This window comes from Saccopteryx bilineata, chromosome 1 (assembly GCF_036850765.1).
Source record: "Saccopteryx bilineata isolate mSacBil1 chromosome 1, mSacBil1_pri_phased_curated, whole genome shotgun sequence".
Lineage (NCBI taxonomy): Eukaryota > Metazoa > Chordata > Mammalia > Chiroptera > Emballonuridae > Saccopteryx > Saccopteryx bilineata.
Genome location: NC_089490.1, coordinates 73865511 through 73937599, shown reverse-complemented (window position 1 = coordinate 73937599; position 72089 = coordinate 73865511). Strand labels below are relative to the sequence as shown.

At 39.3% G+C, this 72089-nt stretch overlaps 1 protein-coding gene and 1 non-coding gene across 2 annotated transcripts; both read left to right on the top strand.

Annotated features, from left to right (window-relative positions):
• The first annotated feature begins 30341 nt into the window (after positions 1 to 30341).
• On the top strand, positions 30342 to 30477 carry LOC136321182 (small nucleolar RNA SNORA5). Its single transcript, XR_010728469.1, has one exon. It is a non-coding gene; the product is annotated as a small nucleolar RNA SNORA5 (small nucleolar RNA).
• A 14083-nt stretch (positions 30478 to 44560) lies between these two features.
• Positions 44561 to 63996, top strand: MCHR2 (melanin concentrating hormone receptor 2). Its single transcript, XM_066253036.1, is given in 9 exon segments — positions 44561 to 44742; positions 52462 to 52559; positions 52562 to 52670; positions 56153 to 56347; positions 58581 to 58603; positions 58606 to 58699; positions 63686 to 63720; positions 63723 to 63764; positions 63767 to 63996. Coding segments are annotated over 9 exon segments (1008 nt in total).
• Positions 63997 to 72089: the final 8093 nt, after the last annotated feature.

The following is a 72089-nucleotide window of genomic DNA, read 5'->3' as shown; positions in this document are numbered from 1 at the left end:
CTGCACCTGGCTAGCCATTCACTCCTTTCCCCACAGGTGTGGTGGAATGTCAGGGAATCTATGCTTCCTTCCCTTTTCATTTACAATACAATGGCAAGAGCCATCCTAGTTACGCTAATCACACAGCACAGAGACTATTCTCACAATTTCTCTTAACCCAAATTAATAAAATGTTCTCCAAGCCTCCTAAAATATTAATATTAATTCTGTAGCCTTTGGTACTTTACAACACCTGCGGGTGAAATGGCTCAGTGGCTCCTCACTCCCATCACTAATAAACTGAAAGGAGACCCCTGACAGATAGGAGAATTAGGCTCAATCCAACTCCAGATACCAGGGAAAACATTCCATAAAATAGCCTGGGATGTTCTAGAGAGGGCCCCAACCCCCTTAGCAAACTGGATCCACTCCTATCAGCCTGGAGACACTATGGATTAAAGACTGAAAGAAAAACACCAAAAACCCCCACTCCAATCTGTTTGGACAGGTCCACATATAGTTAGTTTTCTTGGCTACTCTGACTGCCATTAAAATTGCAGGTATGGCACCCTGGATTCACCATACTCGAGTCAAAAGAGCCAACACTGAGGACCTACCAGAGACCTAGACCACTGACAGTGACTCACAAAGCCATTACAGGTGATGCTGCAAAGAACAATGGGCATACTACCAGAAACTGATAAAGAGCCCCAATCAGCAGAGCCCAAAGAGTAACCAGGACTGTAATGAATTGCCAGCTGCCATTTGCTGATCATTGTCAAGATCCTGACTCTATTTTTGGGCATAGGACTAGCTGCAAGCACTCCAGCAGATTGGAGTAGACAAGAGAGATTGTTATTAATAGTCACTTACATACTAATATGATAGTAGGATGTGTTAACTATAAAATGTTTTAGAAAATTTCTGTTAAAACAACTCCTTACAAAATCCTAATCAGACTTATTTTAGTAAACCTGATCCTGCCACTAGGTGTCCCCATGCCTTCATGTCCTAATGAGTGTTTTCAGACATGTATAGTGATGCCCCATAGACTTTGTTAGAGGGCCATCAAGGGGGGAATGATATGGCTATGACTTCATGGTGACAAAGCAAAATGCTTCACCTGTAACTTTTCTGCTCTGCTTGCTAATTCCAGTTTCACTTTTGTTACCCTGCTTGCTTCTTTCATTGGTCCCAAAGCCCACCAATCAGGTCTCAGATTTGGGAATGTTAACTCCTCTGAGTCCGCCAGCATAGTAATCTGGTTCTCTACCTCTCCAAGTGTCACTTGGCTTCTTGGACATTCCAGTCTGCCATAACACGTAGTTATTACATTTTTTACTATATTCTCTGTGCTGCACTTTACATCCATCCCCAGGACTGTTTTGTGACTACCAATCTGTACTTCTTAATCCCTTCACCTTTTTCATCCAGCCTCCCAACTCCTCTCTGCTCTAGCATTCATCAGTCTGATCTCTGTAGCAATAAGTCTGTTTCTGTTTCGTTTGGGGTTTTCTTTATTTTGTTCTTTAAAGTCCACATGTAAGACAAATTACATGGTATTTGCCTTTCACTGTCTGACATAATATGCCCTATGTCCAACCATAGTGTAACAAACGGTAAGATTTCTGAATGTAGACTCTCTTGCTGAACACACTCCACACATGCATGTGGGTCATGTATATGGGGTGGGGAGTAACAGTACTAACAAACTGGTTGCAGCACTTTTATACACATTCATTCTCTCATTTGATCTTTTAGCAAATCTGATAGGCAAACACAGTGGATATTTTTATTCCCACTCTAGTTATGAAGAAACTAAATCTCAGTGAGGTGAAGGGACTGATCCAAAACTGTTGAGTGCTGAAAGGAATGCATTTTATTTAAATATTTGTAAATAAATATTTGTAAATGTATTCTACTAGATGAGACTTTCATGTAAACAAAGAAACTGGGTGATTTTAATTTTTTTCATCCTCTAACAACAACATAACAGGTTAGGTACTTACTTCTTGAGCAACGCATTAGAGAAGGATGAGCGTATAAGTGGCATTAGAATTATCATAAAAGCCTTCTAAAGAACCCCAGATTTCCCATCTGCAGACGACACTGGAGGAGACAGCACTTTGCTGTGAATGGCTTTGAATGCTAATGTTGTTATTGTTTTCTCCCATGTATATCCTGGGCCTCCTGACCTGTGCAGAGCTGCTGGGGAGGCAGTGCGAGCCACACACTCCACTCCCGCTGTCTTTCAGGACCAGCTGTGAGGTCACGATTTTCTCCACCAGGCTGGCGCTGCTTTTCTTCTCACCCTGCAGGGCCCCACACTGTCATCTGTCAAGAGCTTCCTTCAAATTTCAATGTAGATGAAATTCACCCAGACCATGTGTGGCAGCAATTTGAAAATAGCAATATGCACAGAATGAATTTTAGCTCATTTGTGCAAAAGCCATTCACTGAGGACCTACCATCTTCTGCACAAGACACTAAAAGATGGTTGATTAAGAACATGGATAATAAAGCATTTAAAGTAAAATTGAATATCCCCCAAAGTTAATATCTATATACTGCAAAAGTGAAAAGTAGAAAAACACATTCAGTGTATTTCTGTTATACTATTTGAAAATAATATCTTCCAAAGCAGGTAACATACTTGCTGTATTCTCTTTATCTTTTCTCAGCACCTAATGTAGTAAAATCAAACAAATGCTATTAACTGATTCAATACAGTTAATCTGTTTAAATGAAAGGAGAATGATTTGGATTGATGTCTCTGCCTGCTTTGTTCCCTGAACCTCTTCAAAAAAAAAAAAAGGCAGTTAATTTTATACCAAGAGTAACAAAAAAGATATTATATAGGAAAATTGAATAAAATTTAAAAACACCTTTTTATCACCTTATTTGGCTATTATTAGAATAAGTAATAATTAGCACTTGATGACAGGTCATTTTATTCCAAATATGCTCATGTGTAATGTTTGTTGAAAATGTAAACTAAAAGCAATGTGCTTTAAATGTAAAAATATTTCTTTTCAAATCTAGTTATTGTGCTTCAGAAATTACTTAATGAGAATTTTACCTAATCTTTATGAAAAGGAGTAACTATCACCTACTTCTCAACAATTACTTCTTCACTAAAATAAGTGGGCTTTATTCCTTAACTGCACGGCAAGGAGACCCTCTGTCCTATGGGGTCAATGAAATCTCTTCGAATTATGACTGACATTTATGACTAAAAGCAGTTTCCTAAAACGTCCTTGTCTATTAAAAGGGACCTTGACCACATGTTCTTAATTCACTTCACAACAATTTAAAACTGAAGAGTAAATGAATCCAAAATGCAGTGTTTTCTATAAAACTCTTCAAAAACTCAGTAATTTGAAAGTTAACAAAAGAAGTCAGTGGATCGTCCCAGACTTAAAAAGGTAAAAGTGACGCAAACAAATACAATGCATGAAACTTGTAAGTGAAAAAAAAAAAAAAGAAAGATGGGGCCACAGACTAAGCCTGACAAGCTCAGGTGAGCCCTGCACGATGGCCTTGCAAACGCAGAGACCTAAAGTAACCACACAGGGTGGTTTAAAATTAAATCTTTCTAACTAAAAGCAGTTCGTGGTAGACAGTCATGTCCTGAGGAGGTATTATTCTCTAACAAAGGTCAATGCTTACCTTAACTGAGCCTGTCCGTTGTCTTTTGCATCTACAATAACTGCCTGATAACATGCCTTTAAAAATGTAAGGGTCATCTTCTTCTCCTGCCCTTCTCAGTGCAGGCAACCCACCAGAGCAGGAACCATCAAAGCCCCTCATTGTTGCTATTATCATGTTAATGAACTATGAACTATCTTGTTCCTGTCTATGTAAAGGAAGTTTCAGTACATACATTTCTACTTTTTAGCCAATCCCAGAGATTTCCCCCACTTTGCTTTCATCCGATTTCCTAATCTATCATCAATCAACCTGCTGTAACCCCCTTGACATCTTCCCATTTGATTCTAATATATAAAATAAGTGGTGAAACCTCCATTTTCTGGAGCATTTTCTCAATCTGTTGAAACTGCTTCCTGGAAATCGTTGACAGTTTGGCTCAAATAAACTCATAAAAATTCTTACAGGTTTGGGCGGTTTTTACGTTGACAAGCTTTATTAGATACAGGACTGGGAAGAAAAGACTATCATATAATAAGACTTTTAGAGACAAGTGTAAAAATTTAAGTGCATTTTCAACAATCAAAAATTATTATTAAGTTTCTTAAGTGAGAGAAATGGGATGTTAATCATATTATTCCTTCAACATTTTTTTTAATTAAAAAAAACTTCAAAATAAACAATTGAAGAAAAAAGAACCCGAGGAAGGAGTAAGTATGAGATAGAACATTACCTTTGCAATAGCAGAGATAAAGGGACAATGGGTATTTGTGGTCAGAGGGCAGAATTCAAAGGTGAAGTTTAGGGTAATAACATACTTCTGGGATATTGCCCCTCAAAATGTGTTACTGACGTGGAATGGAGGCAAACACTATTAAATGAGACTGAAGAAAATTTCAATATTCACCTTTTGAGGTGTCACTTAACTATGGGCCTCTCTTAATCTCAAAACTAGAGTAAAAATTTTACTTAAAATCTTGCTATAGACTCTTTTTTCAATTAGCGAAGTTTATCCTAACTCACGGGATTGATGGAACACCTATTGCAGGTCCTAAAATTTTAATGTGGAAAGAAAAATTAGGGATCATACATGTATACCCTGACTTTGTGAGTTGGCACTTAATTTGCCACTGCCACCAAGTGGTCAGTGAGGAGAACTGTATTTGGTACTAGAATCAATTGTCAATGAGGCATTTGTCTTTCCAAGATCCAACTTTCAAGCTGTCTGGTCTCTAGGGTAATTATTTGTGTGACAGCTTCTCAATGAAATGTGCAATATGTCAACTCATCATATGAGAATTATATAAAAGGTGTAGGCTGATTAGTGATCCTATCTAGCACGTTCACAATTTTCTTTTCAACAATTTGGGAAAAGGTTATTTTCCAAAAACCTGTACACTTATTTATATAAAAAAAAATTTCCAAACATTAAAAACAAACAATGTTTGGTGATACCAACTTTACAGACAGACCAGAGTTTTCAGATCCTTGCATGGATGTGGATGGACATTGCAACATGACAAATGACATAAATGTATACACAAGGAAAGCATCATAAGCATAGCCTTTTCCCTATATCATGAAGTTATTTTTACCTGATACATAAGGACACTGTACCTTTAAAACACACAAACACACATTTAGAAGACAACGAAGTGAAAATGGTCAGAATTGAGGACACATATTAAACCATTGGCCCCCTCCAATCTTTCCTTGGCTTTATTGTGGCTTTTTAATAAAACAAAGTGAAAAGCAAAGACTAAAAGCTGAATAGCTACCTTTATTTATTCAATAAATTCAACAATTACTTATTGATCACTTACAGGGTCAGATAGAGCTTTCATTTTAGTGGACTAAAGTAGATACTATGACCCCTGAAGTTAAAGCTCAGACAGAATAGAGCAAGTGTCCCAGTAGAGCCCAAGTTCTACGTCAATCAGGCGTCCCTGGTTCGATTCCCCTGTGCAGTGGGACACTCCTGCTTAACAGCAGGGCTGGCAGCCTCTTTGACACTAACTACTCTTGAGGTGGCTATGAGCATTCTACTTATTGGTATCGAGACCAATCATCAGAAAAGGAAAGACAGGACCAACACACAAGTTGCAAGAATCACACGCAAGTTTATTACTCACAGATCCTATGGCGTGCCTGGGTACAGCTTAATGGCTTGCTCCTCATGGCTGTTCTTGGCCAGAGTGATGTGGAGATGACCCACTTAAAACATGGAGTTTAGAAGACTGAGGGCAGCTGGGGCCCCTAGGCTTAAATACCCTTTCTGGCATATACCTTCTAACAGGTGTTAATCTATGGGATTATCACATCAAGCCACTTTTAGGGAGTTCCCCGCAGGAAGCTCTTTTTATCTATATATAATTTCACACACTCCTAACTGGGCCCTGCACAAAGGGCATGGCCTTGGCTATCACATCTTACACACTAAGCTTTTGTCCAGAGGGCGTAGCCTTATTCACTGGCCTTAATGGTTTTTAATATTATGTCCTGACTTATTTCTACATATTTTCTACACTTTTCTATATTTCTGTATATTTAATTACTATAACATTATATTACTGTAACAGCAAGTAATTGGTCTGATGAGGTTTCAGGCACAGGTCTGTCCTACAACAAAACCTATACTTGTTACTTTTATACGACAACATTTCCTCAGATAACAATGTTTAGCTCAATTATAATTTTTTCTGAAACTCCTGTGTTTCCTTTGGTGCCTGGTGTTGTGACTAAGCTCGAAAAAAAACTCTCCTGAATGTGCTCCACATTTCTTAAAAATGAAGAGAAAAGGAATGTCAGGTCATTTATTCTCATTTTTGACACCAACATGACTTCTGAGTAATGTTAAAAGTAAGTATTATATAATACCATTTAATAAAAAAACAATGAATGTAATTAAATCGATCAATTTAAGTCATCATCATTTAAAATTAAATGTTCTTATGCTGGTTATAAAATCACTCGGAAAAATGGCTGACGTCAGCAATAAAAAACAGCTTTTAATCATTTAGAAATTCGGAACCACACAATATAGGCCATTGATGTGAAATTCAGCAGCCATGAGAAGGTGAATGGGGACTTACTAATAAGCAAAGTTCTAGAGTCCAATTGATTGGTAAGGCTTGAAAATTATTGTCAATTGTTATAAGAGTTCATCTCAGGTTTCTTTTTTTTTCTTTTCTTTTTTTTTTTTATTTTTCTGAAGCTGGAAACGGGGAGAGACAGACAGACTCCCGCATGCGCCCGACCGGGATCCACCCGGCACGCCCACCAGGGGGCGACGCTCTGCCCCTCTGGGGCGTTGCTCTGCCGCAACCAGAGCCACTCTAGCACCTGGGGCAGAGGCCAAGGAGCCATCCCCAGCGCCCGGGGCCATCTTTGCTCCAATGGAGCCTTGGCTGCGGGAGGGGAAGAGAGAGACAGAGAGGAAGGGGTGGTGGAGAATCAAATGGGCACTTCTCCTATGTGCCCTGGCCGGGAATCGAACCCTGGTCCCCCGCACGCCAGGCCGACGCTCTACCGCTGAGCCAACCGGCCAGGGCCAATCTCAGATTTCTTAATAGCAAGTCTAGGATTTACACAAACTGCCCTTAATAATTTTTTTAAAAATCTAAAATGTACGTTCTATGAAATATCATTATAATATAAAGGTACAAGAATGTAATAAGTAATGGGTTAATGCAATTCTTCTAAGAACCTTTAATGTTTCAACGTGGATTATGATTCTTTTTTTTAAAATTTATTTTATTTATTCATTTTAAAGAGGAGAGAGAGGGGGAGAGAGAGATAGAGATAGAGGGGGGGGGGAGAGACAGGAGGGAGGAGCTGGAAGCATCAACTCCCATATGTGCTTTGACCAGGCAAGCCCAGGGTTTCGAACCGGCAACCTCAGCATTTCCAGGTCAATGCTTTATCCACTGTGCCACCACAGGTCAGGCCTGGATTATGATTCTTAAAGAGGAAGTGGAGAAGTTATACAGTATACAATGTATCCCAAACTCTTTTGACTGTTTTATCAGTTACCTATTCCCACAGTAATTATGGATGAAAAACCATGCCGAACTCGATGGCATAAAACAATCATCATTATCCTCACAGACCCACAGTTGGACCGAAACAGCTCTGCTCTAAGCTGTAGGTCTATGGATCCTTGTATTTGTTCCACGCTTCTACCACTTTCCTCAGCCCTGAACAGGTCCTCTCGGGCAATGATAGATACAGAACAGGAAGTGAAATTGCATGACCTCTCTTAGGTCCTTGCCTTAAAATTGTCCTACTGTCTCTCTAATCCACACTCAACTGGACAAAGTAAGTCACATAGCCAAGCCCAAACTAAAGGGATGATAAAATATGTTCTGTCCATTGCAAGGAAGTGGATCCAGGGAGGGGTAAAAGTCCTGGGGCCAATAATTTAATCTATCATGACCTTAAAACCTTTTGTTTTTAGGTCATCTCATGACACTAGTATTCTGTAGAATACAGCTTCAGAAACACTGCAAAACCTCACTGGTGCTTATGCAATGCTCTTGTTAGTGGGCGCAAAGTATCATCAAAGAGAAACATCCTGCGATGCAGCAGTCTGTGAGAATTTTTTTTTTTTTGTATTTTTCTGAAGTTGGAAACGGGGAGGCAGACAGGCTCCCACATGTGCCCAACTGGGATCCACCTAGCATGCCCACCAGGGGGTGATGCTCTGCCCATCTGGGGCACCGCTCTATTGCAACCAGAGCCATTCTAGCACCTGAGGCAAAGGCCATAGAGCAATCTTCAGCGCCCGGGCCAATTTTGCTCCAATGGAGACTTGGCTGCAGGAAGGGAAGAGAGAGACAGAGATGAAGAAGAGGGGGAGGAGTGGAGAAGCAGATGGGTGCCTCTCCTGTGTGCTTTGGCCGGGAATCGAACCTGGGACTCTTGCACGCCAGGCCGATGCTCTACCACTGAGCCAACCGGCCAGGGCAGTCTGTGAGACTTTAAAACAATATAATCTAAATGGGCATTCATTATTGTATTCCTATAACAGAACGGTTCTTCCTGCTAGTGGGATTTTTTACAACTCATTAAGAATTCAGCCCCTAGAGTGAACATGAACACTATGTGCTCAGTGTGGAGAGAGAGCACTTCTCCATAGACTCAGCCAGAATACTGTAATGTAAAGCACTTTGGAGGGAGGCAGATCTTTATATAGGAGTGGGTGATTAGGACTCAGTTCTCACCAGCTGTGCTTTGAGTAAATATAGATCTTACAGCAGGTAGATTATGAAGAGAAGTGAAATATTAGCCCAGGCCAGGGTCCTCAGAAGAAAGCCATGCCAGGTTAGTATTAGAGATGTTCCTAAGCAGTCCCTTGACAAGGGAGAATTGACACCAGGAGCCAATGGGTGCTCATGCAATCCATGAATATCCATGTGTCAAGCACAATGAATCTCATTTCATTGGAATGTTTGGTCAGTTATTACTCATTCCTTTTGTCACTTTTATAAGGCCAGAATCAATGAACCTCACCAAAAATTCTTGAACAAGAAAAAAGTTCTCCTGATAAGCAGAGTCAGAAATCTATGTCTATCATGGGACGGAACTACGTCAGCAGCAGCTCCCCCACACACCCACCAGTAACACTGAAGTGGTTTGTCTCAAACCCCAGGCCTGTTTCCAGCAGAGAGAAAAAACCACAGATGTTCAGGAACAGGGTGTAAACTGAATTTTGCCTCCCCTAACACTTTTTAAAATCAGATGATATTATCAAAAGAACTCATAGCTTAGAGTAAGAACTGGATAGGATTGTTTTTTCTGGTTCCGCTTCCACTTCACTGCTTATCATTTATTTTAACTCTTACCTCAGTTTCTTTATCACACCCTTCTAGGATCTTGGCCTCTAAGTCTCCCATTTTGAACTCTAAAAATTCTCATTAAATTCCATTCCCAACCCTGGCCAGTTGCTCAGTGGTAAAGCATAGGCAGCATGTGGAAGTCCTGGGTTTGATCCCCTGTCAGGGCACACAGGAGAAGCAACCATCTGCTTCTCCACCCCTCCACCTCCCCATCCTCTCTCCTCTCTCTCTCTATCTCTATCTTTCTCTCCTGCAGCCATTATTCGATTGGTTCGAGTAAGTTAGCACTGGGCACTGAGGATGGCTCCATGGCCACACCTCAGGTGCTAAAATAGCTTGGTTGCTGAGCAAGGGAAGAGTGGCCCCAGATGGGCAGAGCATTGCCAGGTAGGGGGCTTCCTGGGTGGTTCCGGTTGGAGCGCATGTGGGAGTCCGTCTCTCTGCCTCTCCACTTCTCACTTAATAATAAATTTTAAAAAATCCATTCCCTATACTAATTATCTTGGTTTTTCTTTGATAGCTTTTAAAGCACATATTCATTTAAAGCAATATCTTTTTTGCATAAAACACTAACTTTAAGGTAGCTTCCAGTTCTTAAATGTATAATCAAATGATTGTACACTTGCTTTGAAATTTTCTGATTTGTTGAATTTTGCAGCCAATTTTTCCAATCTTTCAAGTTTTTCTGAGTTTTCTCATTTAATGGGTGAATACATGGCATTCCACCATGTACCTTGACCACTCAGATTATAGAAATGGGAAAGATTCTGAAAAGTGTTTGAATTGTCATTAATTACTTAGAGACCACTTACTGAGCACTTACTACCTGCCAGGCCCAGTTTAAGTGCTTTTGCATATGTCACCTCTATGAAGCCTCCTAGCAACCCTAGGAGAGAAGTATTACAACCCTCTGTACAAAAGGAGCAACTGAAGATTAAAGACATTAATGAATCTACCCAAAGTCATATGCCTAATTGTAAATGATAATGCTGGAATGTAATCAGGGCTGGCTGTCTTGAAGACCTTATTAGGATCCCTTGATAAGAAGTGTTCTAACTCCAACTTTACAAATGTCACTGTACTTGCTAGTAGCAACCAAGGCCAAGAGATTTGATCAAAGAAAAAACATGAAGCTTGCAGTCATTATCAAGTAGTTTTGCTGTGTTGAGTTCATAGTTTTGGGGATATCAAAGAGATTTAAGCCAATTAAGCCAAAGTTCCTGAAAAGAAATTAGTTCCTGAGCCCTGTCGGGCTGGCTCAGTGGAGTGTCCACAGGGCGCATGGACGTTCTGGGTTCAATCCCCATTCAGGATATACAAGAGAAGTAACCATCTGCTTCTCTCCCCCTCCATTTCCCCATTCTCTCCTTCCCCTCCATCTCCCTATTCTCTCCTTCCCCTCCCCAAGCCAGTGGCTCTTTTGGTTGAGCATTGGCCCACAGGTGCTGAGGATACCTTGGTTGGTCCTAGCCTCAGCCTGGGGGTAACCATTGGATCCCAGTTAAGGTCCATGCGGGATTGTCTATATACCCTCCTCTCACTAAAAAAAACACACACACACAAAAAAAAAAAAAAAAAAAAAAAAACCACCCTGGCCGGTTGGCTCAGTGGTAGAGCGTCGGCCTGGCGTGCAGGAGTCCCGGGTTCGATTCCTGGCCAGGGCACACTGGAGAAGCGCCCATCTGCTTCTCCACCCCTCCCCCTCTCCTTCCTCTCTGTCTCTCTCTTCCCCTCCCGCAGCTGAGGCTCCATTGGAGCAAAGATGGCCCAGGCGCTGAGGATGGCTCTGTGGCCTCTGCCTCAGGCGCTAGGATGGCTCTGGATGCAACAGAGTGAGGCCTCAGAGGGGCATGCGGGTGGATCCCGGTCGGGAGTCTGTCTGACTGCCTCCTCGTTTCCAGCTTCGGAAAAATGCAAAAAAAAAAAAAAAAAGTTCCTGGATAATATAGGTTTCTTCTTTCCTGCTTTCTTCTCCCTCCCTCCCTTCCTTCGAAATTTTGAGACATCACTCAACATTTGCCAAAATAAAAAGGTCGGATTTTTATTCCTTCACTTCTTGGCCAAAAGCACCTACAAATGTTCACAGGAACCTATGTGACTGCTAGAGTCACCTGAAAGAAAACAAGTTCCGTGAAGGCAGAGATATTTGAACATTTTATTCTCTACAACAGGGGTCCCCAAACTAAGGCCCGTGGGCCACATGCAGCCCCCTGAGGCCATTTATCCGCCCCCGCCGCACTTCCGGAAGGGGCACCTCTTTCATTGGTGGTCAGTGAGAGGAGCATAGTTCCCATTGAAATACTGGTCAGTTGGTTGATTTAAATTTACTTGTTCTTTATTTTAAATATTGTATTTGTTCCCGTTTTGTTTTGTTTTTTTACTTTAAAATAAGATCTGTGCAGTGTGCATAGGGATTTGGTCATAGTTTTTTTTATAGTCTGGCCCTCCAATGGTCTGAGGGACAGTGAACTGGCCCCCTGTGTAAAAAGTTTGAGGACCCCTGCTCTACAACCTCCCAAGCTCCAAGAGGAGTACAGGGCATACAGCAGGCGCTCAATAAAGATGTGCTAACGGGATGGAGCCTGCTTTCAGTAGTTGCAAGGAAAAACCCGAGGTTTGGGGTTGGATTATTTATCTATTTACTTATTTATTGGAAATAGAGAAAGGCTGAGACCCTCCCACTCCTCCCCACCTTCCTGCGGCTGGAGCCAGATGGGCGTGGATTTGCAACGAGGGCTTGTCGGCTAGGCCTGCAGTCCCGCAGAGAAGGGTGTTGGGGCTGCCTGCCACCGTGTCAGTCCACGGGGCAGGACAGTGAGCACTCAGGTGACGTTTCCGCAGCCTGGAGCTGGGCGCCCGGGGACTCCGAGAGTGACGGGGCACGCTGGGGACCGCCGGGCTCGGGCTCCACCTGCGCTCCACTCAAGAGGCGGGTCCTCTAGGTGTTCCATCTCTGGGAGCCTCTCTCCCTCCCCGGAAGGTGCGGCGTGCGCTTCTGCGGGGGGCGCTGGTGGGACGGAGCGGGGCGGGGTGCCGGCTGGTTTCATGCTCAGTTAAGGAGAACGGAGACAGAGCTGGGAAAACAGAGGCTGAGGGTTCTCAGGCAAGCAGCAGCCCCGGCTCCGGGCACTGGAGCGCGCGGGTCTTCACGGAGGGACAGAGGCTGGAATAGAGCGGCGACGGCGAGACTTTCGGCAATGAGTTGTTTTCCTAACCCGGAGTTCAGGGGGCCTTTTCTGAACTAAAAAGCCGAATACAGTTCCTCACGCAGGTAAATCCCTGTGTCCCGCGTCTATGCCTCTGTGAAGGCCCCGAGCCACTGGGTTAACTTGATACTGCTCGCTCGTAAGTCTCTTGAAGATTGCAATGCCCTCTGAACTCCTCTGATGCCCGCAGGAAGTTAGCGACTGTCAGGGAACTGGCTGCAGCGGGGAGGGCAGCGCGGGCTTTTTGCAGTAAGAGAGAAACTGTGCTTTTTTTCTCTAACAATAAGAGAGAAATGTGCTTTTTTCCCTAATTTTTAAAAAGGTCTTGCCCCAAAGTCTGATATCTTTATTTTGTAGTGGAATCGTCTTATTAAAATACCCCTGAAGTTACTGCTAAATAAACAGGCATAAACATGAGATTGTTTCTATTTGATTCCTGCACAGTCTCAATGAACTCAGGCAAATTTTGAGGCAGGGTGTTTTCAGTGAATGTTTTCTGTTTAATATTGCATTTTCTACTTAAATAACCTGTTTGTCAGTATAATTTAATGGGAAGAAATGTGGAGAGGGGAGCTGACTGACTGGATATGACTGGATTAGGTTGGTAACCCATTATTTGGATTTCATTTGGATCATGAACTGGCCTTTTGCAGAGCAGACATGCCTTCATCTAGCATCTCTTGGTTATGACAAGATAATTATGAGGGTGATACTGTTTGACTCTTAGCCTAGCACAGATTGTTAAACTGCACAGAGCAATCCAATTCCAAGGAAAGAGTTTTCTATCGTGGGAAATAGAGTGCCTGCCATCCATGCACAAACCACCTAATGTTTCTGAAATATTAATGTAGATTGTTAAACAGAGATTGAGAAGGGAAGGAAAGCTCACAGCAATGTAAAGAAGATCCAGTCCTGTGGGTCCAAGATGCTGTGAGAGAATCAATTTTATTTTTAGTATCAGCCTGGCCTTCCTCAAACACCAGAAAATGTATTTATGGGGGGATGATTATTGCAGTATAGTGTTAAGTCCAGTTTTGAGAGACCAGCCTGTAGCGCTTAACACAAGTGATGTGTTATATGTCAAGATGCAGCATTTGTCCTACCAGACACCCCCAAATCTCTAGCATACTAGGTTAGTCTCAGGGTAGGATACGGGGACCTTTGAAAACCTGTTAGATCCCATGGCTGGGGGTGCTGGGGCAGTGTCTGGTCAGAAGCCCTAGGTGTCCTGGGAAGAACAGTCACAGCTCTCACTACACAAAAGACAAAGGATCACAAATGCTCCTGTGCCCTGAAGACACCAGGATGCCTCTACCTTTGACCATGAACCCCCTCCCCACTGTGACACTCCCTCCTGGAACCTAACCAGAAGGAACAAAAAGCTGCCACTTACCTTCTTTCTCCTTTCTCCCGCTTACTTAGCCTCAATTCCTTCTGCATTTGTTTCTAACATTCTGATCCTCAGAACTGAAGTGAAATAAATACAGGTGGGGGAAATGGATGAAAGCTGAGGATGGGGAAAGAAAGGGGGGGAGCTTTCTTTGTGCCTCAGGGCTCAAAGAAAAGAAAAGAAGGAACTTTTCTCCAGCGCCTACTCTGTTTTAAGCAGTGTTTGGGTGCTGCTCCATTTCATTAAGTCCTCACGGTATGTATGTGAGGTAGGAAGCATTAATCCCACTTCACCAATAGGGAAATGATCAATGGGGAAAATGAGGCTCAGAGAGGTTAGTGACTACCTGAAGTCACACAGTTAAAAAGTAATGGGCCAGAATTTAGCCCTCGTCTGGTCTGTTAACTCCTCCAGGAAGGATAGCAGGCTTGACTTGTGAGCGTGAGGAAAGCCTGGGGGTCTCTGTTCTCCTGAAAACGTCTGCTCACTTGAAAACGTCTGTGGGTTTCTCAGTTTTCCTGAGGTGGAGGAGCTTGGGCTAAATCTGCCAGAAGCTATGCCCCCGGGGCATGGATGGACACCTGGGGTCTCTCCCAGAGGTGCCAGTCCCCACAGGCTGCTCTGTTCCCCTCCCTTGCCCATCCTTTATCTCCATCCTCTGTCATTCCTCTGATCCCAACCTGTCAAATGCTCAGAACCTTTGTCATGTGTCCTTTCCCTCCTGGAAGTACTGCCCTTGCACCTCATCTCTGGGTTTCTTCTTTCTATACCACAGCAACACAATTGAGGATGTTATAAAGACCCCTCCAAATAAAGCAGGAGATCCGCATCTCAGGACCCAAACTAACCATGGCTTCACAGTCAGCAGAATCCAGCACCTGTTTTCAAGCATCTGGATCCCCTGATGATGGTGGGAAAGGAGAGCGGGTGAATGAGTAGAAATGCTGGGGCAGAACTGGGGCCCCTCTAGGGAAAGGACAGGGAAAAAAGAACAAGTGGGAAATAGAAAAAGGAGAAGAGAGAGAATACTGCTTATACACAGAAAACTTTAAGATTACAGAGAAGTTTTCAGAAATGAAATTTAACTGTGTAAAATTAATGCTGGCAAAATGACAGCCTTTTATAAATTTTTTATGACTTACAACTAATTACCATGCAGTATAGTAACAATTGTGTATTTCACTAAATACAAGTCAGAATAACTTCGTGGTACATTCAATTTAATGAAAATAAATTCTTTGTTTTTTGTACTCAACTCTAGTAGAGTTGCTCATAGATCCCAGTATTTGGCATGATTATCAGATCACTCACTGCAATGAACACATACACACATGCTCACTTGAAAAGTAGTTTATCCTGTGACTCTAACATTCTGAAAGACCTAGATGGAAACCATGCTTTATAAGAAGGAATTTTATCCTTGGAGATTTACATTAAGTATATAAAACACTGGCAAAGTTTTTGCTACTGAATTCAAGTCTTAAGTATTTAGCATCTCATTATCCCAATTTTGAAATACAATGTGTCTATAAAGTTATGGTGCACTTTTGACCGGTCACAGGATGATAGAAATGTGAAATCTGCACCAAATAAAAGGAAAACTCTCCCAGTTTCATACCTATTCAGTGCAGTTTGATGTGGGCTCACGCACAGATTTTTTAGGGCTCCTTAGGTAGCTATCCCTTATAGCCTCTACAGACTTGTCACTGACTGATGGCCTACCAGAACGGGGTTTCTCCACCAAACTGCCAGTTTCCTTCAACTGCTTATGCCACCGAGTAATGTTATTCCTATGTGGTGGCTCTTCCTTATAAACGCGCCAATATTCACGTTGCACTTTGGTTACAGCTTCAAATTTAGCAAGCCACAGAACACACTGAACTTTCCTTTGAACCGGCAACATCTCAACTGGCATGGCCATGGGCTGCTTCACTGTATACACAGTATTACTTCATCATCTGTGCATGCACACATGCTGCCACATCATCCTACAGAAACTGGGAGGGTTTTCCTTTTATTTGGTGCAGATTTCACATTTCTATCGTCTTTTGTTGCTTTCCTGTGACTGGTCAAAAGTGCACCATGATTTTACGGACACACTGTATGTAAGTTAACTACCATTGCTCTGCAAAGCATCCAAAACATTAAAGTGTCATCAACTGGGCTCCACTCTGTCTTAGCTATACCTGACATCCCAAACTTTACAAATAATTGGGTTACTAATTTCATAATGCTCTGGTCACTCATTTTCATTAATATGGAACTTAGTTTGGGTTTTTAAAGGCTATAGGCTTATATGCTACATAGGCTAATATACTTGCAAAAGTATACTTTTGCAAATATACTTGCATGAATAGGCCTTGCCTTTCATCTTAAACTTGTGTTTTTAAAAATTATGTATTGCCACTCTAAAAATCTAGGTGAATTTTTCTCCAACTAAAGTTCTTTAGAAATTTTAAATAGAAGTTGCCTTTTGGCGACAGGGTGGGGGGATTATTTGACAAAACATAAAAAAAAAAAACTTTTCAAATAGAAATAGTATAAAAGTACCTGGCTGGGCGGTGGCGCAGTGGATAGAGCCTTGGACTGGAATGCGGAGGACCCAGGTTTGAGACCCCGAGGTCGCCAAGTTGAGCGCGGGCTTATCTGGTTTGAGCAAAGTTCACCAGCTTGAACCCAAGGTCACTGGCTCGAGCAAGGGGTTACTTGGTCTGCTGTAGCCCTACAGTCAAGACACATATGAGAAAGCAATCAATGAATAACTAAGGTGTCACAACGAAAAACTAATAATTGATGCTTCTCATCTCTCTCCATTCCTATCTGTCCCTATCTATCCCTCTCTCTGACTCTCTTTCTCTGTCACTGTAAAAAATAAAAATTAAAAAAAAAGAAATAGTATAAAAGTATATACTATTAAAGCATTTCATTGCATAAATTCCACTTAAAATATTTTATATTTTCAAAACTAGATAGGAAATTTGTTTATATAGTTTGTTCTGTATAGAGAGAGCTTCGATATCTGAGACACATGTAATGTTCTCAAAACATTTCTCATTTTTTTTCAAGTAGCAATATAATCTATAATCACAACATCCAGGCAGCTCTTAGGAGCAGTTTGGGCCCATAGGTGAGAATTAACATTTCAGGGCGACCATGTGTAATTGTTTTTACCATTTTTTCAGGGTAAAATCAAAGGTTAACCACACACAACCTGGGTTCAGTCAAAAATTGAACACAGAGGGGGTTTAATCTTAGGACCTACCATTCACCAGCAGAGTAATCTTTGTAATGTCTTTGTTCTTGTAGCTTCAATATCTTCATTTGCAAAATGAAGATAATACTCTGCCCATGAGTATTAGAATAAGAACTAAATGAGATAATGTACTTAAAGAGCTGGGTACAGTATCTGGCACGTTACAGTCTACAAATTTTGCTTATTATTATAATTGACATTTTACTTCTCTGTATTGGCTTTTGTGTGTTTCCCATTTCCATGAATATCTAGGAAGTAATTTTAAATTTGTACATATGATCTTACACCTTCCTCAACTATTGAAAAGGCTTGTTTTTCAACAGGTGCTTTATATTTATTTTTCTCACTGTAGTCACAGGTGTGTTTGTAAATGTGATTGGCACATGTATATGTGTAAATCTCCACATAGCTCATGGAAGCATTAAGTCTTTTCTATTCACTGACACATAAATACCTTGAGAATTCAACATCAGTCATGGGTAAATACTTTATTATAGCTGTCCTTAAAGAGAAATCCAGTGTGTCAGTCATTATGTGAAAAAAGTTATATACCTAATGGTAACAATCTTGTGTTCCAAACCATAAGCTATTTCAAGATATATGCAAGAAAGATAAAGTTGTATGTCTTCACTCAGTCTACCCTGACCCTCACTGGTACTTGAAAGTCAAAATGGAGAGGCATGTTGGTGGAGGGTAAAGAGTGAATTATTGGGATGCCTTTGACATCTTTCTGTTCTATCTCCATTTATGATAAATGCTGTGGGTTGATTATTCCCTTTTTGTGTTGGGTTTGGGTTAGTCTGTGTCCATCCTTAGCCATAAGAAGAAGGGTAGGAGGGATAGAGAATTTAAATTATGTTTGACCAATAACTGTAATTGCACTCTTTCTACTACTGATTAGTTTAGCAATAAGCATGTTGTACAGTTCCAGCCATTGATGCTTGTGAGGAAGTCTAGAAGAGGCTGTTCAGAAGGGATTACATATTCTGTAAAAGGTCCTCAAAGAAGCAGAGTTTTAGGGATTTTTTTTTCTGGTTTTTGTTGTGGTTATGTAAGGTTGTGGGGTTTGAAACTGGTGTACCTACTTTGTGTCCCTGAAGGGACCAGCCTTGGGAAAAAGCTAACATAAAGAGTGTGGCTGCAGCACAGGAAGATGGAAAGGACCTGGAATCTTGATGTCCCCGTTAGACCTCTGAATCAACAGTCTTGGAAATACTACCCTATCTCTGGACTTCTCTGTTATGTTTAAACTATTTAGGGTTGGACCTTCTGAAACTGCCCATTGATGGCAGCCCAAATGATTAACATACCAGTAAAAAAACAAAAAACAAAAAACCACAGAAATCTCTTGCAAGAAACCTATCTTTGGGAGAGAACATGAGTTAAATATCCTGTTAGAGTCTACTGCTCCTTTAGTTCAAGAGATGCAGATGGTCATTAATTATTTTTAACCTAAAATGCTATTTTAATGCCTTTTTGAAAAAATTATTAACCCTCTATAAGCTTGTTAATCTTTTCTTGCCTTTTATTTTATTATTAGCTTGCACATAGCTTGTCAAAAATATATATTTTGTACCTACATAAAAACTTTTAAATTTTAAATCATTTATTTTTGCATGTTTTATATCATTGAAGTGACTTTTAATGTCTTCCATATATTCATTTATTTCTATTTTATTATTTTTCCTTTTTATCTCATTTTTTTTTCATGTACCATCTTGATCTCTTTTGCTTTCAATATAGTTGATCTTTTAAATGTGTGTGTGTACTTCTACTTTTTTTTAAAAGTATGATGTAGTGAAAAACACATGACATTTCTATCAAACTGTGTTTTAAATACTGGCTATGTCACCTCCTTTTTATGTAGCTGTTGGCAAATTCTTTAACATAAAGCAGAAGGAATATTAGTGAGCATGGAATGTATTTAACAGTAGAGCCAATCTTAAAATAAGTGTAGGGATTGATATGTCATGCTATATGTCCTGAAAGATTTTTATTATATACCCATCAAACTCTAGAACAGGGAGACACGTGGGTGATAGAGAAAATTCACATGTGCTCTCATGTAATAACTATGAGTCACAGGATTTAAAATATAAGAATATAAAAATGTACAAAACTAAAAAAAAAATACGTTAACCAAATTGAATAGTGGAAGACCAAGAGGAAAGAAGCAACGAAGAAGAAATAGAATGTTATCATTGCCCATATTAAAAAACTAAGGTACTACTGTCAAAAGAATTAAAATCTAAAAGTAGCATATAAAATTAAACAAAGATAACATATAAGACAAAAATACACATCTTCCTAAATAAGTTAAAACAACAAATTAAAAAATTAAAAATGAAAAACATAGATAAGTGTATTTCATATAATATATATCACACATGCATGTGTAACAGAAGACAAAATGTGAAAGACTTCTTGAATTCTTCGTTATGTAAGGTAATAAATCCCCTTCATGTTTAAGCAATTGTGTTGGGTCTTTTGAAACTTGCTGTCAAAGGCATTCCAAACAATTCACCTACCAGATAAAGTATACCTAACCAGAAGCCCCTCACAAGGAACCCAAACCTTTATTCTAGAATGAAAATGGAACATCTGCTATACCTAACGTCTAGTGTTTGAGTTCTAAATTTGATCAGCTTGCACTAGAAGTTTGGGGGAGAAATGGAAAAAGTCACTTCCCTATCAAGGGTTCATCCATTGATTCAGATGGTACCCACAATAGTGTCCCAGTTGAGATTGCTTTTGTGCCATAGGTGTTACATTCTTGACAGTCATCTTGGGTGAAGTTGGGGAAAGATGAGTTGATGTAAATTATTATTGTAGGCTTAAATTAGGAAGCAGCTTTGGAATGAACAATGAAGGACTATGAAATTTGGTTGAGGTAGCAGAGGCTGCTACAACTGTGGAGCTATGAGGCGGACACAAAGAAGGCTCCGTTCAGTAGAACACAAAGATGCGTGGGAAGCGAGGGTCTCCTGGGCCATGAAATCAGAGTCCAGAATTTGAAATCAGATGCAAGCAAGACGCACAGGGAGTTTTCAGGAAGGATAAGGGTTGGAGAAAGAAACTGTCGAGTTGGTCAATAAGCCTGTGTTGAGTTTCTGCTTTGTGTTTACAGTAGTTTACAGTTGGTCGGAGGGGAAGTAAACACAGAACTAAAAATCATGAGATATGTACAACACTTGAGAGCATGAAGGCAGGGAAGATCACAGCACTGGGAAAAAATCAGGGCCTGTGTCTTCAAGAAGAGAAACAATTCATAAAAATGAGAGGAGTTTTCCCCATCAACAAAGAGATAAAGAGACTTTTGTGCAGTGAGAACACGAGCAAAGGCATAGGTACAAAACTAACAGTAACAATAGCAATAGCCAACACATTTCATGGTTACTGTGTGCCAAGTGCTCTACCTACACCATATCATGTCCTCACAACGACCTGATGAGATAGTTGCATTATTCTCATTAAACAGGTAGGAAACAGAAGTTAAGAGAATATCCCAAGTAATGTGCCCACATTCTCACTCCTGGTAGGGTAGCACCTGGATTCAGTCTCAGCATTTCCAGATTCCCATAGAAGACAAGGATATTACCAGAGACCAGGCCCCAGTTTGAGGAAAACAGCTCCAATCACAACCTCAGCAGTAGATCTTTTTTTCTGTATGGCCACCCTCTTCTTTGTTCTTAAAATACTTACTCCTGCAGTGAAGTGTTTAATAGAAAAGCACCAGTCGATTTTATCTTAACTCTATTAAATAAAATACCTATGAAACCACCTATTGGTAGAGGTCTTTCTGTTTCACAGTAATCTTCTAGATACACAGGAGAAGAAGGAATTACAGAGTGCCACCTTCCATCTGCAAACACTTTGTTACCTGACCCATTGGAATCTTAAAGCAACACAGGGAACTTGTGTAGAGGCAAGCCTGACTGAGCGGGAGAGGAGGCAGAGATGGAGCCAGTGAATGGGTTTTGGAAAAGAAGGTAGAACCACAAAGTTTGGAGGCAAGAGCTAGGTCATTATAACAACAGATACTCTCATATTATTGAAAATTTGGTAGGCTAAGAGCATGTTAAGGATCTCTGTTAAGTAAACTAATATCTGTACATTTCATTTGCTCTACAAATATTTTAAAAGCTATGGGCATAGAATCATGAAGTACTGTGGAAGAATTAATACTAGCTAACATTTATAAGCACTTACTATTTGGTACCGTGCTTCATATGTATTATTATTATTATTATTATTTTTTTTTTTTGTATTTTTCTGAAGCTGGAAACGGGGAGGCAGTCAGACAGACTCCCGCATGTGCCCGACCAGGATCCACCTGGCACGCCCACCAGGGGAAGATGCTCTGCCCCTCTGGGCATCGCTCTGTCGCGACCAGAGCCACTCTAGCGCCTGAGGCAGAGGCCAAGGAGCCATCCCCCGCGCCCGGGCCATCTTTGCTCCAATGGAGCCTCGCTGCAGGAGGGGAAGAGAGAGACAGAGAGGAAGGAGAGGGGGAGGGGTGGAGAAGCAGATGGGCGCCTCTCCTGTGTGCCCTGGCCGGGAATTGAACCCGGGACTTCTGCACGCCAGGCTGACGCTCTACCACTGAGCCAACCGGCCAAGGCCTATTATTTCATTCAATCCTCAAAATAACTCTTGTGAGGTAGGTACTTTACGCTTCGCATTTTACAGATGGAGATTCTAGGCATAGAATAGTGAAGGGACCTGCCCGAGATCACTGTTAGTGTCAGAACCAGGATTCAGTCTTAGGCACTCAGGCTCTAGAACTTATACTCTTAATCGTAATACAAACCTCTAAGTCCTCCTAGTTTCTTTGTGACATTATTTTTCTATGTTAGTAGTTTCAGGAATATTTGCTGGGCTATGGCTGCATCCATATCAAGCATCCTTTCCCACAAATGCTCCTTATCAGGGACACCACTCAGTTCACTCTAGAATGGTGTTTCCCAACGTGGGGCCCACGCCCCACAGGGGGGCAATTCGATAGTTAAGGGGGGCAATTTGAAAATGGACTCGATACAACTTTAACTCTTTCACCCCGGGCCATTTAAATGCAATGCTAGATATCGGTGCCAAATTTAACAAAAAATGCAATTCTTAAATAATTGCAGTAAATAATTATTAAGTATAATTTCGTTTGACGAGACCAAAATATCAACTGGGTGATTGGCGTCGTCAAGTAAACTTCGTCCTGGGTTCACCGCGGAGTGTGCCATCTGCCGCGGGGAACCCCAGACGTTTTAAAAACTCACTAAACAATACAGTTATTCTCACCTAATTGGCCCATCGCAACTTCTGTAGTGTTTCACATCATTCAGTTGGTGTTAATTTGAAATAAGTGTCAGTCAAAACTGTTGTAAAAGCTCATTGATTTAATAAATATACATATATATTGCATAGATATAATTGGTAAGTATTTGATTTGATTTTTATCAATATTAAACTCTTTATTAAGTACTTCTTGCATCGGGGCTAGAAAGCAATAATATTTTACAAATATTATTGGGGCTATAATAGTGCATGCACGACAATTTTAATTTTAGAAGCATAACTTTCCAGAAAATTTTGTCAAGTGGAAAAAATATAGATACCTTTTGATTTGCGGTCGTAGTGTAGTAAATGTGTTATATACATTTAAATAAATATGAATTTTTAGTATACATTTACTCTATGTCACATTGAATATATTTTAACATATTTTAATATTAGTTTTTAATTGATCTTATTTTTATTATAGCCCATAGTAAAATGAGTAGTGCAAGCAAGAAAAAAACTCGTCAATATTCGGAGGAATATTTAAAATTTGGGTTCATACTCGCTGTTCATGATGAGTGGATTCCTTTTTGTCTTTTATGCCAGCAATGCTTGACCAATGAATCAATGAAACGAGGTCGTCTTGAGGCGCATTTGAAGGCAAAATATAGTGCTCATATTAATTCAGATTTGAGTTACTTTAAAGAAAAATTTTGAAAAAAGAACATTTAAGTCTCTATTTACTGCTCATACTTCAACTAATAATCGTGTTCTTGAGGCTAGTTATCAAATTTCTTTATTCATCGCTAAAACTGGAGAAAATCAAACTATAGGAGAGAATTTAATAAAACCGTCAATATCAGCATTTCTTAAAACGGTTCTTGAAAAAGATGACAAAGATGTAAAAGCTATGCCACTCAGTGACAATTCTGTTAGCAGAAGAATAGACGAAATGAGTGAGGATATTGAAAAACAACTTATTGAAAAGCTGAAAACAAGAAAATTCTCCTTGCAAATGGATGAATCAACTTTGAGAGACAGTGAGGCAGTATTGATAACTTACGTAAGATATATTGATAAAGGATATTTTGCTGAAGAAATGTTGTTCTGTAAAAGATTAGAAAGCACCACTACCTCTAAAGATATATATAATAAGCTAAAAAACTACTTAGATGTCAATGATATACCAATGAAAAATATAACATCTTGTGCTGCAGATGGTGCTCCCAATATGATGGGCAAGAAAAATGGCTGCTTAAAATTGATGAAAGATGCGAATCCAGAAATGATTCTTGTGCATTGTGTTATTCATAGGGGAAAATCGGTAGCTAAAAATATCTCACCTGTTCTGAATGAAGTATTACATACAGTAATAAACTGTGTTAATGCTATTAAAGCTAGTGCCAAATGTGAGCATCTTTTCAAGCTATTTTGTGAAGAACAAAATGAAGACCATGTGAGACTTTTACTTCATACTGAAGTAAGATGGCTATCTAAAGGAAACTGTTTGAAAAGATTTATGGAACTGTTTGATACTCTTAGTGATTTTTTAAGCGACAAATCTGAAATGAAGTATCTGTTAACAATAGATGGTAAAGCATTTGTGAGTTATTTAGCCGATATCTTTGAAAAACTAAATATATTAAATAAGCAACTTCAAGGAACAAATAAAACTCTTGTCGATGCAAAAGCAAAGATATTTGGTTTCATTACCAATATTGAGTTATGTCAGAAACATATTAACAACAAAAACTTTAAACAGTTTCATTGACTCCAAAAATGTGAAGTAACTGATACCGCTTTACTTGTTATTGTCAATCATTTGAATATTCTATCGGCTGATTTAAAAGAAAGATTTTCTGATTTAAAACAAATTGATTTCCCAACATGGATGATGCAGCCAATGTTAGTGGATTTGTCTGATAAATCAAATATGCAGTATCAAGAAGAACTCACAGAATTGCAAAATGATGAGTCAGTTAAAGCTTTATTTAATATCAAAGGAGCGATGGCATGGCTTTGTGAGGAAACAGAAATCAAATACCCAAATTCAACCAAATGTGCAAGAAAACTATTGCTACCGTTTCCATCTTCATTTTTAGCTGAATGTGGATTTAGTGCTGTAAATGATTTACTGGTAAAAAAAAGAAATCGGCTGGATATAACACAACGTGGAGACTTGAGACTAAAACTAACCAAATTGGAACCTAATATAAAATCTCTGTGCAGCAAGCATCAAGTGCAAAGATCACACTAAATTAAAATAATAAATTAATATAGAAAAATCTGTATTAAAATTATTTGGAATTTAAATTTCTGTTTTTCATTATATGCTTTGAAATTTTACTTACTGTGTTTTGTTAACAATTTCATAGTGATTTCTTCCTAGAACCTATCATTTATGTTTATTAAGTGAACAAATCAATTTTTTAATGTTAAAAATTATGTATGTTACATAGGGGGGGACATAAAAATTTTAGAAAGGTTAAGGTGGGGCATGGCACAAAAAAGGTTGAGAAACACTGCTCTAGAGAGAGGATCAAATCCTAAAAAGCCTGGAATGAAAATAAATGTGTGTTATAAAAAGAGAGTCAATAAGTTCATATGAGACTACTTAAATAATGCTAGCAGATGTTCAGCAACAAATAGCTATCTTTTTTTCTTTTGGTGTACGGACTCAGGTGCCAGATGAGGGCTCAGGTGCCTGGGAGCGTGAGAGGAACATGTGACCATGGCATTTTTTATTAAATTAAACATCTTTGTTTTCTTTCTTCAATATAGAGTATTAAATATTAAATTTTTACTTGGGCCAAAGTTTAGAACAATTTGTACTTTTAAAATTAAAAATAGGCCCTGGCCGGTTGGCTCAGTGGTAGAGCATCGGCCTGGCGTGCAGAAGTCCCAGGTTCGATTCACAGCCAGGGCACACAGGAGAGGCGCCCATCTGCTTCTCCACCCCTCCCCCTCTCCTTCCTCTCTGTCTCTCTCTTCTCTTCCTGCAGCTGAGGCTCCATTGGAGCAAAAGATGGCCCGCTGGGTATGGCTCCATGGCCTCTGCCTCAGGTGCTAGAATGGCTCTGGTTGCAACAGAACAATGCCCCAGATGGGCAGAGCATCGCCCCCTGGTGGGCGTGCGGGGTGGATCCCGGTCGGGCGCATGCGGGAGTCTGTCTGACTGCCTCCCCATTTCCAGCTTCAGAAAAATACAAAAAAAAAATAAATAAATAAGAAATAAAATTAAAAATAATAATAATAAAACCAGATGAATTATTACCTTTCATGACTAAGTTAAGGATTAGCAGCTAGGAAGACCCTTATTTTAACTGTATTAGATTTCTGATTGTCAAACCAAAATATCACTCTTTTATACATATTTGACCTATTTGAAAAAAGGGCAAATTATCTAAGAGTCTCCTTTGTTAAATTCACAACCCTATCTTGACATCCACTCAAATATGTAATAACTTTTTTCGTGAAATCTGTAACAGAGTTGAATGCTAAGTATTTGCTACATTTCTTCTGGAATTATAATATTCAAATGAATATGTATTTTCTTTTCTATTTTAGAAATTAGTTTTATGTCATCAGTCCCTGTCAGTGGAACACTGAATACTGTCAGAATAACGACTTCTTCCACATTTGGTTTATATTGCATTATATACCTCACGGCCAAGTTTTAGGACAAACATGATTTGATTCATTCTTGAAAACATAGATAGGATTTTATTGGTGGTAGTATGCAGTACTTGAAAGGCTATATCAGAAAATTTCTCTTTCACCCTCACCTTTACCCTCCCCTCATTTCCCCATCTTTCTCTCTCTCTTTCTCTCTCTCTCTCTCACACACACACACATATACACACACACAAACACATACACTTCCAAACAAAAACAGCTTCAGTCTCAACCTGTCCTGACCTAAGCAGATGCCCCCACAGTTCTGGGGAAAGCTTAATTTCACATACATAAGGTACTACTATATTAGGTTGTAAGAAAAATGATGACTAAAACATGATGCCCTCAAAAAGGACAAAGAGCACAAATTCTTTTGAGCTGGTGACCTTCCGGGGGCAGGGGAGAGGTACCAGGCTACTTGTCCAAATGTACGTTTCTGAAAATTAGAGACTCTTTCCTACCCCAAGTCATTTAACTCTCATCTTTCAGAAAATAGACATAATATGCTGACTATATTTAAACAAAATAATCTGTTTGGGACCGAATAAATAAACAGGGTATTTTTGCAATCTGGACAGAAGTGCTGGGCCCAAACCCCACCTCATTTGCCTAGTTAACAAAGAGCTACATATGATTCTCATTTGTCTCACCCATGTTCTTCAGAGGAAGCTGGAAGCTAGTTTCGTATTAGCATAAAGTAGATTTGGATGGTATGGTGGAGGTTGTCTTTGAGTTGCCTTGGAAACTTAATTGAATTGCTGATGGACCACATTTTGTTCTATGAATAAAAGTGGATGTGCTTCTGGGAGTGCGGGGGTTACAGCTAAGGAACAGTAGAGACTGTTTTGTTTGCCATGGCATCCTCCCGAACCCATCTGTATATATAAATATATATATAAAGATATATATATATCTTTAAGTCCCTGTCTATCATTTATTTCAATTCCATACCTTTTCTTGTTCAAAGACCCCGTAATAGACTCGTCATGGCTGGACCATGACAATAATATACTACCATCAGCCAGAAAATTTTTAATAGATATGTAAACTTAGAACGTCTATGGAGTAAATAAACCACCCTCCCTTAGATGCAGCACCTTTGAGCTGTGCATAACCACAGTTGTATCAGGAGCCCTGCTGGTTTCCATGGCCTAATTCTAGACATGGCATTTTCTCTGCTCCCTGCTTCCATCCCTGCCCACACCCCAACCAACATCTGAAGGACAGGACTCTAATACTGCTTCAGAAAGTCCATTCCCCCGACCCTGATTATAACACACACTGTGAACAAGGAGACTCTTTTTTGTACCCCAGACTCCTTCAACTGTATCCTGTCCTTCTGCACACTGTCTTCCTCCTTTAAGGAAGGCCAGTGGGTGACTTCTACTTCTAAAGAATGTTGACTTCCCACCACCTTCCAGATTCTAGAAGCTAGGCAACACCAGGATCTTCCTTTTCATACAGCTTGCTTTCAGAGGTGGTTCAGATGGAAGTCCTTAACTCTGCGTTGTGTATTTCACGTAATTCTTCATTTTTTTCTCAGTGGCTTTTACATTATACGCACCATCTCCACTATGGAAAGTCTACATTCTCAATGAAATTAATTACAAGTATCATCAAACAAGTAAGAGGCAGGGCATCATCCTGGAGCTGCTGAAATGTTGCCACTTCAGCGAAACCTACCTTGCCTTTACTTTTGGCTGTGGCCCTGCTGCCAGGCCCATCCATTGCCCTATCCCCTTCACGTTTCTCTACACCTCTGCCACATAACATTGGAATCTCAGAATCTCTGCTGAAGTTGATTCATTTTTTTTCTTTTTTTTTTTTTTTTTTTTACAGATCCAGAGAGTCAAAGAGAAGGATAGATAGGGAAAGACAGACAGGAACAAAGAGAGATGAGAAACATCAATCATCAGTTTTTTGTTGCGACAGCTTAGTTGTTCGTTGATTGCTTTCTCATATGTGCCTTGATCATGGAGCTACAGAAGACCGAGTAACCCCTTGCTCGAGCCAGCGACCTTGGATCCAAGCTGGTGAGCTCTGCTCAAACAGATGAGCCCGCGCTCAAGCTGGCGACCTTGGGGTCTTGAACCTGGGTCCTCAGCATCCCAGGTCTACACTCTATCTACTGTGCCACCACCTGGTCAGGCAAAGTTGATTCTTAGGGGGTTTTTTTCTGCCTACTCAATTTTGGGGTGTAATGTTTGATTTTACCACATAGTAGAAATATTTATATTCAGTTTATATTTCTTTCTAGAAAGTAATAATATGGACCAAATGGTAGCATAATAAATTATACTTATCTAGTAAACTTTGTTGTGGTTGAGATAACTAGTAATAGCCTTGTTTTTAAGTAAATGAGTCTTCTTCATTCAAAGCTGAGGGAGCAATATGGCATTTGGAGTTCCTTAGTGTAACAGTTTGCTGTTTTTTGTTGTAGTTTTTTATAATGTAACTATAGTAGAATTAATTTATCCATTACGTACAAGAGCCACAGTGCTCTGGGCCCATGATACTTTTAGAGGCCAATGGAAAAGTTTTAATTTCTTTTAAATTAAAAAAATATATAAATTAATAAATATAACCTGGATTATATTTATCTTTACGCTAATGTAATTATAAAATAGAATTTTTGGTAAGTGACATCAGAGAAATGGCACCCTGAGGAGCGCTCCTGATACCTCTCCCCAAAATTTCAACAAGTTCTACAACCAGTGACAAAAAAATCTATCCTTGGAGCGTCTGGAAGTCCCACACACTGAACACGAAGGCAGAGGCAGCGGCAACCTCATAGCTGGATCATCAGGCTGCTAATTCAGGAAGGAGAGACTAGAAGAGAGGCTCCAGGAAAACGGACTCTCCCATTGTTGGAGCCTACAAATGCTAACAAGCCCCGACTACCAACGAGACTGAAGCCTTGTAAATGACATCACCATAGAGACTCATCAACTGCAAATCTCTACCTAAGCATGCCACAGGGGCAGAGCCTGGGGTACAGAGCCACCGACCAGGAAGAGGGAGAGGAAAAAAAAGGAAGAAAATAACCTCTCAAAATCAAGAAAAATCCACAGACTTTATAACTTTTTCCACTTTTTTTTTGTTTGCTTCCTTCATCTTCTTGTCTTTATTTTATTTTTTCTTCCACCTTGGTCCTTTTATTCTCTGCTCGTCTTATTCTTTTCTCTCCATCTTGAACTACACTACCCATAAGTGTTACATTTCCCTTTTTTTTTTCCTTTCTTCTTTCTTTCTCTCTATGAGGGTTACACTCCAAAACCCTTAACTCTCCTTTTTTTTTCTTCTTTTCTCTTTTTCTTTTTTCTCCCCCTCTCTTAGTTTCTTCTTTATCCTTTACTTTTCCTCTCATTTGATCCTTACTCATTAACAAATTATTTTATTTGGGACTCAAACTATTTCCTTGTGGCATTTTGGGTGCTTTTTACTTCGCTTTTTAACTCATTAGCATTCCCCCCAACCACGGCTCTCCATTCTATCTAGTTTTTGTTCCATGTAATACAATAGTATTTTTTTTCTTTTTCCAATTTCCATCTTATCCCCTTCATTATATCTCTCAGTTGACCATCATTTACAAGAAATCATTTTATTCTTGATCCAATTTTTTTTCATTTTTGCATTTTGTGGGTCCCTACCTCCTTTTTTGCCCCTTTATCACTTCTCCCCAACTCAGGCCCTCCATTATAGGTAGTTTTTGTTCCATTTAGCACAATATAATTCATAGTTTTTTCACAGTATTTTATCAAGGAGGAAGGGAAAAAAGGAAAAAAACAAATGATAAAATTTTTTTACTTTTTTTAAAATTTTTATTCTTTATTAATTCTCATTAGTGTTATTAACAAAACCACCCTCAGATGAATTGAAGGAAAAGGAAATTGAATATCATGGATACAAAAGACAGAGATGTAGCAAAGATAGATGAGGAAAGATCTATGGAGAAAAAATGTAATAGATTGGAAACCTTGGAATTAAATGACAGAGAATTTAAAATAGAAATCCTAAAAATACTCAGAGATATACAGGAAAACACAGAAAGGCAATTTAGGGAGCTCAAAAAACAACTCAACCGCAGCCAAGTCAAATTCAGCCCCTACTCCCCCCATAGCAGGGGCTGGCCCAGATGGCTGCTACAGCAAGCTCCACTGCTCATGGGCTCTGGGTTCCTCCCCTGGGACCTGGGGATAAGTTTAGCTGTGGACATGGGAAAACAAAACAAAACAAAAAAAAACACAACTCAACAAACACAAAGAATATATTAACAAGGAAATTGAAACTATGAAAACAAATCAAACAGAGATGAAAAACTCAATTCATGAACTTAAAAAAGAGGTAACAAGCTTAGCTAATAGAATAGGCCAGATAGAGGCAGGATTAGTAACATAGAAGATAAGCAACTTAAGGCAAAACAGAGAGAAGAGAGAGACTCAAAAATTTTAAAAAATGAGAAAGCCCTACAGGAATTGTCTGACTCCATCAAAAAGAATAACATAAAAATAATAGGTATATCAGAAGGAGAAGAGAGAGAAAATGGAATGGAGAACTTATTCAAACAAATAATAAACAAGAACTAACCAAGCCTGTGGAAAGAACTAAAGCCTCAAATTCAAGAAGCAAACAGAACACCAAGTTTTCTTAACCCCAACAAACCTACTCCAAGGCACATCATAATGAAATTGGCACAAACCAACAACAAAGAAAAAAATTCTCAAGGCAGCCAGGGAAAAGAATACAACATATAAAGGAAGGCCTATTAGATTATAATTGGATTTCTCAGCAGAAACTACAAACTAGAAGAGAGTGGACTTCAATATTTAAAGTTCTGAAAGAGAGGATATTCCAGCCAAGAATACTAAACCCATCAAAGCTATCCTTCAAATACGAAGAAGAAATAAAAACATTCACAGATACAGAAAAGATGAGGAATTTATCATCAGAAAACCCCCATTTCAGGAAATACTAAAAGGGGTTTTCCAACCAGATACAAAGAACAAAACAAAACAAAACCACAAGTAAAACCTCCACCAAGACCACAATAAAACCAAATTTAAACTGACAACAAAAACAAAAAAAAAGGGGGGAGGGGGAGCAGACAGAGATTAACAGTAGCAAAGGACAATGGAGTGCAGAAGCACTCATAAGATAGTGTACTACAATGAACATGGTAGGTACCCTTACATTACTTAATGGTAACTATCCCTGAAAAAACCACCACAGAAGCACATGACTTAAAAAAGGTAGTAACAGAGGAAAGAAGTACGGATTACAACCAAACAAAAACAAATCATAGAAAAACAAAAGAGAAGAATCAAACAAGATACAAAACTAACAGAAAACAATGTATAAAATGGCAATAGGGTACCCTCAAGTGTCAATAATTACACTAAATGCAAATGGATTAAACTTACCAATAAAAAGACACAGAGTAGCAGAATGGATTAAAAAAGAAAATCCAACTGTATGCTCCCTACAAGAAACACATCTAAGCAAGAAGGATAAAAACAAAGACAAAGTGAAAGGCTAGAAAACAATAATCCAAGCAAATAACATCCAAAAAGAGCAGGTAGGCCCTGGCCGGTTGGCTCAGCGGTAGAGCGTCGGCCTAGCGTGCGGAGGACCCGGGTTCGATTCCCGGCCAGGGCACACAGGAGAAGCGCCCATTTGCTTCTCCACCCCTCCGCCGCGCTTTCCTCTCTGTCTCTCTCTTCCCCTCCCGCAGCCAAGGCTCCATTGGAGCAAAGATGGCCCGGGCGCTGGGGATGGCTCTGTGGCCTCTGCCCCAGGCGCTAGAGTGGCTCTGGTTGCAACATGGCGACGCCCAGGATGGGCAGATTATCGCCCCCTGGTGGGCAGAGCGTCGCCCCTGGTGGGCGTGCCGGGTGGATCCCGGTCGGGCGCATGCGGGAGTCTGTCTGACTGTCTCTCCCCATTTCCAGCTTCAGAAAAAATGAAAAAAATAAATAAATAAATAAATAAATAAAAAAGAGCAGGTGTAGCAATACTCATATCTAATAATACTGACTACAAGACAGCAAAAGTAATCAGAGACAAAAATGGTCATTTCATAATGATCAAGGGGACACTGAATCAAAAAGACATAACAATTCTTAATATATATGCACCAAACCAAGGAGCACCAAAATATATAAGACAGCTACTGATTGACCTAAAAACAAAAACTGACAAAAATACAATCATACTTGGACATCTCTACACCGCTGATGGCTCTAGATCGTTCCTCCAAACAGAAAATCAATAAAGATATATTGGCCTTAAACGAAACACTAAAGCAATTGGATATGATAAACATCACAGGAATTTCATCCCAAAGCGACAGAGTATATATTTTTCTCTAGTGTACATGGAACATTCTCAAGAATTGACCATATGTTCGGCCACAAAAATAACATCAGCAAATTCAGAAAAATTGAAATTGTACCAAGCGTATTTTCTGATCACAAAGCCTTGAAACTAGAATTCAAATGCAAAAAAGAGGGGAAAACCACAAAAATGTGGAAACTAAACAACATACTTTTAAAAAAATGAATGGACCAAAGAAGAAATAAGTGCAGAGATCAAAAGATATATACAGACAAATGACAATGATAAAACGACATATCATAATCTCTGGGATGCAGCAAAAGCAATAATAAGAGGGAAGTTTATATCACTTCAGGCCTATATGAACAAACAAGAGAGAGCCAAAGTAAACCACTTAACTTCACACCTTAAGGAACTAGAAAAAGAAGAACAAAGACAACCCAAAACCTTCTGAAGAAAGGAAATAATAAAAGTCAGAGCAGAAATAAATGAAATAGAGAACAGAAAAACTATAGAAAAAATTAATTAAAAAAGGAGCTGGTTCTTTGAAAAGACCAACAAAATTGACAAACCCTTGGCAAGATTCACCAAGGAAAAAAGAGAAAGGACTCATATAAACAAAATCCAAAATGAAAGAGGAGAAATCACCACAGACATCATAGATATAAAAAGAATTATTGTAGAATACTACGAAAAACATATGCCACCAAATTCAACAATCTAGAAGAAATGGATACATTCCTAGAACAATACAACCTTCCTAGACTGAGTCATGAAGAAGCAGAAAGCCTAAACAGACCAATTAGCAGGGAGGAAATAGAGAAAACTATTAAAAACCTCCCCAAAAATAAAATCCAGGCCCAGACAGTTATACTAATGAATTCTATCAAACATTCAAAGAAGACTTGGTTTCTATTCTACTCAAAGTTTTCCAAAAATTGAAGAAGAAACAATACTTCCAAACACATTTTTGAGGACAACATAACTCTCATACTGAAACCTGGCAAGGACGGCACAAAAAAAGAAAACTACAGACCAATATCTCTAATGAATACAGATGCTAAAATACTAAACAAAATACTAGCAAATTGAATACAACAACATATTTAAAAAATAATACATTATGATCAAGTGGGATTCATCCCAGAATCTCAAGGATGGTTCAACATACGTAAAACGGTTAATGTAATACACCATATCAACAAAACAAAGAAAAAAATCCACATGATCTTATCAATAGATGCAGAAAAGGCATTTGATAAAATACAACACAACTAAAGGTTAGGGTTAGGGTTAGGGTTAGGGGATAGGGGTTAGGGGTTAGGGTTAGGGTTACAGTTAGGATTAGGGTTACAGTTAGGGTTAGGGTTAAGGTTAGGGTTAGGGTTAGGGTTAGGGTTAGGGTTATGGTTAGGAAAAAAAATACAACACAACTTTATGTTTAAGACACTCAACAAAATGGGTATAGAAGAAAAATATCTCAACATGATAAAGGTTATATATGATAAACCATCAGCTAACATCATATTAAATGGCATAAAACAGAGGACTTTCCCCCTTAAGTCAGGAACAAGGCAGGGTTGTCCCCTCTCTCCACTCTTATTTAACGTGGTGCTAGAAGTTCTAGCCTGAGCAATCAGACAAGGTAAAGAAATAAAAGCCATCCATATCGGAAAAGAAGAAGTAAAGGTCTCACTTTTTACAGATGATATGATCCTATACATCAAAAACCCCAAAGACTCCACAAAAAGATTACTAGAAACAATAAACCAATACAGTAAGGTCGCAGGATACAAAATTAATATACAAAAGTCCATAACCTTTCTATATGCCAACAACGAAACATTGAAAAATGAACTAAAAAAAAATAATACCCTTCACAATTGCAACAAAAAAAATACCTAGGAATAAACATAACAAAGAATGTAAAGGACCTATATAACACAAACTACAAAGTATTGTTAAGGGAAATCGAAAAAGACACAATGAAATGGAAAAATATTCCTTGTTCTTGGATAGGAAGAATAAATATAATAAAAATGATCATATTACCCAAAGCAATATACAAATTTAATGCAATTCCCATCAAAATTCCAATGACATTTTTAAAAGAAATGGAACAAAAAATCATCAGATTTATATGGAACTATAAAAAACCCCGAATAGCCAAAGCAATTCTAAAGAAAAAGAACAAAGCTGGGAGCATTACAATACCTGACTTCAAATTATATGATACAGCCACGACAATCAAAATAGCATGGTATTGGCAGAAAAATAGACACTCAGACCAATGGAACAGAATAGAAAGTCCAGAAATAAAACCACATATATATGGTCAAATCATTTTTGATAAAGGGGCCAACAACACACACTGGAGAAAAGAAAGCCTCTTTAACAAATGGTGCTGGGAAAACTGGAAAGCCACATGCAAAAGAATGAAACTCAACTATAGTTTGTCTCCTTGTACTAAAATTAATTCAAAATAGATCAAAGACCTCAATATAAGACCTGAAACAACATAATACATAGAAGAAAACTTAGGTACTAAACTCATGGACCTTGGTTTTAAAGAGCATTTTATGAATTTGACTCCAAAGACAAGAGAAGTGAAGGCAAAGGTAAATGAATGGGACTACATCAGACTAAGAAGTTTTTGCTCAGCAAGAGAAACTGACAACAAAATAGACAGCCAACTAAATGGGAGATGATATTTTCAAACAACAGCTCAGATAAGGGCCTAATATCCAAAATATACAAAGAACTCATAAAACTCAATAACAAACAATCCAATAAAAAAAAAATGGGAAGAGGACATGAACAGACACTTCTCCCAGGAAAAAATACAAATGGCTAACAGACATATGAAAAGATGCTCATCTTCATTAGTTATTAGAGAAATGCAAATCAAAATTACAATGAGATACCACTTCACACCTGTTAGATTAGCTATTATCAATACGACAGGTAATAGCAAGTGTTGGAAAGGCTTTGGAGAAAAAGAAACTCTCATCCACTGTTGGTGGGAATGTAAAGTAATACAACCATTATGGAAGAAAGTATGGTTGTTCCTCAAAAAACTGAAAATGGAACTACCTTATGACCCAGCAATCTCTCTACTGGGTATATGCCCCCAAAACTCAGAGATATTGATACGTAAAGACACATGTAGCCCCATGTTTATTGCAACATTGTTCACAGTGGCCAAGACAAGGAAACAACCAAAAAGCCCTTCAATAGATGACTGGATAAAGATGTGGTATAGGCCCTGGCTGGTTGGCTCAGTGGTAGAGCGTCGGCCTGGCGTGCAGAAGTCCCGGGTTCGATTCCCGGCCAGGGCACATAGAAGAAGCGCCCATATGCTTCTCCACCCCTCCCCCTCTCCTTCCTCTCTGTCTCTCTCTTCCCCTCCCGCAGCGAGGCTCCATTGGAGCAAAGATGGCCCGGGCGCTGGGGATGGCTCCTTGGCCTCTGCCCCAGGCGCTAGAGTGGCTCTGGTCACAGCAGAGCGACTCCCCGGAGGGGCAGAGCATCGCCCCCTGGTGGGCAGAGCATCGCCCCCTGGTGGGCACATGCAGTAGTCTGTCTGACTGTCTCTCCCTGTTTCCAGCTTCAGAAAAATACAAAAATAATAATAATAATAATAAATAAAAAATAAAAAGAAGATGTGGTATATATACACTATGGAATACTACTCAGCCATAAGAAATTATGACATTGGGCCCTTTACAACAAAATTGGATGGATCTTGATAACATTGTATGGAGTGAAATAAGTAAATCAGAGAAAACTAAGAACTGCATGATTCCATACATAGGTGGGACATAAAAACGAGACTAAGAGAAATGGACAAAAGTGTGGTGGTTGCAGGGGGGTGCGGGAAGAAAGGGAGGGAGAAGGTTGGGGGGAGGGGGAGGGACACAAAGAAAACCATATAGAATGTGACAGAGGACAATCTGACTCTGGGTGATGGGTATGCAACATAATTGAATGACAGGATAACCTGGAGATGTTTTCTTTGAACATATGTACCCTGATTTATTGATGTCACCCCATTAAAATTAATAAAAATTTATAAAAAAAAGTATATCAGAAAAAAAATAAAATAGAATTTTTAATATTTTTTATGGGGGAAAGGGTTTATGAAAGCAAGTCTCTAGCAAAGTGATGATGCATCCCTACAGTGGTTGAGACCACAATTCCCATCAAACAGCTTCATAGATACTCTGTTCTTCCTAAGCAAAAAGTGTATTTCCTTCCAAATGGCCTTTCAACTACTTTCTCTAGAAAATGATGAACTGGAGTTTTTCTAAGAATCTAAAGGGTTTAGGAAAAGAAGGCCAAGAATGTAAGGGTCTGGACTTTCACACCTGTTTTCACATTTGCAAAGAACATTCTCTTTCAGCTAATATAGTTCAAGGTCAAAGGAGATTTTGAACATGCTAATTAAAATATTAGATATTGCTTGAGCAGAGGAAAACTAATTTTGTTCACATGTTTTGAGAGTGATTAATGAATGAGTGGGATAACATCAGACTTTATCCACACCTTAATCACTTATCAAAAGTTAAGCTTTCATTTATTTAAATCAAATCAAACCATTCAATATAACTTCATAATAAAACTGAAGTTAAAAGAAAATTACTAAGTCAATAAGTATTAACATTATAGTCTCTATAAGCCTCATCACTTTTTTTTTTTTTTTTTTCCTGAAGCTGGAAACGGGGAGAGACAGACAGACTCCCGCATGCGCCCGACCGGGATCCACCCGGCACGCCCACCAGGGGCGACGCTCTGCCCACCAGGGGGCGATGCTCTGCCCCTCCAGGGTGTCGCTCTGCCGCGACCAGAGCCGCTCTAGCGCCTGGGGCTGAGGCCAAGGAGCCATCCCCAGTGCCCGGGCCATCTTTGCTCCAATGGAGCCTTGGCTGCGGGAGGGGAAGAGAGAGACAGAGGGGGGGGGGGGGGGGTGGAGAAACAAATGGGCGCTTCTCCTATGTGCCCTGGCCAGGAACCGAACCCGGGTCCCCCGCACGCCAGGCCGACGCTCTACCGCTGAGCCAACCGGCCAGGGCGCCTCATCACTTTTGATGTTGTGAAAGGTGTGAGTTGCTGACAAAGAAATGTGCTTGGCAAAGGGCCAGCAAGTGTGTGTGGCAAACTCACAAGCAATGGATGCAGATCCCTTAAATTAGACACAAAATGAATTTGAGCTTCAGACCCTGGATTCCAGCCAGCACCCCTTACCTGAGTAAGGCTTCAGTAGTCCATGTGCAGAGACTGGAAGGTGCTGGAACAAAGGAAGCTGCCAGATGTGAGCTGAAGTGCGTCACAGGGGGTTGAAGACACCCAGGGCTCAGGTAGGTGCCTCAGCAGACACGAAGGAGCTGGGGAGTGCTGTCAAAAGCACACAGGCAATGCTAAATGAAAGCTAAGACTTGGCGACTTGGCTATCACAACAGCCCTGGGCGGGGGGGTGGAGGGGGGGGGGTTATGCATTGAGCTATAGAGCGGCTGTAGCTACACAGCTAGAACCTACAGCAACCCTGCTCCCTCACACCATCAATCACCATCAGTGGCTTCATCTCCAAGGAAGCTAATGCCAACCTGAGATGCCCCAAAGGCATGCAGAGTTGGTGCCCACCAGATTACAATTGTTATATTTGTGCTTTGTGGTTAAACATCCTTAATAATTTTGCTAGTTATTAACAATAGGCATTTTTCCCATATAATTTTTTTCTGATGTTTAACTTGAAAATAGTAAGAAGACTAGCTAATTAGATACACTTAATCCCATCATCACGACTATGTTTACTAAGAAGTAATTGAGAATTATTTTAGGATTTAGTTTTAATAAATAATCAAAATTGTGTGAATTATCACTGTAAAGTAAGTAAACTCATCACCTGTTGGTTCTTCTGATTTATCATGTTTTTTGCCATATACGTTTTCTTAACGCTTTTCACACTTCCTAACACTCTTTTTTTCTTTCAAAAACCTAATTTTCTTCAAATTCATTCCTCCTTTTGCTTGTCCTAGTTATATGAATAAATTGTTTATGTATGAAGATGTCAGTGTATGTAGGTGTATGATGTGAATCAGAATACATTGTACTGACACTGTCGGTCTTCTTTCCACACCAACCTCACCAGCATAAATTTCTTTTTTTTAAGGAAAAAATAATCTTCTTACACAAAGGCATCCTCAAACATTTAAGACCAGTTTTCTGTGGTTATATTCTACATAAGTATCAAAATTTGCAATTTAATAACTGAGAAAGAATTTCAGACCTAAAGTTGTTTCATGAGAAGGAAGATATTTACTCTGATACCTGGGAGGATGGGTTCGTTTCAGAAGTGCCACATGAGGACAGGTGGAGCATGCACACCGAGATTTCTGCAAAGCAGTGTTTATTAAATTATTTAATCATTGACTTTCATTATAGAAATAGAGGGAATTGTCCTGAATAAAAATGGTTGTTAGATATAATGAAACCATACTTGTAAATTAAGAGTTTTCTTTTATATAAAAGACTTTTTTTAATAAATTTTTATTAATGGTAATGGGATGACATTAATAAATCAGGGTACATATATTCAAAGAAAACATGTCTAGGTTATTTGTCATTAAATTATGTTGCATACCCCTTGCCCAAAGTCAGATTGTCCTCCGCCACCCTCTATCTAGTTCTTTGTGCCCCTCCCCCTCCCCCTAACTCTCTCCCTCCCTCCCTCCCATGTCCTCCCTCCCCCCACCCCTGGTAACCACCACACTCTTGTCCATGTCTCTTAGTCTCGTTTTTATGTTCCACCAATGTATGGAATCATGTAGTTCTTGTTTTTTTCTGATTTACTTATTTCACTCCGTATAATGTTATCAAGATCCCACCATTTTGCTGTAAATGATCTGATGTCATCATTTCTTATGGCTGAGTAGTATTCCATAGTGTATATGTGCCACATCTTCTTTATCCAGTCTTCTATTGAAGGGCTTTTTGGTTGTTTCCATGTCTTGGCCACTGTGAACAGTGCTGCAATGAACATGGGGCTACATGTGTCTTTACGTATCAATGTTTCTGAGGTTTTGGGGTATATACCCAGTAGAGGGATTGCTGGGTCATAAGGTAGTTCTATTTTCAGTTTTTTGAGGAACCACCATACTTTCTTCCATAATGGTTGTACTACTTTACAGTCCCACAAACAGTGGATGAGAGTTCCCTTTTCTCCGCAGCCTCTCCAACATTTGCTATTACCCGTCTTGTTGATAATAGCTAATCTAACAGGTGTGAGGTGGTATCTCATTGCCGTTTTGATTTGCATTTCTCTAATAACTAATGAAGCTGAGCATCTTTTCATATATCTGTTGGCCATTTGTATCTCTTCCTGGGAGAAGTGTCTGTTCATGTCCTCTTCCCATTTTTTTATTGGATTGTTTGTTTGTTTGTTGTTGAGTTTTATGAGTTCTTTGTAAATTTTGGATATTAGGCCCTTATCTGAGCTGTTGTTTGAAAATATCATTTCTCATTTAGTTGGCTGTCTGTTTATTTTGATATCAGTTTCTCTTGCTGAGCAAAAACTTTTAATTCTGATGTAGTCCCATTCATTTATCTTTGCCTTCACTTCTCTTGCCATTGGAGTCAAGTTCATAAAATGTTCTTTACAACCCAGGTCCAGCCCTGGACGGTTGGCTCAGTGGTAGAGCGTCGGCCTAGCGTGCGGAGGACCTGGGTTCGATTCCCGGCCAGGGCACATAGGAGAAGCGCCCATTTGCTTCTCCACCCCTCCGCCGCGCTTTCCTCTCTGTCTCTCTCTTCCCCTCCCGCAGCCAAGGCTCCATTGGAGCAAAGATGGCCCGGGCGCTGGGCATGGCTCTGTGGCCTCTGCCTCAGGCGCTAGAGTGGCTCTGGTCGCAACATGGCGACGCCCAGGATGGGCAGAGCATCGCCCCCTGGGGGGCAGAGCACCGCCCCTGGTGGGCGTGCCGGGTGGATCCCGGTCGGGCGCATGCGGGAGTCTGTCTGACTGTCTCTCCCTGTTTCCAGCTTCAGAAAAATGAAAAAAAAAAAAAAAAAAAAAAAAAAAAAAAAAAAACCAGGTCCATGATTTTAGTACCTATGTCTTCTTCTATGTACTTTATTGTTTCAGGTCTTATATTTAGGTCTTTGATCCATTTTGAATTAATTTTAGTACACGGGGACAGTGTACTAAAGTAGTCGAGTTTCATTCTATAAAAGATTTTTTAAAATAACCTTCTGAGTAAATATTAACAGTATTTAAAACATGAACATAATTTAAATAATAATGCTGAGAAACTTTTTCAACAGCTAATATTTAACAACCATCGGTAAATTAATATTTTGTTTCTATATATGTAACTGATGAGCATGTGTACTGAGGACAGAAAGATCAGAATATGCTATCTACTGAGCCTTACGAAGCACCGAATTTTATTGATGGACGCTAGCTGCCTATGTTTAGCAGTCACATACCTGGAGGGAGAGCAGTCACTTATCTACCACAGCTAACAAGACAAAATGAAGGACAGCAAGGTTATTTTCCCTGACACGAATTTATTTTTTGAATGATAAATTTCTCAAATTTAAAATTAAATGAACTGGTAAAACAAAACGTTTCTTATAAATATGACAGAAAAGTTCACAATATTTTAATTACATAGAATTTTCGTAGTTACCCCAATTTGCCTTTACTTTGAATTCCAACATGTACAGGAGATTAAAATTTTCATCTAACCTGAAATTTTAATTGACAAGGGGAAAAAACAGTGACTGTCAAGGTAGTAGGGCTTTTACTTTGGCAGAATTTTAGTGACATGGATAAAGGTTTTAAAGGTTAGCTTTGACTCTCAGCATTCTTTTCACCGCAATTACTATCTGCAGATACCATTCTTTCCCACTTTCTGAAGTTCCCATCTCCCTCAGAGAACTTGAGATCTGGAGGTCCAGAGAGGTGGAAGGGTGAGGTTGAGGAGATTTGGGCTGAGGTTTCAATAGCCTAGGAGTTGTCAATAACAAGTGAGCCATCTGACTTTGCAAAGATTTTTTGTTAAATATATATATTGGCCATTTAGATTATACCCCCAAATCTTAGATGTGAGGCCAATAGTCTTAGAAACACATTTATTATCATGACTGTTGGCTAAAATTTGGGGAATCATATTTCTGTAAGTTATATTTGGAGAAGAGATATTGATATACATAAATGATGTAGGAGATAAAAGATACTGCTATACATAATTTATTGGGAAAAGTTTGCTTATGTCTCAAACTTAAATCATCATTTCCAAAAATGCATATGCTCTCCAAACCTATTAATTTTAATATATAATCTATATTTTCTTTTCTAAACTTGTGATAATTTTTCAAAAATTGTCATAGAAGTTGATTTTCATCTCTTATCTTAAACTTCAGAGTTTTGTGTATCCCCTCAAATCTCTTAAACATTGATTTTTCATGATCTAAATAGCAGAATAAAAATTTAAATAAATAATCACCTTGACTTTTTGTTTGTTTGTTTATTTTGTTTACAGGGACAGAGAGAGAGTCAGAGAGAGGGATAGATAGGGACAGACAGACAGGAACGGAGAGAGATGGGAAGCATCAATCATCAGTTTTTCATTGCAACACCTTAGTTGTTCATTGATTGCTTTCTTATATGTGCCTTAACCGTGGGCCTTCAGCAGACTGAGTGACCCTTGCTTAAGCTAGCGACCTTGGGTCTAAGCTGGTGAGCTTTTGCTCAAGCCAGATGAACCCGCGCTCAAGCTGGCGACCTCAGGGTCTCGAACCTGGGTCCTTCCGCATCCCAGTCTGACACTCTATCCACTGTGCCACCGCCTGGTCAGGCTCACCTTGACTTTTTTTAATACCCACATTTGTTTCTTTTAAAACATGAGGTGACTGACTGTGAATATGTTTCTCTTTATGAAATTCTTCAGTGAGTTCGGCCAGTCAGATACAGCTGTTTTGCTTGAGGATGGCTCTTTTGCTATATTTTTGCATACATTTTGGCTTTAAGTCACAGCATAACAGAAACGCAAAGTTAACATTTATATGAGCTGATTTTTAAAATTTGAAATAACTGAATAAAAGAATGAAAAAGAACAGTAATATAGTAGGAAATTTAAGAATAAGATAAAAATAAAGAAGAATAAAAACAAAGATTTAGATTATTGCCTTGAAACCATATGGCAGATGTTCCACTGCTCTTTAAAAACTATTTTTACTATTAATATAACCTGTTTAGAGGTGACTATCAATCTGATTTTTTCAGTTATCACTTCTGTATTAGTCTTTATATATTTGCCATTACTATATATATCGCTAATACTATAGTTTAGCTTTGCCCATATTTTTAAATTCTATATAAATTGAATCATACTGTATGAATTTTTGCTTTTGCCCAACCCAAAGTTATTGATTCATCCATGTCATTATATGTAATTACAGTATATTTCTTTCTAGTGCTGTACAATATTTCATTGATATAAAAGAATATATCACAATCTTTTTTATCCATCTCATTGTTAATGGGCATGTTGACTATTTTCAATTTAAAACATTTAAAATAAATATTTCTGTGAACATGTCTGGAGCATTTCTCCTAGTATCTATAAATGTGTATTTCTAAGTATATCGCGCCTAGTGGAGAAGTTCCTGGGTCACCAGATAATATACATTTATTCAACTAAAATAAATAATGCCCCCCCCTGGTTTCCACAGTGGTGTATCAATTTACATTTTTACCAGTAGTGGAAGTTTCTGCGGTTCCATAACTTTATCAACACTGAGATATCTCAAACTTGAAATTTTTTACCAAGTTAATAGGTATGTATGGATATTCATTGTGGTTATGCCTTTTTCTTATCACCAATGATATTGAATACCTTATAAAATGTTTATTCACCATTGGATACCTGTTTTGTAAAGGCCTATTCATGTCTCTAGACACTTTTCTGTTGAGTTGTCTATAGTTTTCTTATTGTTTTGTATACATATTAAATATATTCTGACAATGGCCTATTGTTGGTTATATGTCTTAGAAATATCTTGTGAGGCTTCTTGCTCTTTTGCTATCTTAATGAAATCTTTTTCTTTTCAATTTTCATGTTACTTTGTATTTCTTGTGAACATATTTTAACAATATACTAATGACTAGAATATTTTATCTAAAACATGAAACATCCACTCTACCCCATTTCTCAATCATCCATTTTGTCCTCTCACACATTTTTTTTATTCTGGTAAGAAAAAAAAGGAAAAAAAATTATATATATATATATATATATATATATATATATATATATATATATATCATGAGCCCAATCTTCCTAACAAATTTTTTTTTTTGTATTTTTCTGAAGTTGGAAATAGGGAGGCAGTCAGACAGACTCCCGCATGTGCCTGACTGGGATCCACCGAGCATACCCACCAGGGGGCGATGCTCTGCCTATCTGGGGCGTTGCTCTGTTGCAACCAGAGCCATTCTAGCGCCTGAGGCAGAGGCCACAGAGCCATCCTCAGCACCCGGACCAACTTTGCTCCAATGGAGCCTTGGCTGTGGGAGGGGAAGAGAGAGACAGAGAGGAAGGAGAGGGGGAGGGGTGGAGAAGCAGATGGGCGCTTCTCCTGTGTGCCCTGGCTGGGAATCGAACCTAACAAATTTTTAAGTAAACAGTACAAAGCTGAATGTTGAAGCAGCACAATGCTGTACAGCAGATCTTGAGAACGTTTTCATCCTGCTTGATCTATGAGATCACTATGGACATATGGACAGGAGCAATCATACTCACCCTGGAATCTTATGTTGCATGGATTCTTGGTTGAAAGAAGGGTCCAATAAATATTTTTTAATTAAGTTAAAGAAAATCTACATTAAGGGAACTGCCTCAAAAGCTTGTTAAATAAATCACTTCCTATTCCTTCCCAGTTTTAACCACTAGAATGTCATGAACAATGAGTTCATTTCACTTTTCCTGTTGGAACACTTCTGCTGAACTTTTGAACAAATCCTGGAATAAAGAGTATGCTATTCAAACCCTCAGCGTTGTGGATACAGTCATCCTCCCTTCCATGATTGAGATTATCTGCTCAATGGGGCTGGTTGGCAACGTGCTTATTGTGTTCACAATAATAAGGTAAGTTTTCTTCTCCTTTTTCACAATTTAGGGACATTCTGTACTCTCTAAATGAATTCTTTTCTCCCTGGAGGATTTTTCTTAATAAAATCAGGTTTTGAAAATATTTTCTTAAGGTAATTAAAAAAGATTCTACAGATATTTTTATCATGTATTAAGTAACAACTGAGTTGCAGGTCTCAATGCAAAAAACCTAGATAGGCCCATTCTTACTTTAGTGAATTTTTAGACTTATGATTCTCAATCTTAGCTACATATCAGAATCACCTGGGAAGATTTTTTAAATCCTAATATACAGTTTCTCCCCAGACCTAGTAACTCAGTATCTCTGGAGGTGGTGCCCAGAGAAGGATTGCAGCTGTGGGGCAGCCATTATATTTTCCAGCAATAAGAAGTTGACCTGGTTTGGTTGGTAAGACTCTTTTTCACTTACTTGGTCAAGAGTGATACTTCACCTGATCACCCAAAGATCCAGGTGATCATAGATGGTGGACTATTCCCCTCAGTATTGCCTTGAACTATTATAATTTATGACTTTGCCAAAGGAAGATTAGAAACAATATGACACATATATACAAAAAAAACAAACAAAAAAATGGCTTAAGTAAGATGGAGACTTCAGAATAAGATAGTTTATATGGCTTTTTTTCTTTAAGTAAGAAGAGATTTCTGCATTAGGTAGGTGACTATAAAGTAATAAGACCAGATCATTACTATTCTGTTATACTTTAAACTTATAACAGATCAAAAAGAGTAAGATTAGAAAATGTAGGAGTAATATTGGGCCAATTATAACATAATATTTTCCACTTTTAGTTTTTAGAGAGAGACTAATGAGCTCAACCCCACTACTCAACTATTCTCTGCAGCTACAGTGGACCCTGGGGAAACTATTACAATAAAGGAGGTGACATTTTTCTCTGTTGATTTCTCACTTGTGTACTGACAGGCCAGTTCAAGTGAACACAGACTCTCTAAGGGATGTCTTGTCTTTCAATAAATAAATGTTCCTGCTCTGTCATTCCCTGCCCTCAACTCCCTGTCAAGGCAACTAATTCACATTAACTCACAAATTACTGAGACACCTTACTCTGTAACCCTCCCAATGGTTGTTCACATTTTATACAGAGAATACAATAGGGACAGTGTATTAACCTGAAGGAACACTAATAACCTAATGGTGGAATGCCAGTCGCTAAAAGGAAGGTGAAATGCTTAGAACAAGGCCTCTTCCTTGTTCCCTCTCAGCTTAAATCATAACTAATAGCTTTCTTTGACCCAGCCCTCTACTGTATCCAGAGTGTCAAACATATGTAAGCTCTTTTTGAAGTAGATTCATAACTTTCTGCACATATATATTACGTTTTCAGTTCTGTAGAACCTCACAGCCACAGCCATTCAGATAAACTGAAGGCAGTGGCCAGTGGTTCAGTGGATAGAGTGTCAGCCCAGCATATAGACATCCCAGGTTTGATCCCCAGTCAGGGCACACAGGAAAAGTGGCCATCTGCTTTTTTCCCCCCTTCTCTCCATCTTCTCCTCCTACAGCCAGTGGCTTGATTGGTTCAAGAGTCTGCCTCAGGCACTAAGGATAGCTTGGTTGATTCAAGCATTGACCCCAGACAGGGGTTGCTGGGTAGATCCCAGCCTGGACTCATGCAAGAGTGTTTCATTATCTCTCTTCCTTTCTGGAAGGAAGGAAGGAAGGAAGGAAGGAAGGAAGGAAGGAAGGAAGGAAGGAAGGAAGGAAGGAAGGAAGGAAGGAAGGAAGAAAGGAAGGGAAAGAAAGAAAGAAAGAAAGAAAGAAAGAAAGAAAGAAAGAAAGAAAGAAAGAAAGAAAGAAAGAAAAGAGGAAGGAAGGAAGGAAGGAAGGAAGGAAGGAAGGAAGGAAGGAAGGAAGGAAAGAAGGAAGGAAGAAAAGAAGGAAGGAAGAAAGAGGAAAGAAGGAAGGAAGGAAGGTCAAAAAGTTGGTGAGAAACTCTCATTGCTATGGTCTAATACAGCAAGACAACTCTGGAATCTAAGGGGTTGAATGTCTTGACCAATGGCATAAATGAGGTCATAAAAATGAAAATAGAATTATCAGTTAAGTTCTCTTTCTACTAAATTACTCTGTATCTAGAGTAGGATTGGCAAATATGTCACTCTACTCTTAACTCATCCATCCTGGGCAGGCATCTCTAATCACACAGGTCTGTCCTTTAGTAATGCCTGTGTGAGGACTCAATTCTTGTTTTGTTTTTTGTTTTGTTTTTTATGTATATACAGGGACAGAGATAGAGTCAGAGAGAAGGATAGATAGGGACAGACAGACAGGAACGGAGAGAGATGAGAAGCATCAATCATCAGTTTTTCGTTGCGACACCTTAGTTGTTCATTGATTGCTTTCTCATATGTGCCTTGACCACGGTGGCCTTCAGCAGACCTGGTAACCCCTTGCTCAAGCCATCGACCTTGGGTCCAAGCTGGTGAGCTTTTTGCTCAAGCCAGATGAGCCCGCACTCAAACTGGCGACCTCGGGGTCTCGAACCTGGGTCCTCTGCATCCCAGTCCAACACTTTATCCACTGCGCCACTGCCTGGTCAGGCCAAAGACTCAATTCTTAAGCACAGTACTTAATGAAATTACTACTAATTCACTGAGGTTGGCTCACAATAGGAATTTAATTCAACTAGAGTTAAATGCCAAACTGGGATGGGTGAGGCAACCCAGAAATAAAAAGCAGGAAGCTAATACTGCATTCTGTTACTATCTCCATCTCAATATCACTACCCTTCTCCTGGCCCTGAGACATATGGAGAAAAGGAGGTAGTTTTACAGACCCCAGGAGTCTGGGCTTCTGGTGGGAGCTGTGGCCACAGTGAGACCATGGAGTGGGGACATGGAAGGGATGCAGCCACTGTCAGAGGTGACAACAACAGAGAAGGGAAATAAATACACTGGCCTCTCCTCTCCTCTTGTCTTTCAATTTTCCTCCTGTAGTGTCTCCTATTGGCCAAAAGTAACAATGCCAGTTGGCAAGAAGACCCAGGAACAGAACTGGGGGAGGGTGAGGAATGGAGTTGAGAGCAAGCTGATTAGCAAAGCATCCTCCTGTATGTGTGGTGTTATATGTTTTGTTAGTTTCATTTCATTCATAGTATATTGTGCTACCTCTAACTACAAAAGGTCAACGTGTTTTTAAAAGAAATTGTTTAAAAAACATAAAAAAAGACAAAGAATAAAGTTAAAATCAGTTATACTACTATTACCAAATAGTCATTTGACATATTATTCCAGCATATTTAAAAAAAATGTTTAAACAAATTTGAGGTCATACTATATACATACCTGGGACTTTTTCTTTTCTTTTTATTTATTTATTTTTTTAGCAAGAGGAGGGGACTGACAGGAAGGGAGAGAGATGAGAAGCATTAGCTCATAATTACAGCACCTTAGTTGTTCATTGATTGCTTTCTCATATGCGCCTTGACATGGGGGCTCCAGCTGGCCAGTGTCCTTCTGCTCAAGCCAGTGACCTTTGAGCTCAAACTAGTGACCATGGGGTCATGTCTATGATCCCACACTTAAGTCAACAACCCAACACTCAAGCTGGTGACCTCAGGGTTTTGAACCTGGATCCTCGGCGTCCCAGGCTGACACTGTCCACTGTGCCACCACCTGGTCAGGTCATAGTTGGGACTTTTTTATTTAAGTGTTTTTCACATTTGGTTATAGTCTTAAAAATTATGATTTGTAACAATTATATCATTTATTACATGGTGTTATAGATTATCATTTATTACATCATTCTTCAAATTAGTGGGCAATAGATATGACCTTGTTAACCATATAGAAAACATATTAGCTGAAATGATCATTGGTCCACACTTTTTACTTTAAATGTTTGAGTGGCCGTGGCCAGGTAGCTTAGTTGGTTAGAGCATCATTCCCATATGTCAAAGTTTCAGGTTCAATCCCCCGTCAGGGCACACATTAGAATCAACCCATGCGTGCATAAATAAGTGGAACAACAAATCAGTGTTTCTATTTCTGTCTTCCTTCCTTCCTTCTGCTTTCTCTCTAAGACAAATACATTTTTAAAAATATAAATGTTTGAGTCATGGGAGACAGAAATCTAATGAAGTCTGGCAACAAGAAACCTGAAGATAAACTAGACCTAAAAAAAAGAATACAAGTTGTTATTTTAAATTTCTATGCTGTCACTTTCAATAAAGAAAGCAATAATAAGTATAATGTACTATTTTATTGCCCTCATACCTTATGCCCAGATAAATATATAATTTGCTTCAGAATTCTTTTTCTATACAGAATATCTAGAAACACTTTTATTTATTCTTTTTAACTGCCAGCTAATGGCATGCAGTGTCCTCAGTGATGGGAATACCATAATTTATTATCAATAAATGATGGGTGTCTGTCTAGAGAAAAGCAAGGGCCGTGGATCTAGCTGCTGTGATCAGGACCTCAGCAGCCTCTTATGGTTTATATCCCAATTCAAATAGAAATAACACCTATTTAGAAGCTAAAATGAATACGATATTTTAATTACTGTGTTTTTGCAATTGGATTTCTTGTTCAATTTTGGGTTTTTTTTTTAATATAGAACTTTTTTTCCTAACCTCTAGTGTCTATCCTCCTCCCTTTTCCCCTCACCATTGCCCATACCCAGTGGTCTGGAGAGACCAAGAATGAGAAACCAAGAACAGTCACTTGGCTGCTCTGTTGGTTGACACAATCCTTTCCTCAAGTTTCTTCTCCTTTTTGTCTTTATGATATGAGCCACCAACCTCATAGGGGCAAGGAACCAGTTTGCTTTATCAACAATGCCCAGAGTATGGCTACTGAGTAAGAACTTGATGGCAGTAACTTCTCCACACGATGTTTGTCACCAGGCCCCGCATCAATATCCTCACCCAGACTGATTCTCACACAAGGATTTGATGACTCAAATTTCACAGCCTATAGAATTTGAATAATAAAGGCACACTAGCTTCCAATCCACAGAGCAATAGTCCTGAATCCAGAGCCACCTAGCAATTGTGGCATAATCTTAGGGCTATGTACTCATTAAATTGTCATTTGTCTTCAGTTCAGAAGCCACTTTGGCCAAGAAATCTGAGACTATCCCACGGAGGGGGGATGAGGCCTCTTTTGTGTACTCCTTGTTCTTGCTCTAGCTTTCTCTTATCACATCATAATGTGATTTTCACTAAATTACAAGTTCCTTGGTATTATGGCTTATCCATTATTTAGCCTTATAGCTCCGAACATAGTATTATGCCTGACATATATACTTGGTGCTCAGTGAAATGATTGTTGAATTAATGAAAGGTCTCCTAGGTAAAGATGATGCCTGATTATTATTGAATGTCCCAACTCCTTAAAGATAGGGACCACTATCCCTGGCCATTTGACTCAGTGGTAGAGCATCTGCCCAGCATGTGAAAGTCCCAGGTTCAATTCTGGGCCAGGGTACACAGGAGAAGTGCCCGTCTGCTTCTCCATTCTTCCCCTTCTCTTTTCTCTCTATCTCTTCCCCTCCCACAGCCAAGGCTCCATTGAAGGAAAGTTGGCGCAGGTGCTCAGGATGGCACCATGGCCTCCGTCTCAGGCATTTGAATGACTCCAGTTGCAACGGAGCAACACCCCAGATGGGAAGAGCATCGCCCCCTAGTGGGCATGCCGGGTTGATCTAGTTGGGCACATGCAGGAGTCTGTCTCTCTGCCTTACCGCTTCTCACTTCAGAAAATACAAAAAGAAAAAAAAGATAGGAATCACTGATTTTTTTTAAGATTTTATTTATTTATTTATTTATTTTAGAGAGAGAGAGGGGAAAGAGAGAAAGAGAAAGGGATGTGAGCAGGAAGCATCAACTTTCACATATGCCTTGACCAGCAAGCCCAGGCTTTCAAACTGGCAACCTCAGTGTTTCAGGTTGATGCTTTATCCACTGTGGCACCACATGCAGGCGGGTTTTGGGGGGGTTTTGTGTGTGTGTATTTTTCTGAAATGAGAAGTGGGGAGGCAGAGAGACAGATTCCCACATGTACCCAACTGCGATACACCTGGAAGGGGGTGATGCTCTGCCCATCTGGAGCATTGCTCCATTGCAACCAGAGCCATTCTTGTGCCTGAGACAGAGGCCATAGAGCCATCCTCAGTGCCCAGGCCAACCTTGCTCCAATGGAGCCTTGGCTGCAGGAGGGGAAGGGAGAGACAGAGTGAAAAGAGAGGGGGAAGGGTGGAGAAACAGATGGGTACTTCTGTGTGCCCTGGCCAGGAATTGAATTTGGGACTTCCACACACTGGGCCGAGGCTCTTCCGCCGAGCCAACCAGCCAAAGCTGGACTTTTTTTAAAGTGAGAAATGAGGAGATAGAGAGACAGACTCTTTTATGTGCCCCAACACCTGGCAACACCCATCCCGGCTGGTGCTCAAATCAACCGAGTTATACTCAGTGCTCAGGAGATGCTGAGACCAATCAAGTCACTGGCTGTGGGAGGGAAAGAGGAAGAGAAGAGAGAGAGGAAGGGGGGGAGAAGCAGGTGATCGCTTCTCCTGTGTGCCCTGACCAAGGATCATACTCGGAATCAAACCTGGATGTCTGCACATCAGGCTGACACTCTATACACTGAGCCAACCAGCTAGAGCCAGGACCACTGAATTTAAATTTTCAGTTTCTTCTCTCAGAAAATTATTTGCTTACTGAGGAAAGTGCCACATGTACAGAGCATTGAATTGAATTATTCCCCCAGCAAGAGACATGAGATCACGCTCAGTGCCCCTCTGCGTGTTCATTCGTTCATTTAGGTTTCTTCTCCACCTGTCTGGATTTCAGGACCTTAATTTAATAGCCTATGCCATTTGTTTAGATTTTATTAGAATATTTTTAATAAGGGTTAAGTTTATTTTAATCATGACCTCAGTTAGGATTTGGACATACAGCTTCAGTGAGGAAAAATGCTATGCACAACGGAAACCATTTGTTTTCCCTATTCAGCTGTTTGGGGCGCTAAGGATAAGTAAAGACTAGGCTTTTGCCTGAATGAACTTAGAGTTGGTATAAATGATTGCTGTATAGAAATTACCCCAAAACTTAGCTGGGTGGTTCTGGCCCAGGGTCTCTCATGAAGTTGCAGTCAAGCTGTGCTCTAGGACAATAGTCCTGTTGGCTGGGGCTAGAGCATCGACTTTCAAGGTAGCTCAGCCACGCACCTGGCAAGTTGGTGCTGGCCGTTGGCAGGGGCCTCAGTTCCTCTCCAAGTGGACCTCTCCTAGAGTTACTTGTGTATTGTCACAAGGTGGCAGCTGGCTTCCCAGAGAAAATGATCCGAGAGAGAGCAAGGAGAAAACCCCACAATGCTTTCATGTCCTAATTTCAAATGTCACACGCTGTCATTTCTACCATATTCGATTTGTTAAAAATGAGTCAGTAAGTTCAACCCACACCCAAAGGGAAGAAATTAGGCTGCATCTTTTGAAAGCAGTATCAGAGAACGTATGGACACAGTTTCAAACCACCACAGTTAGGTATCAGATACATAGTTCAAAATATTCAAATATACACAAGATGAGGCATTTATAAGTGCATTTATGTAGGTTTTCTTTTAACTTTTAAAAATTTTTTTGGTGACTGAAAATGTGTAACAGGTGACAGAAAAGGAAGAAGGGGCATACTTTTCCATCAGTCTTCAGTTTCCATCCGTTTCTTTCAGGTCGAGGAAAAAAACTATTCCTGACATTTATATCTGCAACCTGGCTGTGGCTGATCTGGTTCACATCATCAGAATGCCTTTCCTTATTCACCAGTGGGCCCAGGAGGAGAGTGGGTTTGGGGGGGGCCTCTCTGCACCATCATTACATCCCTGGATACTTGCAAACAGTTTGCCTGTAGTGCCATCATGACTGTAATGAGTGTGGACAGGTAAGTGAAAAGACTCTGACATATCTTAACATAATTCAGAATCCCTGTGCTTCCCCAAGTTCATCCTCCTTTAAGCAACGTCAGTGAGGGTTTGTAACAGCAAGGCTCCTCTTCCGTTCTTTGTTCCATTGGAGAACTGGTTACTTAGGAATGTTTGTTCGGTCTGATCTGCGGTGGCACAGTGGATAGAGCATCAACCAGAAATGCTGAGGTCACCAGTTCAAATCCCTGGGCTTGCGTGGTCAAGACACATACAGCAAGCAAGGAACAACAAAACTGAAGCAACTCTCTGTTGATACTTCTCATCCCCCCCCCACTCTCTCCTCTCTCTGTAGAATCAATAAAAATCTCTTTTAAAAAAAGGAAGAAAAATTTAAAATATATATATTTGTTCCAACATTCACAAAAGTCTATTTTTTAAATGTTTATTTTATTGATTTTTTTAGAGAGAGGTAGGGACAGAGAAAGAGAGAGAGAGAGAGGACAGGAACATCAATCTGTTCCTATATGTGCCCTGACCAGGGATTGAACCAGCAACCTCTGCACTTTGGAACGATGGTCTACCAACCAAGCTATCAGGCCAAGGCCACAGACGTCTATTTTTAATGGAAAGCTTAAAACACTAAAATCTCTTCTTTTTCTAACCATTCTCTTTGAACTCAGTTTTATTTCTAATTCACTGCAACATGAAAGGATCTCAAAATCATGAAAAGTTGCAAACTTAAAATGAATGCCCCCTATCATTCTCACAATAAAAAAGCTGAGACCCCCAAGAAGTGAGAGTATTTGCTGAAAGCACAGGCGGAGTCAGTCAGTGGCAGAGCTGCCTGCCGTTGGTCTCCTCACTCCCTCTCCAGGGCCATGTCTGGGATGTTCAATGTCTCATACTCACACACTCTTACTGTTACCTAGCAGCTTGAAGGAATCAGTGGAATAATATAGACTCCTACACAGATACAAAGAGATGTCTCAGTACCAGGAAGACCACCTTTTACATTCATCATATTGGTTAATGCAAATGCTGCCATGTGACATCATTAGAAATTTATTTGTGTATAAGTGGGAATATGCCATAGTCATGTAACCAACCCCATAAGTTAATGTCGTTTGAGGAGATGATAGTGATGGTGGGTACTTATGGAACCAATGAGTGGTGGATCCCAGTTCAGACCCAGGCTGTCTATAGATGGCAGATGGCTTGTGATTATCTCACCATCTGGCCTCTTCCAGAGACATGCAAGCTAAAATGTGCCCTGCATCATCCAGATGCTGGAACCTCCACACCAAGTCGTAGTAGTATTCCCTGAACAGGAACAAGTCCTAAAACACAATGATAACACACCCATCAGAGAACAACCCACATAAAATCTCCATCCATATTCTTCCTGCCGTACCCCAGCCCAGGAAACTTGATCCCCCTTGCCCCGATTTCCCTTGCTGCAAGTATGTCACATAGTCTACTGTATTTCCCCCATGTATAAGATGCTCCCATGTATAAAATGCTCCCATGTTTAAGACACACCTTAATTTGGGGGCCCAAAATTTGAAAAACAGTATTACATAAGGTTATTGAACTCAAGTTTTATTCATCATAAAATTCATAGAACTCCTCATCACTGTCAAAACTCCCATCCCTTAGCTTGTCCTCATCTGTGTCTGATGATGAATCACTGTCTTCAACAATGAGTGCAAAAATAAACACAAAAAAGCGGGAAATGCAAGTAAAAAATTCTACAACCACTGTATAAGACGCACCCAACTTTAGACCCCAAATTTTTCAGAAAGAAAAGTGTATCTTATACATGGGGAAATGTGGTAATTTACTTTGTGTGTGTTTGTGTTGCCCAGCTCCCCATACCCCACAAATGTAAATCCCACAGAGGCAGGGTCTTTGATCACTAATATATCCCAAGTGTCTGTATAACAGTGCGGGTAAGTGGGTGCTCAAAAATATTGATGAATGAATGTCTGTCTTGAGGACTGTGTTAAATTTCCTTGGGTCCGTCCAGGACTTCTTCCTGAACTCTGACTCTTTTACCCATCCAAGTGGGCCTTTGAGGTGGGGAAGTCATGAGCAGTTCAGATATATAAACAAAGGAATAGGAAGGTTCATATAAATCATTCACTGGATTTTTATTTTGACATGAATAATGATCTCAATGCTTTAATGCATTTTTTATATTCTGCCTTTTCTGAAAAATAATTCTCCAAATATAGAGTGTGCTTATCAAGTTATGATTACCATTACATTTTAAAATCAATGTACTGTGTAGGTCTGGTTAGTTCACCTGACATCAGTGACTGCTGACAGTGTCCTGAGGAAAGCCCGGTGAGCTTGCCAGGGTTCCCGCATGAGGGAGAGGGCCCTGCACAGGGCAGGCCCCTGCAGCAAAGCCACCTAAAGTAACAGGCCTTCCCGGTCATAATCCCGTTCTTGGAGAGAATAAAACCTGCCTCATTCCCTGCATGCCGACCAAAAGAGAGTACTGGCTTCTCCTTTTATTGAACCTCTACTGAGCCACCCCAGCCTCCAGCAAAACTCTTGCTTTTTCAGATACAGTACCTTGGCCTGACCTGTGGTGGTGCAGTAGGTAAAAGTGTGGACCTAGAACGCTGAGGTCACCAGTTCGAAACCCCGGGCTTGCCTGGTCAAGGCACATACGGGAGTTAATGCTTTTTGCTCCTTTCCTCTCTCTCTCTCTCTCTCTCTCCTCTTTCTAAAATGAATAAATAAAATCTAAAAAAGTTTTTTTAAAAATTTAAAAAATAAATAATAATAAAAACATTCAAATATAGTACCTTTCCTTCTGGGTCTGAACTCTTTTTTATCCTTTAGCTTTTAGTTGGTTCTAAAAAATTCTTGGATTTGCTGGAGAACCAAATATGTTTGGTATGTCAGGATTTCAAGTTTGATTAATGATTATCCTTTTTCTCTGGATCAAAATTAAAAAAAAAAAGGAAAAAGAAAAAAGAAAAGAAAAATACTTCTCCACGAACTTAGCTGATTTCCCACTCTGGCTTCCAGCCCAAGTTCCCTGAGCAATTTGCATTGAACTTCATCTGGTGCGGGACCCTCCTGTCAGCCAGCACACTCTCCTCCTTCCTGCCTCCACATCAGTCAATCCTAGTGGGTGGAGGACCCTGCCTCTGGGAGGAAATCCCTGTTGAGAGACAGAGTTAACAGCACCTCATCTGCACCTTGATAAGGAGAGAGTGCACAGGGCAGAATTTTACCATCATCCGTGTGTCTGCGGAAGTGATGGCTATTTCAGTGAGTGGTTTATTCAGACTTCAGGGTCAAGAGTTGTTTTCTCTACAGACAGCAACCAGCTCTTAAGAAATATCACTTTCTTTTACCCTGATAGAGGTGTGCTTCAGGGAAGACAATAATACTAATAATTTACTCTTGTCATGAACCATTCATCCTTGGAGCTCAGTGTTTTTATTGATTATTCCCAAACCCTTCTTAACTGGCTTTGCAGGTACTTGGCTCTCGTCCAGCCATTTCGACTTACAAGTTGGGGAACGAGGTACAAAACCATCCGCATCAATTTGGGTCTCTGGGCAGCTGCCTTTATTCTGGCATCGCCTGTCTGGGTCTACTCGAAGGTCATCAAATTTAAAGATGGCGTGGAGTGCTGTGCTTTTGATTTAACATCCCCTGACGACGTACTTCGGTAAGTTGTTACAACCTAAGAAAGATGGAGTTGAATTAAGTTCTGGAGTGCTTCATCTTCCTCGTCAACTCGCTGCACTGAGAGTCCTTGGGGACCCTCTTCTGGGATAGTCTCCCCACTTAGTTGTCTGCCTTCCACCATCAGGTTGATCATTTGATTTTAAAGACAGGGTAACCTAGAAAAAAATTTTGATTTTATTCTTGGAACCTCAGTGGGCACCAGTATATCTAAATATGGATTTTAAAGATCCCTGGTAGCAAGATGTAATAGGAACACAGCAATGGGTGGGTGGGTGGGGGGGGTGTCAGAATTTCAAAAAGGGCCTTAGAGTTACCAAGATACAAATGTTATCAACATACAGTTGGAATCTGGTTGAATTGTGTCCCCCTAAACAATATATTCAAGTCCTTATTCTCAGTACTTATGAATGTGACCTTATTTAGAAATAGGATCCTTGCAGATATGTCGAGTTAAAATGAGGTCAGACTGGATTATGGTGGGCCCTGATGACTGGTGTCCTGATAAGGACAGGGATTTAAAGAGACACAGAGGAGAACACCTGGGAAGACAGAGGCAGAGGCTGGGGTTTTGTGTCTGCAAGCCAAGGATCCCCAAGGATAGCCAGGCACCACCAGAGGCTGGGGGAGGAGCATGGAGCAGATTTTCCCACAGAGCCTCCAAAGGGAATCCGCCCTGCTAACACCTTGCTTCCAGCCATCTGGCCTTCAGTTCTGTGCAACAATACGTTTCTGCTGTTTTTTTTTTAAAGCCATCCAGTTTATGATAATTTGTTACAGCTGCTCTACATAACTAATACAGCCACCAACACAGGCATTTCTCACATTTTAATTTGAAAAGAAAAATTAAATCAAAAACTTTCTATTTGAAATTTTGAACATAGCATTGAAATCTATGACTAAAAAATTTTTTTAATCGCCTAGTAAGCTCAAGGTACTGTGCTAGGTGCTTTTTATATACATCCATACATTCTCTCACATCAATCTGGCAAAATTCCTTTTTCCATCCACCACTTTCAAACAGATGAGTCATTTCTGCATAGAGACAGCCCAAGAGGGATGGCTGTGGAGGGCCTGCAAGGCCACAAACCCGGTAACAGCAAGCTCCTGAGAAGTGCAACACAGATAAGATTGATACTTCATTACTGGCGCTGACAGATTTAATATGACCGCAACCTATCTAATAGAAGAGCACAACCTGACGCTCACTGTATGACTATAGGACTTTGGCCTGTGTCAAAGAAATAAAGATGAACTATTTTGCACTGACAGTGGCATCTGCTATTTTTGGTTGGTTATCATAAAGGATATTCTGAGGTTTCAGCCTCTGTTTTTCTGCCTAGAATTAAGTCCTTATGGTGAACTGAGCCTAGAGTCTGTGCTGCAGAGTCCTCTGGTCCTAGGTTCTCCCTCTCCCTCTCTCTCTCTCTCTCTCTCTCTCTCTCTCTCTCTCTCTCTGCCTCTGTCCATATCCACCCCTCTGGGCCTCCTTCTCTCACCAACACCAAGGTTCTGCCAGGAAGGAGGACACCTGGAGTCTGTGTAGAACTGGAATCAGCTCACCTGAGAATTCCCCCCAGCAAAGCACTGAGGAAAAGAATGGCTGGTTTTACAACAGGCTCTTTGAGAGGCCATCTCAAGCCTTGGCTACAGGCATGAGCTGTAGAGCTCAGTTGTCCATCTAGGTTCAAATCCCCCTCTGCCACTTACAAGCTGGCTACCCTTGGGCACCCCCTAAACCTTTCAGTGCTTCAGTTTCTTCTTCTGTAATATGCAGATACTGATGCCACTGTGCTCATGGGTTGCATAGATTCAGTGGGTTAAAACATGTAAAGCACTCAGAGGAGTGCCTACTATATGATAAATGGTACCTGCTACTGCCTGTTGTTGCTAACAGCACTAAAGATAATGATAATGATAATAGTAAATATTCTTACCCATGCTGCACTCATTAGTGCTGGCCTTGGCTACAGAAGAAAGAAGCATCATTGTCAGTGAACAATGAGGGGCAGGAGTTCTCCACAGGAAAGCACCTTAACTTGTCCCCAAGGCCTTTAATCCTGGGCCCTGAAAAATCAGAGCACAGTGCCTTGAGAACTGTTAACAGCCAGTTCCTAGCATTGTGAATGTAACAGTCATGTTTCTCTCTTTCTCTCTCTCTCTCTCTCTCTCTCTCTCTCTCTCACACACACACACACACACACACACACACACAGATACATGCTTTATTTGATGATAACAACTTTTTTTTCCCTTTGCCCTTGATTTTCGTGTGCTATGTTTTAATTTTATGCTACACTTGGGACATGTATCAACAGAATAAGGATGCCAGATGGTGAGTGTTTGCCTTATTTCTTTCTCTCTCTCTCTTTTTAATGAGGCCTCCACTCTCATGGCCTATCACCTCTTTTTTAATCATTTTTGTTTTTTCATTACATTATGTTATACATTCCATTATATTAGTTGCAGGGCTACACCCCAGTAATTAGGTATTCCATAATTTACTGAAGTGATCATCCTGTTAAGGCTTGCACCCATCTGGCATAATAACATACATAGTTATTAGAATATTATTGACTATATTCCTTATGCTGTACTTTATATCCCCATGACTATTCTGTAACAACCAATTTGTACTTCTTAATTCCTTCCTCTTTTTTACCCATCCCCCAAGCCCCCTTCCCATCTGGCAACGGTCAAAATATTCTCTGTATCTATGAGTCTGTTTCCGTTCTGCTTCTTCATTTATTTTATTTTCTAGATTTAATTATTGATAGATATGTATGCGTTGTCATTTTCTTGTTTATATTTTTTGATATTTTTTTTCTTCTTCTTAAAGAAGATCCTTTAACACTTCATATAATACTGGTTTGGTAGTGAGAAAATCCTTTAGCTTATTTTACTTTATTTATTAAAATAACAATTCAGAGTTTCTAAGGCATTTCCAATAGAAATTTAAACAATGACTTCAAACATATCACCACACTCAGACATATGGGCATTAATGTCTATGTGAGGCATTTTCTGAAAATAAAACATGTTCTTTCTTTTTCAAAGTGACACTTTATTATTTAACTGTTATGTCCACATTCATAATATAATAAATATAAACATAATACTTGCTCCAAACTCTATCTTATTTAGAAAAATTATATATATGAAAGCACAAAGAACTCATAAAACTCAACAACAAACAAACAAACAATCCAATAAAAAAATGGGAAGAGGACATGAACAGACACTTCTCCCAGGAAGAAATACAAATGGCCAACAGATATATGAAAAGATGCTCAGCTTCATTAGTTATTAGAGAAATGCAAATCAAAACTACAATGAGATACCACCTCACCCCTGTTAGATTAGCTATTATCAACAAGACAGGTAATAGCAAATGTTGGAGAGGCTGCGGAGAAAAAGGAACTCTCATCCACTGTTGGTGGGACTGTAAAGTAGTACAACCATTATGGAGGAAAGTATGGTGGTTCCTCAAAAAACTGCAAATAGAACTACCTTATGACCCAGCAATCCCTCTACTGGGTATATACCCCAAAACCTCAGAAACATTGATACTTAAAGACACATGTAGCCCCATGTTCATTGCAGCACTGTTCACAGTGGCCAAGACAAGGAAACAACCAAAAAGCCCTTCAATAGAAGACTGGATAAAGAAGATGTGGCACATATACACTATAGAATACTACTCAGCCATAAGAAATGATGACATCAGATCATTTACAGCAAAATGGTGGGATCTTGATAACATTATACGGAGTGAAATAAATAAATCAGAAAAAAACAAAAACTACATGATTCCATACATTGGTGGAACATAAAAACGAGACTAAGAGACATGGACAAAAGTGTGGTGGTTACCAGGGGTAGGGGGAGGGAGGATGCAGGAGGGAAGGAGGGAGAGAGTTAGGGGGAGGGGGAGGGGCACAGAGAAAACTAGATAGAGGGTGACGGAGGACAATCTGACTCTGGGCGAGGGGTATGCAACATAATTTAATGACAAGATAACCTAGACATGTTTTCTTTGAATATATGTACCCTGATTTATTAATGTCATCCCATTAACATTAATAAAAATTTATTAAAAAAAAAAAAGCACGTTATATAAATATATAAAACTCAAAGTGACCTGCATGAATTTTACACATAGTATGGTTACAAATTGTTAATAAATCTTACCTGACCAGGCAATGGCACAGCAGATAGAGTGTAAGACTGGGATGCAGAGGATCCAGGTTCAAAACACTGAGGTTGCTGACTTGAGCGCAGGCTTACCAGTGTAGGGTCACTGGCTTGAGAGTGGGATCTTTGACATGACCCTGTGGTAGCTGACTTGAGCCCAAAAGTCTCTGGCTTGAGCCCAAGGTTGCTGGCTTGAGCAAGAGATCACTCAGTCTGCTATAGCTCTCTGGTCAAGGCACAGATGAGAAAGCAAGCAATGAACAACTAAGGTGCCTCAATGAAGAATTGATGCTTCTCATCTCTTTCCATCCCTGTCTGTCTGTTCCTATCTGTCCCTCTCTCTGACTCTCTCTCTATGTCTCTGTCACACACAAAAAAATTGTTAATAAATATCAATGTGAATATAAAAGGAAAGTCATTGATAATGGAGACTTTTAGATAATTAGGTAATACTTCTAAAATTATTCTGGGCATGTATAGCAGAAAAACTGTTATATATCACTTCAAATCATTTTTATTTCCACAAATTTTATAACTTTATTAAGTAAAATTATATGTTTATATCAGGATAGTTTCCCTTCTTATGAATTGCTAAAAACAAACTATTGAGAAAAATAGAAATACTTTTGAATTATTTAATAAAATTTATGAATAAAGCCTAATAAGTTCCATTCCAAAACAGATATTTGATGGTCTTGCCTGACCAGGTAATGGCACAATGCATAGAGCATCAGCCTAGGATGCAGAGGACCCAGGTTTGAAACCCGAAGGTTACCAGCTTGAGTGTGGGGTCACTGTGGGATCATAAACATGTCCCCATGGTCTCTGGCTTGAGGCCAAAGGTCACTGGCTTGAGCCCAAGGTCCCTGGTTTGAGCAAGGGGTCACTGGCTCAGCTAGAGCTCCCCAGTCAAGGCACATATAAAAAAGCAATCAATGAGCAACTAAGGTGCTGTAACAAAGAATTGATGCTTCTCATCTCTCTCTCTCTTGCTCACTTAAAAAAAAAGGATATTTTGAGAGTCTCTCAATGATAAATGTTGAAATTACTAAGGTAATTATTTCATAAAAATGTAAACAGAACTCAAGAGTCTAAATATGTAAAGAATATTTTGTATTTGTCATCAACAATGTTATTTAAATGCTTTATTTGCGCATTTTGCAGAGTTGTGTACATGTGTAAGTATCCTAGAAGTTGTGTATAACTTTTGTTTTAATATTTTTAACTTACAGAAATATCTTGTTAATATTTGACTACTTAAGACAAAATTAATACTGAATAAAAACAAAGACATAAAGACAATAAACTTGGGGAGGTCCTTATATGAGTCTAAAACTGCATAAATAAATATACATTATTGTCTACTTTGAAACTATACATACCAAATTTGTTTAAATGCATAAGTCAATGTTTTTACAAAACACATTGGGTTATAAAAACATTATTAAAATTTGTCCTTAGAATAGATTATTGGATTTGTTATGAAAAGATGAGATTCCTGGGTTTTCCACACACATCACGTGTACCACTGAAGATTTTTTAAAATGAAGACTAGGTGAACAATTTAAGCACCAATGGTTCAAATTTGTGGCAAATCCTGGTACCAAAAATTTTAGATGGCCTATTGGCCCATAACACTTTTTCCCACTTAGAATTTCTTGAAATTCTTTGGAAATGTTACTTTCTTAAAAGGTGGTCTATTTAGAATGGGAAAGGGAAGCAGCCACGGTTATAGAAAAACAAAACAAGCTTCTAAATTATCACAGGAAGCTGAGTTGGTGAAAAGGTTGAGACAGAAAATTAAGACCCTGACAACTGGGAAGGACACTTGAGCCCTTTTCAAAGAGTTCTCCAAATCAGATCACTTTGCTCCCAGCACTTTCTTTAAAAATGCTTAGAGCATCTTATGAAATGAGGCTCATACTGTCCAGTTATCCCGCAAAATGGTAGAAGTTAGAGGAATAATGGTGCCTAATCTGATAAACTGCAGAGGAATAATCTGAGAATGATTTTTCATATTATCCCTCAGGTTTATTCTTCTGCTTCAACCATGTCCCAAGGAAATTTCTATTAAATATTTAACTATGGCATAACAAATATGATAAAATTTGGAAATTAATTTTTTTTATTTTAGAATACTTGTAAATTTATAGAAAAGTTGCACCAATAATACATAGAGTTCCATGTACTCTTCACTCAACTTTCTGATTAGCATTTTACCTTACCATGAAACATTTGTCAAGACAAAAAAAAAAAAGAAGAAGAAGGTGGCTTTGGTGCATTACTTTTAACTAAAATCTATCCTCTATTGGACTTCACCAGTTTTTCCATTAATGTTCTTTTTTCTGGTCCAGAATTCAATTCCAGAGCACCACACTGCATTTAGTTGTCATGTTTCCCCAGTCTCCTCTGGTCTGTGACAATTTCTCACCTTTTCCTTGTTTCCCATGACCTTGGTAGCCTTAAAGAATACTGGATAGGAGGTATCCTGTAGAATGTCCCCCAATCCAGGCATGTCTGATATTGTGTCATAATTAGACTATAGTTACATGCTTTTGGAAAAAAATCAGCTCTTCTCATGAGAACATATCAGGGGCACATGATGACTATATGACACCTTCGTTGATATTAACCACAATCACTTGATTAGGTCTGTGTTTACCAGATTTCTCCACTGTAAAGTTACTGTTTATCCCTCTCTCTGTTCTTTGGAAGCAAGTCACCAAGTGTAGCCCACCCTCAAGGGGGAAGATAGAGGGTGGGAGTTAAGCTCCATCTCCAGAAAAGGGAATATATATATATGTTGAAAGTCTTTTGTAAAGGTTTGTCTCCTCTTTCCCATTTTATTCAATCATATACTTAGTATAGACTCAGGTATTTGATACTTAGGGCTTTAATTCAACACTATGTTATTTATTTTGTTTCTCAAAATCTTTCAGCTTTGTAAAATTCAGGAAATTTTTAACGGGAATAAAAACCATCTTTTTACAATGCTCTGAATAATTAGGAATAAAAATGAGCTTCATGTTCCACTTTATAGCCATTATGAGCTGTCCAAAATGTCCCCAGGACCCACTGCCCATAGTGCTGAGGTTGTTCATGTTCTATCCCAATGTCTCCTGTGTAGTTACAACCCCAGCATGCCAAGGCAGAGAGTGATGAAGCTAAGATGGTGCTGGTGCTGGTGGCGGTCTTCATCCTCAGTGCTGCCCCTATCACGTCATACAGCTGGTGAACTTACAGACGGAGCAGCCCATGCTGGCTTTCTATGTGAGCTACTACCTCTCCATCTGTCTCAGCTCTGCCAGCAGCAGTGTTAACCCTTTTCTTTACATCCTGCTGAGTGGAAATTTCCAGAAACGTCTGCCTGGAGTGCAAAAGAGAGTGATTGAGAGGGAAATCCACAACATGGAAAACGACTTGAAATTGAGCTTTTAGCAGAGTACATGGACCACCAATCATCTCAACAGGCTTGTTTAAGTTACTGATATTATTAGAAAGGGCAGGCAAAACACTGGGTTTGTGTCTGTTCTTCTTGTATACTTGTGACTCTCAGCATGGCACAGAAGTGTAACCATTCAAACAGGATGAGTGTACTGTACTGACTTTAGTAAGACATAAAATACTTATCTGTATTTGAGAGTAGGGAATGAAATAGTCTAAGTACCCCACTCCATGGTTATGGATGTTATTTCAGCATGTTATAAACTACTCACTGATCAAAATGGCCATCCACGACTATCGACTGAAAACTCACTAAGAAATTTGACCTTGCCATCTATATTTTGGCCTCATTGTAACAGGGCCCTTGAGATTATAGGAGGGGACCATCTTATAATGAGGACATAAATTTGGCTATTTTTTATTTAGAAAAATGTCAATTTCATGTGGGCTAATCAATGCCTTCAACAATCAGTTGTATTTGTTAGCATAACAGTTACCATGTATTGAATATGTGCAACATGTAAGATTACATGTAACAAACCTATGAAGTATTGCCTCAGTTTACTGAGATCAGAAAGATTAAGTGATGGGTACTAACTAATGGTACACAGCTACATAAGAGCTGGGCTGAAATCCAGGTCTGCCTATTTTTGTCTTTTTACTGTGTTACCTTGACAACCTGTACCTGTCATTAGGGAGAGAACCAATAAATAATTTTGGAGGTGGGGGTTGTTTTTCCTACAGCCACACAAGAAAGAAACAAAGTCTGGGAGAAAAGAATTGATGGTTTTAATTATATTCTTTTGCATTTAGCTTTGTCCTCATGTCCACAAATTATAAAAATCAGCATCTCCATTTTAGTAATACTGTATTCTTCAAGAAGTTAAGCATACTTTTAGATACATTCTCTTAAGGTTACAGTATACATTTGTTCAAGGAAAAAAAAAATGTCATTAGCCCTTAGATTTGTGGATATTCACATATGAGACATATATATTTTTTTTTTCCTCTTTTGGCTTGTATAAAACCTGCATTTTGATATCGTAAGAAAAGAAAAAATACTTTTAAACTCTGTATTCTTTTATTATTATTATTATTATTTTTTTTTTTTCTGAAGCTGGAAACGGGGACTGCCGCATGTGCCTGACCAGGATCCACCCGGCACGCCCACCAGGGGGCGATGCTCTGCCCATCCGGGGCGTCACTCTGTCGCGACCAGAGCCACTCTAGCGCCTGGGGCAGAGGCCGAGGAGCCATCCCCAGCGCCCGGGCCATCTTTTGCTCCAATGGAGCCTTGGCTGCGGGAGGGGAAGAGAGAGACAGAGAGGAAAGAGAGGGGGAGGGGTGGAGAAGCAGATGGGCGCCTCTCCTGTGTGCCCTGGCCGGGAATCAAACCCTGAACTTCCGCACGCCAGGCCGACACTCTACCACTGAGCCAACCGGCCAGGGCCTAAACTCTGTATTCTTAACAAAGGAAAATATTGTTATTTTGTTTATGAATGAAATCTGTAAACCCACCTCCTTAAAATACGTAAAACTACTTGCTCCAAGGACATCTGAAACTGATTTCTTTTTTTAACGAGAGAGAGAAAAAGGGTGAAAGAGACAGAGACAGGAAGGGAGAGAAATCACAAGCATCAATTCTTTATTGTGGCTCCTTAGTTGTTCATTGATTGCTTTCTCATGTGCCTGGACAGAGGTGGGGAGCTCCAGCAGAGCAAGTGACCCCTTGATCAACTCAGTGACCTTGATCTTCAAGCCAGTGACCATGGGGTCATGTCTATGATCTTACGCTCAAGTTGGTGACCTCAGAGTTTTGAACCTGAGTCCTCTGCATCCTGGACCAATGCTCTGTCTACTGTACCACTGCCTGATTGGGCTGAAATTAATTTTTAATCAGCCTTTAATATAAAAATGTCACAAAGACCAGCTTTTTTAACAACCTAATCTCCATTTTTATATTTTAATTGTCAAGACACTGAGTTTCAACCCAAAGTATTTGGTTCTAGATCTTTTAGTGTTTGGGAACAAGATAGTATCTAAAGCATAACTGGATGAAAGGTTGTATAAACAATGTTAAAACTACAAACAGGTCACATCTGAGGTATTTCAGTTCTGTAACTGAGGACTGGAGAGCTACACAGAGGCTGGATGCTCCTTTATAATTTTGATCAAAAGCTGTGTCATGGCCACAGTTCCCAGAGCCTTCATTCTGACTTCTCTAAGGTGCAACAGTCAGGGCTCAGTGAATAACCCTGACATCTGAAGATTCAACACAATAAGTCATAAACAGATGTTATCACGTCATAATTGCAAAGCAATTGAAGAGTTTACATCCATTGATTTTTAACAATAAAATATTGTTATTATAAAGATTTAAATGGTTTTAAACCAATAGACATTTTTCTAATAGCATTTCCAATAGGCCTCAAATAATTCCAATATATAAATTGGTCAGTGAATTATTTATTTTTATTGAGTTGTGAAAAAAATCTAATCAAAGTGCAAAAAATTTTTAGGTGATCATTAAATTCATTTTTGTGCCTTGATATAGCTTTGCTATGTATAAGCATATATATACAGATTTGCAGAGGTGGTTTGACAGAGATTCTCCCATGTGTTTTGTATCTGTACCCATGATATATATACATGTTTACTTTCAAGAGAAGTTAATGATCAATGTCACATATCTAATTGGCATTTGTCATTACAGAATCATAACTGTACCCTTTCTTTATGTTTATTCAATTTTAGGTTACTCATTTAAATTTTAATTGATTAATATAAATTAATCAATTAAAAATGCTTGTATATTAATTTACCTCTAGCTTGTAGCTTCTATTCTTAAGGTTTTCTTATATAAAGGATTTCATATTTCTTAATATAGTTTCTTCTGAACAAAGACTAAAGATTTCCTTTGGGAACAAAAATACAACATTAAACATTCACATTATTATATACCCTAATTTCAGAAAAACTAGCATGTGGGAAAGTGCACATCACAGAATTGAGGAAAAAAAATGCTGACAACTCAATGCATTTTCTTCTAAAATTAAATGTACTTACTCTATCACTCAGTGAAAGAGTTCTTCACCAAGTGATTTACTTCTTCACTGCTAATAAATGCCTAAATCGAGATACATAAATGCATCATATAAAAGGATCAAAATTGATTAAACACCTCACAAAAATGTTTTACTTATTTTCAGGCACAAGATTGAGAACAAGTGTCAATAATTTTAAAATAAATTGCATTTCTGTAGCAACAAAGCCATAAGTACTTGCTACCTTAACAACTGAAAAATTTAACATTGCACCCTGAAAATAAAGTTTTGAGTTTCTTGAGACTGAAGTTATCTTAGGATTCACTACATCATTATTGGGAATGTAATTCTGGGATAATGCTTCAAAGTTACTCTCTTCTACAGAAATTTACTTACAAGGATAAAGTCACCCCCTAAACAAAAGCAAAAAACATTTCTGAAATACTGCATAATTGTTACTGAGAATACAGTTGTTTCTATAGCACATTAAAGAAAATGTGTTGTTCTTCTAACAAAACTGAATATATTTAATATTCCTTTAAAAAATTTTCAAAACAATTATCTTTTGCTAGTAGATCTTACTAAAGTGAGGCACTTTTTAATAACAGCTATCTAAAATATCATATTTTAGATTTTTTAAACAATTGACAAAATTATTTTTATAAATAAGAAATAAGGAATGAGATTCCTCTCTTCAGTTTTTAATATTGTAGTAGAAAGCTCTGGAATTCCTGGTGTGTCAGTAGAATTGGCCTAAGTTCTGGCCTAATCAATACTAGGTATAAAAAATCTTGGTAAAACTATTAACCAAACTACTTAATTGTATGGAATCGAAAATTCAGGGGTTTTTTTCTCAGTATTGATCTGTTCGGGCCTTCTGTTTCTTCTTGATTAAGTCTGGTTGGTCATATATTTCTAGGAATTTATCCATTTCTTCTAGGTTATTCAATTTGTTGACCTACGGGTTATTCATAATAGTGTCTTATGATCTTTTTTATTTCTGTAGTATTAGTTGTAATATTCTTTTATTTCTGATTTTATTTATTCATTTTCTCTCTTTTTTGTTTTTAAATATAGATTCTGACTTGTAGGTCTAAGTACAGTCTGAGGTTCTGCATTTTTCTAACAAGCTTCTAGCTGATAGCAGTGCTATTGGTCCATAGACCTCCCCCTTTGAGCTGCAAGGAGTTATGTCCAACAGAAATGTAAAGGAAAAGCAAGAATGAAGAAACATTTTTAAAATGAGTTGGTTATGCAGATTATAAAGAAAGGAGAGGAAATGATTTTAAGATTTCTAGCCTATAAGAAAGTTATCGATTACCATGGAAACCAAGGAGAAGAACAAGCTGCAATCTGTATTCAGTAAATCAAATGTCTGTCTGCTCTTAAATCAATTTTAAAGAGCAAAAGAACTGAACCCACTCTCTTAGCAATGATCAAAATCAGGCTAATTATAGTAGTTAACAGTGCATACACATCTACTTCCTTATTTCACTCTCTTGTTGATTAGCCACCCAGCCACAACAATACTCTCTGGTTTCATAAAATCATCAATATAGGAGTTTTGCATCATTTCTTACATCAGAATTGATGTTGAAATGGAAAAGAATAATGCAGACAGCAGGGATTAATTACTGCCTAAAGAGTACAGAGAAGGGAGGGCAGGGGAACCTACAGGCTATGAAGTTAGTCAGCCTGTGTTTGCATCCCAAAACTACTACTTAGTAGACTTAGTAGCTTGCTGTAAGACTGAGTGAGTTCTCTATCTGTTCTAACCCTTACTTCCCATCTTTAAATTAAGGATGATGATATCACCCGCTTTACACTCTTTGTGTGAGATGTAAACACTTACGGCACTTAGGACACTGTTCACCCAGTGTAATACTTAGTACTTTAGTATCATTCCCATCATCCTCAGTATCATCACTTAAAAATATTTAACAGATTGAAAAACATAGGCACAATATTTTGCAGTCCCTTTTATTGAGAACTACAGTTCATCCCCCTGTCCCTTGAATCAAAGCTAATCTTGTGACTTCCTTTGACCAATTTGCTGTGGCAGAAGTGACACTATATGCATTCCAAAGTCTAAGCCTAAGAGTCTTGTGGCTTTCACCTTTGCCCTCTTGGAATCCTGCCCTGAGACACTGTGTAGGAAACCCAGGCTAGCCAAGTAGAGGATGAGAGATCATATGCAGAACTGAGGCACCCCAGCTGGTGGCCAACACCATCTACCAGACATGTGCATGAGACCATCTTGGACCTTTCAGCTAAGCTGACTGTCCAGAATTTACAGTCATGGGAGTGATTCAGGTAAAAGCAACAGAAGAACCATCCAATCAATTCACACAATTGTAAGAAATAATAAATTGTTGCTTTTATAAGCCAGAAGCTTTGAGGCAATTTGTTCACATAAAATAGCATCAATGAAAGTAAAAATTAATAAACTGGTCTGTAGGAATTTAAAAAACAGTTGTAAGCACCTAAAATAGTATAGTTATTATGAATCTTAATTCCTTTCTTCCTTCATTCTTTAAGCATTTATTGAGCACCTAGCTTATTCCAATAATAGATTAATGACTACATTTCCCTGCCCTCACAGAGTTTACAGTCTAGTTAGCATAAAAATGTTAACACACAGCCTGACCTGTGGTGGCGCAGTGGATAAAGCATCAACCTGGAAACACTGAGGTTGCCGGTTCGAAACCCTGGGCTTGCCTGGTCAAGGCGCATATGGGAGTTGATGCTTCCTGCTCCTCCCCCTTCTCTCTCTCTCTCTCTCCCCTCTCTATAATGAATAAATAAAATCTAAAAAAAAAAAATGTTAACACACAAATAAATATGTAATTACAGGTTGTGATAGGTACCCAGAGAAGAGAATTACAGAGGCATACCTCAGCTGTATTCGGCAGTTTTTTGTCAGTGCTCAGATACAGTGCAGCTGTGAAATAAATACTCTCCCATTGATTTTGTTCTAAAAGAAATGGCAATTGCAATGAACTCAAAATATTTAAAACATGAGAAAACTGTTGCTCTATCTCATTTCTATTTAGAAGAGTAAATACAAATAAACTATGTACAGAATGGAGAAAACAGATGGATTTGAAAATTCAAGCTCACACTGAATATAATTAACTTGGAAAGGGAGAGTGGCCAATGATGCCTGAAATCACAGGTGCGCAGGAGACAGGCAAAGGGCTAGCTCATTTGAACACCACAGTAGTCATGGCAGTAAGGACAATTTAAACTTGATTAACGTCTCTCAATAGGTGAAAGAGCAAGTAAAGTGAGGGGGAGAAATGTGGCTATTGGAGAGTAATTAACATTGTGACCCAGTTGCCTGCCCTGTTCACTGCTTATTAACAGAGCTTGGGTTTCCTGGGTCATTGCAAATGAGAAAGTTTTGGGACGGCACAGAATGTTGTTTACTGTTTAATTCATCAAACAACTGAAGAGATAAATGGGTTTAGGCAAAGCACTTCTTCAGCAGGAATAGAGGGCTGCCTTATTTGCATACCCAAATGGAAAGCGTTGGGATAACTGGGTCAGACAGATCACCAAAGGACTCTTGACCTTTAAAGGTTTGCTAATAGTGATGCTTCGGGCCATTGTGACTGAGACTTAAACGTAGCCTCACAGTTGAAACTCAGTGTTCATTCCCCTCTTCTTACCCTAGAGTTGAGTCTGTTCTTCACATGGAGTAAACATTCACAAATACATGCTTTTTTAGTGCCATTTCTGCTACCTACAATACCATTCTCTCCTCCGCCTCACACACTATTACTCGTTAGATACAATTTAAATGTTATTTCTTCACACTCCCTCCCCAAACAAACCCAAATTAGTCATCCCCTGTTGGTATTTATAAATTAACTTTGTGGCTCCATCTATGACTGCATAACCAGTAAACCAATAATAGCTTTTATGTACTTGTTTCACCCACTACATTGTAAGCTCCTCAAACCCAGAATCTCTCTGACGCATCTTGGTACTGGTGGCGCTGAAGTATAGAACACATAACAAGTGTTCAGGAAATGTTCAATTGATGGAATAAGTGAATTAATTAATGAGAAAGAAAAAGAGACAAAGAATATTGGAAGAGATGTTGAAGTATGTATCTTCTTTGAAGAATTTCATGTCTGACACCAGCTGGATTTCTTAAGCTTTAAATTTTAATAAACTTAAATTTTACAAACAAATTTCAAGTCCAGAGTTTGACATCCCACAAAAAACAATAGACCGAAGACTAGTGACTCGAGTTTTTAAGCTGAAGAATAAATTCAGCACAAGCTTTTTCAAAGTTGCTGTTACACTGAACCCAAACTATACCAGTGATAACAGAGAACATTGGGTGCCAGCCTTACATGAGTGCCAGCCTGTGTGTATGCCATTGAAAATTCAATAGATCATAAGGCCTAAAGTGTCCATCTTTTCACATGATCAAAACTCATAGAATCTCCCAATTGGATAACACTTTACAAGCCTATAAGCCTCACTGTCTTGCAACACCGTCCTCTTCAAAATATCTCCAACAGCAATCACCAAGTCTATCATTAAACATTTTTAGGGATGGGAAACTCTTTGTTTCTTAAGACAATTTATTGCAGAATGTCCCCTCCCAGCCCTTATTTTATAAAGACCTAAGTTTCCCATTTATCTTACTGAAACAATAGAGCCCAAGTAATCAGATACACCTGCAAAATCTGCTGAAACAACTTTTCTGCCTTCTTAAATGGATGAGCTGAGAGATAATCAAAACCACATGTCACTGCTCTGTCCAGATCCTTGCTGAAACGTTTATGAGACAGTGTGAGCTTTTGCGTACAATATGCTCTTTAGAAATGAAGGTAGAATTTAAGTTATACAAAACATATAGTTAAGTATGAGCTATACTGGTGTTTAAAAAACTTGGGTAAACAGGGATAGCAGTTAATTTCTGTGCAGGTGATCTTTAAGGTATAATAACATCAGGCTATTTCCACATAACTAGTCAGTCATTTTGACAAAGCTAAGCAAATGGGCAGAGGTGTTAGCTATTCTGAT